The sequence below is a fragment of the Gopherus evgoodei genome, unplaced genomic scaffold (genome assembly GCF_007399415.2).
Source record: "Gopherus evgoodei ecotype Sinaloan lineage unplaced genomic scaffold, rGopEvg1_v1.p scaffold_39_arrow_ctg1, whole genome shotgun sequence".
NCBI classification, from domain to species: Eukaryota; Metazoa; Chordata; order Testudines; family Testudinidae; genus Gopherus; species Gopherus evgoodei.
Genome location: NW_022060060.1, coordinates 1,890,196 through 1,961,708, shown reverse-complemented (window position 1 = coordinate 1,961,708; position 71,513 = coordinate 1,890,196). Strand labels below are relative to the sequence as shown.

General features: G+C 46.0%; 6 protein-coding genes and 1 pseudogene across 6 annotated transcripts; 2 read left to right on the top strand and 5 right to left on the bottom strand.

Moving 5' to 3' along the window:
• Window positions 1-7,639: 7,639 nt before the first annotated feature.
• Window positions 7,640-8,587, bottom strand: LOC115642273 (olfactory receptor 49-like). The gene has a single exon (XM_030545724.1). The coding sequence runs from the start codon at window positions 8,585-8,587 to the stop codon at window positions 7,640-7,642; it is 948 nt and encodes a 315-aa protein (XP_030401584.1).
• A 10,883-nt stretch (window positions 8,588-19,470) lies between these two features.
• LOC115642331 (olfactory receptor 49-like) lies at window positions 19,471-20,364 on the bottom strand. The gene has a single exon (XM_030545781.1). The coding sequence runs from the start codon at window positions 20,362-20,364 to the stop codon at window positions 19,471-19,473; it is 894 nt and encodes a 297-aa protein (XP_030401641.1).
• A 5,671-nt stretch (window positions 20,365-26,035) lies between these two features.
• On the bottom strand, window positions 26,036-26,965 carry LOC115642272 (olfactory receptor 49-like). The gene has a single exon (XM_030545723.1). It carries the CDS (start codon window positions 26,963-26,965, stop codon window positions 26,036-26,038), a length of 930 nt encoding a protein of 309 aa, XP_030401583.1.
• A 9,111-nt stretch (window positions 26,966-36,076) lies between these two features.
• LOC115642271 (olfactory receptor 6C75-like) lies at window positions 36,077-37,023 on the top strand. The gene is given in 2 exon segments (XM_030545722.1): window positions 36,077-36,722; window positions 36,725-37,023. Coding segments are annotated over 2 exon segments (945 nt in total).
• Window positions 37,024-49,522: 12,499 nt separating this feature from the next.
• On the bottom strand, window positions 49,523-53,143 carry LOC115642330 (olfactory receptor 49-like; the record flags this gene model as incomplete). The annotated part of the gene is made up of 2 exons (XM_030545780.1): window positions 52,231-53,143; window positions 49,523-49,545 (listed from the first exon to the last, which is right to left on the bottom strand). Coding segments are annotated over exons 1-2 (936 nt in total), but the record flags the coding sequence as incomplete, so codon positions are not given.
• Window positions 53,144-66,569: 13,426 nt separating this feature from the next.
• On the bottom strand, window positions 66,570-67,514 carry LOC115642328 (olfactory receptor 6T1-like). The gene is given in 1 exon segment (XM_030545778.1): window positions 66,570-67,514. A coding segment is annotated over 1 exon segment (945 nt).
• Window positions 67,515-70,243: 2,729 nt separating this feature from the next.
• The window catches only part of LOC115642270, a 7,516-nt pseudogene continuing 6,246 nt past the window's right edge, over window positions 70,244-71,513 (top strand).

Here is a 71,513-nt window from a genome sequence, read left to right as displayed (position 1 = left end):
GACTGGGATCCCAGCCGGGGGGTCTCAGTCTCATAACACAAAACAACAAAGCTCTTCCGTTCATGATTTTGTTCAAAGCCCTCCCTGCAATCACACCCTGTGCATTCTCATTCACTCTCAGCAGTGATGGAGACCTTAGAATTACATGGAACATGAACCAAACTACCTCACAAATCCTGCAGGTGCTGAATTGAGATGCTCCAAAATAGGTCTGTCGATTTATGGCTACTTATACAACAGGACACTGGGATAAACGTGGGTGATTGCTGCCTCTGTCAAACAATCCCTCCTTTTTCAGTTCCCATTTATGAGTTGTAATCTCTGGTGTTCTCGTCCCTCATTGCTGGGTGGGACCTCTGAGTTTACTAGTGAGTTTGCTGACAACATTCAGAGAACTCACTTCTGATCCATTCTACTGAACATTTTAGGAAGGAGCAGGATAATGTTATGTGTCTCTCTCTTCCACGTGGAGAAGTCAGTGGGTTCTGTCACCATCTCCCATCTCACTTGTTTTTGTGGCAAAATACGGAAAAGTTACAGAAAACTTGGACAGAGTTCGATGCTCATATGACTGATGGTGTTGTGTTTAACATACAGGACTCTTAGAAAGCAATGTCCAATTCCTGCTTTAGCCCCAGACCTCAGGCAAGTCACTTAGGGCTGGGTTGTTAAAGAGATTTAGGCACGTAGTAGGATTTTTTTAAAGCAGGTAGGTACCTACCCTCCTTTGAAATCAATGCATTTTAGGTGACTTGATGAAAACCCCCATTAGGCACCTAAATCCCTGAGTTTCAGTGCCATGTGGGGTACAAACCAGCTCACCTGAGAGACATGCTAGATTTTTAACCACAATCATAGAATCATAGGTTTAGATGACTCTTCGGTCCCTGCTAGCCCAGCCCCCTGCCAAGATGCAGGACTTGTTGGGTCTAACCTGCCCCAGACAGATAGCTCCAGACTCCTCCACTGAAGGAGCTTCAACAACTTCCAGAGGCATCTGCTCCATTGTCCTACTGTTCTGACAGCGAGGAAGTTTTTCCTGAGATTTAATCTAAATCTGTGATGTTGTAGTTTGACCCCATCGCCTCTTGTCCTGCTCTCTGTGGCAAGAGAGAACAACTTTTCTCCATCTTTTTTGTGGCAGCATTTAAAGTATCTCACATCCCCCCTTAATCTCCTCTTTTCCATATGAAACGTACCCACTTCCTTCAGCCTTTGCTCATAAGGCTGCATTTCATCCCTTTGGTCATCTTTGTCACTCGCCTCTCCATCTTTTCCAGTTTCTCTAAATCCTTCCTATACATTGGTGACCAAAATGGACATAGTACTCAGCTGAGGCCTAAGCAGTGCAGAGTAGAGCGGTATTATCACCTCCTGTGACTTGCATGCTGTGCCTCTGTTAATGCAACCTAACATTGCATTTGCTTTTTTTGCAACAGCATCACATCGCGTTGAGGTTGTGATCCACCACAACTCCTAGATCCTTCTCAGCTATGCTGCTGTCAAGCCAGTTACCCCGCATTCTGTATCTGTGCATTTGGTTTTTCTTCCCTAAGTGTAGCACCTTACATCTGTCTTTGTTGAATTTCGTTTTATTGTCTGTTGCCCAATTCTCTAATTTATCAAAATCCCTCTGTATTTTAGCTTTATCCTCCAAAGTGTTAGCAGCTCTCCCCAGCTTTGTGTCATCTGCAAACTGGATCAGTATGCTCTCTATTCCTACATCCAGGTCATTAGTAAAGATGTTAAACAATACCGGAGTCATAACAGATCCCTGTGGAACCTCACTTGAGGCCTCCCTCCAATCCGACATCATTCCATTAATAGTTACTCTTTGTTCACAGTTATTTAACCAATTATGTACCCTCTTAATGGTAGTTGTGCTGAGCCCACTCTTCTCCATCTTACTTATCAGAATGTCATGTGGGGCAGTGTCAAAAGCCTTACCAAAGTCCAGGTTGTCATAAACAGATAAGTAAGAGTTAATAGAACAAAAGTGCTTCATATCTCTTTTGCCTGTAAAGGGTTAACAAGAACAGTGAGCCTGGCTGTCACCTGACCAGAGGACCAATCGGAGGACAGGATACTTTCAAATCTTGAGGGAGAGAAGTTTTTGTGCTGTGCTGTTAGTTTTGGTTGTTGTTCTCTCTGGGGGCTCAGAGCGACCAGACGTGCAACCAGGTTTCTCTTCAGTCTCTCCAATACAGGCTCTTATAAGTTCAGACTAGTGAGTTCTAGGTAGATAAAGCGAGTTAGGCTTATGGTTGTTTTCTTTATTTGCAAATGTGTATTTGGCTGGGAGGAGTTCAAATTGGTATTTTGCTGAAAAGATTCTAATTTGTACTTGTATACTTGTGCTGGGAGGATGTTCCCAGTGTCCATAGCTGAAAGACCCTGTACCTATTCCATTTTTTTAAAATTTACAAAGATAATTTTTACTGTTTTTTCTTTCTTTAATTAAAAGCTTTTCTTGTTAAAGAACCTAATTGTTTTTTTATTCTGGTGAGACCCCAGAAGACTGGGTCTGGATTCACCAGGGAATTGGTGGGGAGAAAGGAGGGAAGAGGGAGAGAGAGGCTGATTTCTCTCTGTGCCAGAATTACTTTCTCCCAGGAAGAGTCTGGGAGGGGGAGAGAGAAGGAGGAGGGAAGGTGCATTTTCCTCTCTGCTTAAGATTCAAGGAGTTTGAATCACAGTGATCTTCCAGGGTAACCCAGGGAGGGGAAGCCTGGGAGAGGCAACAGTGAGGGAAAGGGTTTACGTTTTTGTGTTAAGATCCAGAGGGTCTGGGTCTTGGAGGTCCCCAGGCAAGGTTTTGGGGGGACCAGAGTGTACCAGGCACTGGAATTCCTGGTTGGTGGCAGCACTACAGGTTCTAAGCTGGTAATTGAGCTTAGAGGAATTCATGCTGGTACCCCATCTTTTGGACGCTAAGGTTCAGAGTGGGGAATTATACCATGACACAGGTATATTATATACACCTCATTCCCCCTATCCCCCAAACCAGTTACCCTGCCAAAGATGGAAATCCAGCTGGTTTGGCAGGATTTGTTCTTGGTAAATCCATGCAGGCTGCTAGTGACCAGCTCTCCATCCTCCAGGTATTCGCCAATGGAATGTTATGTACATAGCTTCCCAGGTATCGAAGTCGGGCCGACTGCTCTATAGTTTTCTGGATTCTCCTTTTCCCTTTTTTAAAGATGGGCACAACATTAGCCCTTCTCCAGTCTTCCAGGACCTCTCCTGTCATCCGTGAGTTTGCACACAGCCCTTCTGCCAGCTGGAATCGGCAGCAACAAGGGCCGGGTTCAATATCTAAGAGTTCCTTTTCAACATGCAACGCGGAACCAGCTCAAGTGCCCTCCCTCGCCCCGCAGTAACCTGGGAAAATTACACACCACACCCTGGGTACCTCTAAGAGGCAACACTTGCCCTCTTGCAAGCACAGAGTCAGAGTGTAGAAAAGAAATTGTTAATAAAAGGAGGGAAATAACCCATCATTAATTCGGGAAAATGGTGTAAGCAGGATTCATAAACATAAAACCATAAGCAAAACACCCACCCCGGAGCACATTGGGCTGGGTCCTTTTGCCTCAGGTTCTTAACTCCAGCAACGAAATGTTCCCTTAACATGCCCCCTCCCTTCTCACACCACTGCACCCACTCACAGCTGTTGTCCTTGGTCAGTGAAAATTCAGAGTTCTAAGGTACATCCGTGTGAGCTCACCTCCCACCCTTGTGGGGGGCACCTTGCTCGCTTTGCTGTCTGGGTGCTCACTCTGGCATCAGCCGCCCTGCCGGCCGCTTGCCATTCCGCTCGGCTCTGCCGGCCTCCCTGCCGGCCGCTTGCCACTCTGCTCTGCTGGCCTCCCTGCCAGACGCTTGCCATTCCGCTCGGCTCTGCCGGCCTCCCTGCCGGCCGCTTGCCATTCCGCTCGGCTCTGCCGGCCTCCCTGCCGGCCGCTTGTCACTCTGCTCTGCTGGCCTCCCTGCCGGCCGCTTGCCATTCCGCTCGGCTCTGCCGGCCTCCCTGCCGGCCACTTGTCACTCTGCTCTGCTGGCCTCCCTGCTGGACACCTGCCACTCCACTCTACTCTGCCGGCTTCCCTGCCAGCTGCTTTCCACTCCACTCTGCCGGCCTACCTGCTGGCCACTTGCTGCTCTGCTCTGTTGGCCTCCCTGCCAGCTGCTTGCCACTCCACTGGTCTCCCTGCCGGCGGCTTGTCATCCCGCTCTGCCGGTCTCCCTGCCAGCCCCTTGCCACTCCACTCTGCCAGCCTCCCTGCCGGACGCTTGTCACTCTGCTCCACTGGTTGCCCTACCAGCTGCCCGATCACTGCTCTGCTCTGCACTCTCTTGAATGTCTTGAGGCCCCCCCACTGAACACAGCTCTCAGTGATTTCAGCTCTTAGTGGGGGAGCCTCATTGTCCCAAAGTAGCCCTAATGCTGAGGTCTGGTTATCAGTGTTTTCAGCTCTGTTGATGTGCAATAAGACTCTCCATTAAGTCTTTACCAGGTCAGTAATTACACAGCAGAGAGAGAAAGGGAAAAATAGTGCCTAGACACCCTAGGCTGGGCCCACATCACCAAGTGCAGGTCTATACATCCAGCCTCTCTCAACTCACTAGTCTTTGGCACCCCTGTCCCCTGCCTTGCGAGTGCCATTTAGTAGAGGGTAAGTCCCTCACTCAGGCACGCCAAGCACAGTTCTGCTGCCCCTGATTCACACAACAAGAATAGTTCCCCTGATTACCCATGCCCCCAATAAGAAAGTGACTTGTGATCCAACACCAGCCAAATATGATAATTTGGGCAAAGCAGCCCCATCATGCTCAGTGAGCACCTATGTAGAGTGAGTTTGTCCGTGCAAACAAGGTCGGCTCCTGAAGTCCTCTTCCACAGCTCATCACTAGGGGAGAGCTCATTCAGACCCCACTTACATGTGAATAAGAACATCCTTCCTTTGTTTCTCCACTGGGGATTCTCACACAGAGAGGAATTATTCAAAGTGAGTAACGGTAGGATAAATAAGCACAGGACCGAAGCACAGAAACTTGACACTTCCTGGGGATGTAATATCCAAGTCACCACAAAGCACCAATAACCAAAGGACCAGCTGGCTGTGGAATAGAGTGGAAGGTGATCGAAAAGAATGAAGCACATTCAGAACAGAAGCGTTAATATTCTGTCACACCACATCACGCAATTTCATTTGTGTCCAGGCAAAATACTAGGAGTAACCAGGTATCTGACCCCAGCTATGAGGCTGTCTCAGAATAACTTGTCATTGAGTTTCATGTGGGAGATTTTCAGTTCTTGGTCCTCGTTTCAGTCACTTCCATTGGGGAAATGTTCTGAACAGGTACACGGGTAATTCCCAAAGGCACGAAGGGCAGTTATGAATCTTGATGACATTGAAAGAGAATTTGAACTAGACACCAGAGTGAAATCCTGACCTTATCGAAGTGACTGGAGAAACTCCCACTGGATTTCATACACTGCTATTATCATTATTTATCATTTATATTGTGGCCATGCCTAGGAGTGCGGTTTCTCACTGAGTGATTGAGGGGCAGGATTACAATCCCCAAACTCATCCGGTTGAGTTTCCCTCACTCTCACGGGGAAAAGCCAGGCCCAGCTGCAAAGTTTGTACCTGATCCATTGGATTAAGGCAGCCAATGGTGGTTGGACGTGATGCTGGTCACATCACTTTCTTGTGTGTCTTCGGCTACGAAACAGCCTTGCCTTTGCAGATGGTGAACCATTTGCTTGGAGGAGACAACTGATGTTGACAAGCTTAGAAACTCCTGTCACAGACCAGCATCCCATTGTGCTAATTACAGTACAAAGCCAGAGCCACTGCCCAGAAGAGGTCACAAAATATAAGAGAAGAATAGCCTGGGAAATCTATGAGATAGCGCTGGTCAGCATGATGCACAGTGGACTCAGCAAAACAGCTGTCAAGCTTGTGTTGAAGGAACCACAGCAGAGGAGAGTTTGAAGGTGAATGATGTAGCTTTGCAGATGTTTACTGGGTGCTCCTCCTAATCATGCAGAGCAGCATGGAGGAAAGCATGAAGCTGCTTCTTCGAGAATGTAAAGGGGGTAAAACATGCTGGTATCAATGGCCAATTGCTGGAAAGAGTCGATGCCTTACTAGTGCATGAGAGACGACTGGTAGAGTTTGGCTAGGATGTGGTGGGCTATAAAATGAAGACAGATTGCTTATATTTGATGAAGTGTCAAGAGTGGACCCTGCAGGGGAACACAAAGCAGTGGTGAGATTTCCAAAACAACGAGGGAGGAAAATTAGAGACACTTGTTGGGTGAAAATGTATGTTTTACTGGACCAGCTTCTTTGGTTCAATAAAATGTATAACCTCACCCTCCTTGTGTCTCTAATATCCTGGGATCGACACAGCTACAACGACACTGCAGACAAGCTAGGGAAAGGACCTTTGAAGAAAGACAGATTCCAGCATAGCCAGGATTTCCCCCGATCTCTACTTGTGCCTTTGAAAAAATGACCTTACAAGGTCTAAGAGGAAACCAAACCTTTTGCCTTACTATACATCACTATTCATTTGGTTAAGCTCTGCAAGGCTCTGGAGCTCTTATTTTTGTCTATTTAATGCCCAGTGGACAGGGGTGCTGATCTCTGTTCAAATAGCTCAGAATTAACAAGAAAACAGTACTACCAACAATACTGCATAAAGACAAAGCATCACAGGGAAATGGTACAAACAACTGGAGCAAGGCAGGGTACCAGAGACAAAGTAACTGATACAATAAAATGTGCACAGATCTCAGCAACCAAGGAGCCATTTTAGGCTCTGTGAGGAGCCGTTCATCCTGCCTGTGGATTGAATATCTAAAAGTGTTTCTTGTATCCATTTTCCATAGGAAGTGCCCCTAGCAAGGAAAGGTAGAACAAGAACCATTGACTGGTTAAAACATTATTAAAACCACACTAGCTGGAATTACAACAGAGTGGGGGGAATTTCTTTTCAGATGAATAATTTCTTCTGTAAAAAATAGAAGTTTAGGGTCAGCTTAAAGTATTTGGGAATTCAGAACGATTCTCTGAATTCACACTGGACACAAAAACATTGAAAAAAAAATTTTGAAAAATTCAGAACCTTTCAGTTTAACATCTTTGAAATGAAAAGAACTCTCTTTTTTCTTTTCAAATAATATTTTGTCCAAAAATGTAGCTAGATCTGAAAGGAAAGGTGTTTAGTTCAATGCAAACTGAATGTCGTTCTGTATTTCATTTCAGCAAGAAAAGCCTAATGATTTCCATTTTTGGAACAAACTACAAAGAAAGATTCTCCATCTCTTAAAGTCTTCAGATCAAGACTGGATGCAATTCAAGAAGAGATGCTTTCCTCAGGCAGAAGTTACTAGGCTGAATGCAAGGCTAACTAGATGGAATTCTCATGTCTGTTTTATGCAGAAGGTCAGATGAGATGCCATAATTGCCCCTTCTGGCTTTATGATCCATTAATCTGGATACGGAGAGACAAATTCACACTGTGTACTGCTGAGGACCCACCAACCCCATTGTGAAGCCTGGCAAGAAGTAAATGACCATCCATGCTCTCTTCTTTCCTGCATCTTTGTAGTTTGGGATTTTCATGAGAATCTCACAGATTTAGAAAATGCTCTGCCACAGACGCCCTTCAGAGCCTGTTTGACTTGCTCGTTGCGGAGAGCATAGATGTAGGGGTTAAAGAGTTGAGCCACCGCACAGTACAGAAAAGACACAACTTTGTCAAAGTCCCTCGCTCCCCGCTGTCCTGGTCGGATGTACCTGAAGATGGTGCTACTGTACAATATCACAACCACCATCAGGTGAGCGGAGCAAGTGGAAAAGGCTTTTTTCCTTCCTGTGGTGGACGGGATGCCCATGATAGTGGAGATGATACAGCCATAGGAAACAATAGTGACTGTTAAAGTACCAAGTAAGATAACTGTTGCTGAAACCAAGATCATTACCTCAATGTGTCCCGTGTCTACCCAGGAGAGTTGGAGCAACGGGGCCGTGTCACAGTAGAAGTGGTTTATGACATTGGGGCCACAGAACGGTAACAGCACAACCATAAATGTTGGAGGAAATATTAAGAGAAAACTCATCACCCAGCAGCCCAGCACTAACTGGAAGCAGACCCTGCCATTCATGATGGTGCCGTAACGCAAGGGACGGCAGATAGCCATGTAGCAGTCAAAGGACATGATAGCCACATGGAAAAATACACAGGTGCCCAGGACAAAGAACAACAACAACTGAAGAAAAAAACCAGGGAGGGAAATAAATTTTCTCTCTGTGAGGAGGCTGTAGAGGAACCTGGGCATGATGACAGAGGTGAAACAGATTTCCAAAAAAGAGAAGTTCCTCAGGAAATAATACATGGGCGACTGGAGGCGATGGTCCATCAGAGAGAGGCTGACAACAGTGATGTTACCCATTATGGTCAACAGGAAGATAACTAATAGAACCACAAACAGGGCGATGTTTAAACGGTGGCTGTTGGACAGGCCCAAGATGATGAATTCCACCACCATGGTGCTCTGGTTCTTCATTCTCAGATCATTCTTAAAAGAAAAAAATGAAGAAGCATGTCAAAAACAGAGTGAATGGAATGTTTGCAGGAAAAATTCTGTAAATCAATAGAATACACATCATTAATGGGAATTGGGTACCCGATAGACTTGGGCTCTATGGGAAAAGGCTGATGGGAAAATCAGAACCAAAGACAGGATCTTAGAGGAGAATATTTGATACTTTAAGGGGGAGAGGAGGGGAGAGAGAGAGAGAGAACCGGAAGGGATGAAAGATGAAAATAATTTTTAATAAGAATATTTTATCCCAATTTTTCATGTATTCCTGGATTATAAGATCCAAAGGCACCACTGTGATAATCTTCTCTGGCCTCCTGCACAGACCAAGAATTTCCCTCAGTTAACTCCTGTTAGACTTAGAGCATAGTCTTGAGAGGGACAGACAATCCTGAAGTTAAAAATGTCCAAGGGTGAAGAATCCAAAGCACAATTCTTAGTAAGTTGTTCCAATGATTAAATACCATCACTGCTCATCCTCTGTGTTTGTTTTGCTTTTCTTCCAGGTCATTGGTAAATATTTTTCAAAAAGCACCGGGCCAAGAACTGATCCCTTTGGGACTCCACTAGATATATACCCACTCCATGATGCACCGTATACAATTCCTGCTGGAGACCTGGCAGGTACCCACTTTGTAATTCAGGTAAAGTGTCTCACGTCAAGTGTGTATCATTCTTGTTTCTTAGTCAAACTGTCAAAGATTAAATGAAAAATAGTACCTATCTGAAATAAAAAAACAGGAATGAAGAGGACTGAGGATTTATAGACCAGTCTGCCTAACTTTAATACCTGGAAAGACACTGGGACAAATTATTAAGCCACAAGTTGTAAGCACCTAGAGGATAATTGGGTTTTAAGTAAAAACTAACATGGATTTATCAAGAACAAATCATGCCAAATCAAAGCAATTTCTTTCTTTGACAGCATTACTCGTCTGGTGGATAGATCGAAAGCTGTAGCTGTGATGTATCTTGATTTTTAGTGGGTGTTTGACACAGCCCCACATCACATTCTCATAAGCAGACTGGAGAATGATGGTGAAGATTAAATTACTGTAAGGAGGGTGCACAACTAGGTGAAAGACTTTACTCACAGAGAGCTATAAGCAGCTCACTGTCATAGCGTGGGACTTTATCTAGTGGAGTCCTGCAGGGATCTGTCCTGCAGCCAGTACAATTCAATATTTTCACTAATGATGTGGATAATGGAGGGAAGATTATGCTTATAAAATTATCAGATGACACCACATAAGAACAGCCACACTGGATCAGACCAATGGTCCATCTGGCCTGGTGTCCTGTCTTCCAACATTGGCCAATGTCAAGTGCCCGAGAGGGAATGAACAGAACAGGGATTAATCAAGTGATCCATCCCGTCACCCATTCCCAGCTTCTGACAAACAGAGACTAGGGATACGTCAGAGCATGGTTTTACGGCTGGGAGAGGTTGCTAGCGCTGTGAAGGACAGGATTAGAAATCAACATTACATTGACAAATTGGAGAATTACTCTGAATTCACCAAGATCAAACTCCATAAAGACAACTGCAAAGTACTACACTTAGGAAGAAAGAAATGAAATGCACAAGTGCAAAATGAGGAATAACTAGCTAGGAGGCCATGCGGCTGCACAGGATCTGGGAGCTAGAGCTGACCACAAATTGAACATTAATCCAATGAGACACAGTTACCAAACAAAGGCTAATATCATTCTGGGGTGCATTAACGGGGAGGCAAAGTAAGGTCTCGGCTAGGGTGCTGTGGCCAGTTCTGGATTTCACACATTAGGAAAGATGCAGACTAGTTGGAAAGGATCTAGAAGGGTGCAACAAAATTGCTAAAAGGGTTAGAAAACTTGACCATGAGGAAAGGTTTAAAAAATGAGGCATGTTTAATCTTTGAATAAGTGAAGGGCTGTATAAAGAGGACAGAGATCAATTGTTCTCCACACCCACTGAATGTGGGACAAGTAATGCAGTTAATCTGCAGCAGGTGAGATTTGCCTTAGATAGTAGGTAAAAATGTCTAACTATAAGGATAGTTCAGTGCTAGAACATTTGGCCATGGGAGGATGGGGAATCCCTGTCATTGGAGATAGCAGCATTCTGTATCCTAAGGTGAAAGGAAACCTCCAAGTTGCATACTCTTGAAAAATCTGCAAAAGCTCCACAATGTTCACCTTGAAATTCATTCTCTGATCTCACCAGTTCCTTGCTCGTTATTAGACATTAAAAACTTGCAGCTGTTACATCTGTTACTATAAGTGTTACCTCTACTTATAGAATCATAGAACCATAATGTTAGAAGGGACCACAAGGGTCATCTAGCCGATTTTTCATAATATTCTCACATCTATATTTGACTTCCCTGGCCCCTGAGTATTCTTTTTATCATAGCCGTACATTTGTGTCTCGTTTCACAATAAGACTGAATAATTTTAGGAGAGCCACCCTATTTTCCTAACACAGTGGGACTGGGATCCCAGACAGGAGGTCTCTATCTTGTACCCAAAACAAAACAAAGAAAAAAAAAAGATACTCACAAAGTTCTTCAGACCATGATTTCTTTCACATCCCAATCTGCAATCACATCTTGTGCATTCTCGCTCAGATCATGCAATGATGGAGTACATGGAACATGAACCAAAATTAGCACACAAAGCCTGCAGGTGCTGAATTGAGATGCTCCAAAATAGGTCTGTGATTTATGCCTCTATGTAACAGAACGATGGGATAAACTTGGGTGATCACTGCCTCTGTCAAATAATCCCACATTTATAACAGTTGTAGACTCCGGTTTTCTTGTCCTTCGTTGCTGGTTGGGACTTCTGAGACCAATTAGTTGATGGGTTTGGTGACAACAGTCAGAGAACTCAAGTCTGATCCATTCTACTGAAAGTTTTAGGAAAAAACATTGCTTTACAAAGTTCCTCCTCTATCTTGGTGGTCCTGCGCTTATTGGCAGGTTTGCTCACCTCAGTGATCTTCCCCACAGTCTGGGTCAACTCCTCCTGTGTCTGATCAGGAGTTGGGAGGTCTGGGGGAACCTGGGCCCGCCCTCTACCCTGGGTTCCAGCCCAGGGCCCTGTGGATTGCAGCTGTCTATAGTGCCTCCTGTAACAGCTGCATGACAGCTACAGCTCCCTGGGCTACTTCCCCATGGCCTCCTCCAAACACCTTCTTTATCCTCCTAGTGTCCGATAATGCTTGTACTCCTTAGTCCTCCAGCAGCACATGCTGTCACGCTCAGCTCCTTGCACCTCTTACTCTCAGCTCCTCACATGCCCACTACAAACTGAAGTGAGCTCCTTGTTAAACCCAGGTGCCCTGATTAGCCTGCCTTGATTAGCTGCAGATGATCTAATCAGCCTGTCTGCCTTAATTGGTTCTAGCAGGTTCCTGATTACTCTAGTGCAGCCCCTGCTCTGGTCACTCAACAGAAAACTACTCAGCCAGTGACCAGTATATTTGCCCTCTACCAGACTCCTGTACCCCACTGGTCTGAGTCTGTCACAAATGTGATGTCTCTCTTCCACATGGAGAAGACAATGGGTTCTATCATCTTACTCATAGACTCATAGGTCAGAAGGGACCAATCTGATCATCTAGTCTGACCTCCTGCACAAGGCAGGCCACAGAACCCCACCCATCCAATTTTATAACACCCCCTATCCCAGGATCGAGTTATTGAAATCTTCAAAATTGGTTTGAAGACCTCAAGCTGCAGAGAAACCACCAGCAAGCGACCCGTGCCCCATGGTGCAGGGGAAGGCGAAAAACCTCCAGGGCCCCTGCCAATCCGCCCTGGAGGAAAATTCCTTCCCGACCCCAAATATGGCAATCAGCTAAACCCTGAGCATGTGGGCAAGAGTCACCAGCCAGCACCCAAGAAGGAATTCTCTGCAGTAACTCAGTTCCCATGCCATCCAACATATCCCCGCAGACCACTGAGCAGACCTATCTGGTGGTAATCAAAGATCAATTGCCCAAATTAACAATCCTATCATAACATCCCCTCCATATACTTATCAAGCTTTGTCTTAAAGCCAGGAAAGTCTTTTGCCCCCACTACTTCCCTCGGAAGGCTGTTCCAGAACTTCACTCCCCTAATGGTTAGAAACCTTCGTCTAATTTCAAGTCTAAACTTCCTAATATCCAGTTTATACCCATTCGTCCTCGTGCCTACATTAGTACTAAACTTAAATAATTCCTCTCCCTCCCTAACGTTAACCCCCGTGATATATTTATATAGAGCAAGCATATCCCCCCGCAGCCTTCTTTTGGCCAGGCTAAACAAGCCAAGCTCTTTGAGTCTCCTTTCATAAGGCAGTTTTTCCATTCCTTGGATCATCCTTGTAGCCCATCTCTGAACCTGTTCCAGTTTGAATTCATCCTTCTTGAACATGGGACACCAGAACTGCACACAGTATTTCAGATGGGGTCTCACCTACGCCTTGTATAACGGTACTAACACCTCCTTATCCTTGCAGGAAATACCCCGTCTGATGCATCCCAAAATCGCATTTGCTTTTTTAACAGCCGTATCACATTGGCGACTCATAGTCATCCTGCTATCAACCAGTACCCCAAGGTCCTTCTCCTCCTCCGTCGCTTCCAACTGATGCGCCCCCAACGTATATCCAAAATTCTTATTATTAATTCCTAAATGCATAACCTTGCACTTTTCACTATTGTATTTCATCCTATTTCTATTACTCCAGTTTACAAGGTGGTTCAGATCTTCCTGAATAGTATCCCTGTCCTTCTCCGTGTTAGCAATACCCCCCAGCTTCGTGTCATCCGCAAACTTTATTAGCACATTCCCGCTCTTTGTGCCAAGGTCAGTAATAAAAAGGTTAAATAAGATCGGTCCCAAAACCGATCCTTGAGGGACTCCACTAGTGACCTCCTTCCAGCCTGACAATTCACCTTTCAATACGACCCTCTGGAGTCTCCCCTTTAACCAGTTCCTTATCCAACTTACAACTTTCATATTCATTCCCATCTTTTCCAATTTGACTAACAGTTCCCCGTGCGGAAACGTGTTGAACGCCTTACTGAAATCTAGGTAAATTATATCTACCACATTTCCTTTATCTAAGTAATCCGTCATCTTCTCAAAGAAGGAGATCAGATTGGTTTGACACGATCTACCTTTAGTAAATCCGTGTTGCAATTCGTCCCAATTACCGTTGACCTCTATGTCCTTAACTACTTTCTCCCTTAAAATTTTTTCCAAGACCTTGCATACTACAGACGTCAAGCTAACAGGCCTATAATTACCCAGATCACTTTTATTCCCTTTCTTAAAAATAGGAACTACATTAGCAATCCTCCAATCATATGGCACAACCCCCGAGTTTACCGATTGCTTAAAAATTTTCGCTAACGGGCTCGCAATTTCACATGCCAGTTCCTTTAATATCCTCGGATGGAGATTGTCCGGGCCCTCCGACTTCATCCCATCGAGCTGTTCAAGTACGGCCTCTACCTCAGTTGCGGTAATATCCACCTCCATATCCACATTCCCATTTATCATCCCTCCATCATCGCAAGGTTCCTCACTAGTCTTATTAAAAACTGAAGCAAAGTACTTGTTTAGATGTTGGGCCATGCCTAGGTTATCCTTAATCTCCATTCCATCATCAGTGTATAGCGGCCCCACTTCTTCTTTCTTTGTTTTCTTCTTATTTATGTGGCTGTAGAACCTTTTACTATTGGTTTTGATTCCCTTTGCAAGGTCCAGTTCAATGCGGCTTTTAGCCTTCCTCACTTTATCCCTACACGTTCTGACATCACCAAGGTAGCTTTCCTTACTGATCCTGCCTTTCTTCCACTCCCTGTAAGCTTTCTGCTTTTGTCTAATCCCCTCTCTGAGTTGTTTGCTCATCCAGTTTGGCCTACAACTCCTGCCCATGGTTTTTTTCCCCTTTCTCGGGATGCAGGCTTCCAACAGTCTCCGCAGCTGCGACTTAAAGTAATTCCAGGCCTCCTCCGCATTCAAATCCACTAATTCCTCCGTCCAATCCACTTCCCTAACTAATTTCCTTAACTCTTTAAAATTAGCCCTCGAGAAGTCAAAAACCCTAATCCCAGATGTACATTTGTTTATCCTTCCATCTAGTTTGAATTGAATCAGCTCATGATCACTCGAACCAAGGTTGTCCCCTACCACCATTTCTTCTACGAGGTCCTCACTGCTCACCAACACCAAATCTAAAATGGCATCTCCTCTCGTAGGTACTTCAACTACTTGATGAAGAAATCCATCCGCTATCACATCCAGAAAAATCTGACCCCTATTATTCTTGCAAGTACTCGTCCTCCAGTCTATATCCGGGAAGTTGAAGTCCCCCATAATCACACATTTCCCCTTTGTGTTTACTTCATTAAAGACATTAAAGAGGTCTCTATCCATATCCCAATCAGATCCCGGCGGTCTGTAGCACACTCCAAGCACTATCTCAGGGGAAGCTCTAGTTGCTTTTTTACCCAGTGTGATTTTCACCCAGACAGACTCTGTCTTATCCATTCCATCTTCTCCCACTTCACTTGTTTTCGTGGCAAGACAGGGAAAAGATTCAGCAAACTTGGACAGAGTAAGATGCCCTTATAACTGGCCTTCTTGTGCTTAACATTTTAGAACAGGACTTGGGAAAGCAGTGTTTAATGCCTGTTTTTCCCACCCACCCCTCCACAAGCTCAGGCAAGTCACTTAGGACTGGACTGGTAAAGATATTTAGGCTCCTAATGGAATTTTTAAAAGCATCTAGGCACCACAGAGCCCAAATAGCCAAAGGACCATTTGTCTGGGGAACGGAGTTGAAGGTGGCCCAAAAGAATGAAACATATTGAGAGTAGAAGCTTATTGCTCTGTCACACCACATCACGCAATGTCGTTTGTGTCCAGGCACAATACCAGGAGTAACCAGGTGTCTGACCTCAACTATGAGGCTGTCTCAGAGTAACTTGTCATTGAGTTTCATGTGGGAGATTTTCAGTTCTTGGTCCTCGTTTCAGTCACTTCCATTGGGGAAATGTTCTGAACAGGTACACGGGTAATTCCCAAAGGCACGAAGGGCAGTTATGAATCTTGATGACATTGAAAGTGAATTTGAACTAGACACCGGGAGTGAAATCCTGACCTTATCGAAGTGACTGGAGAAACTCCCACTGGATTTCATACACTGCTATTATCATTATCTATCATTTATATTGTGGTCATGCCTAGGAGTGAGGTTTCTCACTGAGTGATTGAGGGGCAGGATTACAATCCCCAAACTCGTCCGGTTGAGTCTCCCTCGCTCTCACAGGGAAAAGCCAGGCCCAGCTGCAAAGTTTGTACATGAGCCATTGGATTAGGGCAGCCAATGGTGGTCGGACGTGGTGCTGGTCATGTCACTTTCTTGTGTGCTTTGGCTACGAAACTGCCTTGTCTTTGCAGATGGTGAGCCATTTGCTTGGGGGAGACAACTGCTGTTGGGAAGTCTAGAAACACCTGTCTGTAGCCTGATTTAGGGTTTGTTAATAATATTAATTTAATGTATCAATTTACATTTATTTCACTTTAATTTATTCATTTAATTAATTAGTAATATTACTTATTAATTGCTAATATTAATTCGTATGGGTTTTAGGCTCTCCAGTCTGGTTGATCAGAAGATAAAAGTTCTTGTCCTGAATCAGGCTCCACAGAATTTACAAAGGACCCTTGGAGGTGTGACAGGAAGCTCACACTGAGACAGATATAGTCATAAAGACTTTTTATTAAAATCAATAATAGTAAGTAAATGGTAAAATACCCAGAGTTACAAAGTTACAATTGCATTACTGCTCTTCAAAAGATACATATGAGCATATAGTATTATATGCAACAGAGCTTTGGTTAACATATTCACACCCTTCCTTGATAACCTGGTGGAAAGAGACACAGGACCAGCCTTGCAATTCAGGTTTCTCAATTTTGGGGTAAGGGATGCAGTGCTTAGAAAAAGGTAATGCTAGGAGCTATCAAAACTAAATTAGGATTTACTTGACTAACTTAAAATCAAAACCTAATAAACAAACTAAGAATAAAACTTAGGGAAACCAAGCTTAGCCTAGTTTCCTTGAAACTTACAGTTTAAGAAGAACAAGTCCAGCCGACTGATAGTAGGAGTCATTGTAGATAGATAGAATAAAGAGAGAGAGTGGAGGAAGTAAGTGAGACTGATAGAGCAGAGTACTCTAGCGAGGTGGGTCACCTCTTTTATAGGGCACAAGTGCTGGAAATCCTTCCTCCTTTGTCCAAATTTCATTCCTCATCCACAAAATGTTAGGGTACACTTACCCCATAGGCTAGTATGTTTGTGGGTATTGATGACATGTACCTAGTACATAAGTTCCCTTGTGGTGTACCTGGTAAGTCTGTGGGTACAATATTAACCCCCCCCCCACATACCATTCTCCGTTGTCTATTGGTCTAGATAAAAGGTCATAGACATAGGAGTGGGTACTCAGCTACTTATGTAACAAGATAAAGGTCAACTTTGCTTTCTGAGTAAAAGGTCTCAGTATCGATATGGTAACTTTGCCATAGCTTAACAAACAGCATATGGCCTGTAGGTCTCTTGCATTACAGCCAAACTTACTTTAATATAAATCTATAAACCTATTACAATAAACCAAACACTTAAACTATAAGAAAAGATGTATCTATGCAAGCAAGCAGACTAGTCCTATAGGCTCCATGTCGCAGACCAGCATCCCATTGTGCTAAGTACTGTACAAAGCCAGAGCCCCTGCCCAGAAGAGGCCACAAAATATAAGACAAGAATCGGCCAGGAAATCTGTGAGATAGCGTCCGTCAGCATGATGCACAATGGGCTCTGCAAAACAGCTGTCAAGTTTGTGTGGAAGGAATCACAGCAGAGGAGATTTTGATGGAGCTCAGTAGGTTTTGCAGACGTTTATTGGGTGCTCTTCCTTAGCGTGAGTAAGGCTACGATTTTGGCACTGAAATCACAGAATCCGTGACTTCCAAAGAGCTTTGTGACTTCAGTCTGTGGCGGCTGGGAGCTGCAGGGTTCCACTGAGTCCCTGCCCGCAGTGGGTGGCAGAGGGACCTCCTGCAGCTCCCTCCCTGCCACGGATGGTTGGCGGACCCCTGCAGCTCCCTGTCCGCTGCATGTGGCAGGTGGACCCCTGTTGTTCCCTGCCTTCAGCGGGCAGCACAGGGACCCCTGCAGTTCCAAGCAGTGGATGGAGTGGGACGCTGGAGCTCCATGCACCCAGAGCTCCCAGCCAGCCCCCGCAGATGCCCAGAAGCTTCCCATTTTATCATGGATATTTTTAGTAAAAGTCAGGGACAGGTCACGTCTTCTGTGAATTTTTCTTTATTGCCCGTGACATGTCCCTGACTTTTACTAAAAATACCACAACAAAATCTTCACCTTAGTCCTGAGGGACAGCCTGGAGGAGAGCATGAAGCTGCCTGTTTGAAAATGTAAAGTGGATAAAACAAGCTGGCATCAATGGCCAATTGCAGGATGGAGATGATGTCTTAATAGTGCATGAGAGATGATTGGTAGGACGGGGATACGACATGGCGGGTCTATAAAATGGAGACAAATTGCTTATATCTGAGGAAGTGTCAAGAGGAACCCACTGGAGGTATCCACTGGCCTTCACTTGGACAATGACCTTTGAAGCAAGAAAGATTTCAGTGAAGCCAGGATTTGCCCCTGACCTCCACTTGCACCCTTGAGAATATCCCCTTCCAAGAGTGAAAAGGAAACCAAATATTTCTCATTATCCAACTCTATTCATTAGATTAGAAGAGTTACATTTGCCGGAGTTCTCTCTTGTAGCTGTCTATTTAATGCCCAGTGGAAAGGAGTGCTGATCTCAGTCCAAATATCTCAGAGTTAACAGGAAAAACAGTGCTACTAACAATGTGGCATAATAGGGGAATGGTACTAACAAGCAGACCAAGGCAGGGTACTAGAGATGAGGCAACCAAAACAGTAAGATGTGCACATATCTTAGCAACTAAGCACAGTTTTAGCCTCGTGAGGAGCCATTTATCCCTCCTGTGTGTTGAATATCTAAAGAGCAGTGTTTCTTGTACCCTTTGTCCAGGGGAAGTGTCCCTAACAGAGAAAGGTAGAACAAAAACTATCGACTGGATGCTAAAACCACACTTTGAAATGACAGAGCCAGGAGAATTTTTTCAGATGAATAATTTCTCATGTAAAAAATACAGTTTCAGGTCAGCTAAAGGTATTTGTGAATTCAGTGTGAATTCAAAGAATAGACCTGACCACAAAAAAATGGAAAATAATAATTGAAAACATTTATTTCAACATCTTCAAAAATAAAAAATTTTCACTTTTCAACAATTTAGCAAGATGTTAAAGAAACATTCTTCCCAAACTGAATTGTGTTTAGTGTTTCATTTCACCAAGAAAAGCCTAACAATTTCTATTTTGGGAACAAAGTACCAAGTAAGAGTCTCCATCTCTTGAAGTCTTCCAGTCAAGCCTGGATGCCATTCAGGAAGACACACTTTCATTAGATGCGAGTTACTAGTCTCAGTTCATAACTAATTGGTGGAATTCTGTGGCATGTATTATTAGGAGCTCACACTTGATGATCTGAGGATCCCGTTTGGGCATGCAATTTATCAACCTAGACAAGAGGAGATAAATTCACCCCTGTTAACAGCTCAGGACTCACCAAGCCTATTGTGAAGCCAGGTACGAAGTCAAGGACCATCCATGTTCTCTTCACTCCTGTATCTTGGGGTTTCAGCTTTTCATGATATCCTCAGGCACTTAGAAATTGTTCGGCCAAATATGTCCTTCAGAGCCTATTTGACTTGTTCATTGTGGAGAGCGTAGATGTAAGGTTTAAAGAGTTGAGCCACCACACAGAACACCAGGGACACAACTTTGTCAAAGTCCTGAGTGCCCCGCTGACCTGGTCGGATGTACCTGAAGATGGCACTACTGTACAATATCACAACAACTGTGAGGTGAGCAGAGCAGGTGGAAAAGGCCTTTTTCCTCCCTCTGGTGGATGGGATCCAAATGATAGTACAGATGATACAGCCATAGGAAATTATAGTGACTGTTAAAGTGCCAGGTAAGACCACTACAGCTGCAACCAAGAGCATTGCCTCAATGTGTTCTGTGTCTACACAGGAGAGTTGGAGCAATGGGACTGTGTCGCAGTAGAAGTGGTTTAGTGGTTTATTGGGGCCACAGACCGGTAACAGCACAACCATAAATGTTAGAGGAAATACTAAGAGAAAACTCATCACCCAGCAGCCCAGCACTAACTGGAAGCAGACCCTGCCATTCATGATGGTGCCGTAACTCAAGGGACGGCAGATAGGCACGTAGCGGTCAAAGGACATGATAGCCACATGGAAAAATACACAAGTGCCCTGGAGGAAAAAACCCAGCAACTGAAGGAAATAACCAGGTAGGGGAATAAATTTTCTCTCTGTCAGGAGACTGTAGAGGAACCTCTGCATGGGGACAGAGGTGAAACTGATTTCCAAGAGGGAGAAGTTCCTGAGGAAGAAATACATGGTGGACTGGAGGTGATGGTCCACCAAAGAGAGGGTGACAACAATGATGTTTCCTATCACAGTCAATAAGAAAACAACTGATAGAACCGCAAACAGGATGATGTTGACATGGTGCTTGTTGGACAGTCCCACAATGATGAATTCCACCACTATGGTCTGGTTCTTCATTCTTCACTCATCTTTAAAGAAAAAATATTAAAAACATGTCAAAACCAGAGCCTATTGGACAATAGAGACAGAAGAAAAAATCTGTAAATAAATAGCACTAATCTCTTCAATGGGAACTGGGTGTCTAACAGATATGGGCTCAATGAAACAATCCTGATAGAGCAACTAAAACAATTACTGATAGTTAGAGAGAGAGAACTGGAGGGGAAGGGAGAATGAAAATAATTTTATTTTAAACATTCATAAGTTTTGCCACATTTTTTCATTGATTATAAGGCCAGAAGGCAGCAGTGTGATCATCTATCCTGATCCCCTCTATAGAACAGACCAAAGAAGGTCCCTGAATTAGTTACTGTTAGAACTAGAGCATAGCTTTAAAAAAAAGAATCAAAGCTTTATTTTAAAATTACCAGTGATGCAAAATCCACCACAAGCCTTGGAAAGTGGTTTCAATGATTATATACCCCCATATGAAAGTTTTGTCTTTTTGTTTTCATCCTGGTCCTTGATAAAAATATTAAAAAGTACAGGGCCAAGAACCAAACCCTGTGGGACCCCACTAAAGCCACCCACAGTCAGTGATGATTGTCCATATATAATTCCAGTTTGAGACCGTTCAGTACCCACTTTTTAGTCCATTTAATCTGTGCCATGTTAATTGGGTATCCTTCTAGTTTCTTAATCACAAAGGCAAAAGTCAGATGAAAAATAGTCCCTGTCTTTAAAAAAGAGGACAAAGAGGACCTGGGAATTATAGACTATAAATCCTAACTTCTGTACTTGGAAAGATACTGGAACAAATTATTTAACGATCAAGTTGTAAGCACCGAGAGGATAATAGGGTTTTAAGTAATAGCTAACATGAATTTTTCAAGAACAAATTATGCCAAACCATTCTAATTTCTTCCTTTTAACTGATTATTGGTCTGCTGGAGAGTTAGGAAGCTGTAGACATGACATAGCTTGATTTTAGTAAGGTGTATGACATATTCCCATGTGACATTCTCATAATCAAAGTAGGGAAATGTGGTTTACATGAAATTACTGTGAAGCGGGTGCAAAACTGAACTCAAAGACCAGGTATCAGTGATTCAATTTCAAAGTGAGGGAAAGTGTCTTGTGGACTCCTGCAAGGGTCTGTGCTGAGTCCAGTACAACTCAATATTTTCATTATTGACATGTATAATGAATTGGCGATTACGCTTACAAAATTTGCAGATGACAACAAGGTGAAAGATGTTCCTAGCACTTGGGAGGACAGGAATAAAAATCAAACCAACCTTGACAAATTGACAAATTTATTTGAAATCAACACAATGGAATTCAATAAAGACAAGTGCAAAGTACTACACTGAGGAAGAAAAATACCAGACGCACAGCGACAAATCGAGGAATAACTGGTGAAGCATTAGTACTGCTGAAAAGGATCTGAGTGTTATCGTAGATCATAAATTGAATATGAGTCAGCGAAGTGGTTGCAAAAAAGGCTAATATCATACTGAGGTTATTCACAGGAGCATTCTGTTTATAATGCGGGAGCTAATTGTCCAGCTTTGCTGGGCACTGGTGTCCCTGCAGCAGCAGTACTCTGTCCTATTCTGGATTCCACACTTTTAAAACAGCCAAGTAATTGGAGAAGATCTAGGAGTGAAGCAACAAAAATGATAAAAGGGCTAAAAAACCTTACCATGATCAACGGTTAAAAAAATAGGCATGTTTAGTCTTGAGAAAAGAAGACTGAGGGGAGAGCTGATAACAGTTTTCAGATATGTTACAGGCTGTTCTACAGAGGATGGGGATTAATTGTTCTCCACGTCCACTGAATGTAGGACAAGGAGAAATGCACTTAATCAGCAAGAAGAAAAAAATAGGTTCAATGTTTGGGAAAACTTTCTACCTATAAGAATAGTTATTTACTGGAATACATTACCATGGGAGGTGTGGAATCCCTGTCAGTCGAGGTTTCTAATAACAGGTTAGACAAATACCTGTCAGGGATGGTGTAGGTTTACATGGTACTGCTTCAGCGCAGGGTGTGTGTGTGTGTGTGTGTGTGTGTGTGTGTGTGTGTGTGTGTGTGCAGACTATATGACTGCTCAAGGTTCCTTCCAGTCACATAGGTCACTGATTACAAATTAGGAAATTTATTCCTTAGAAGCTCCTGGCTTCATTTCTTTCGCTCATAGACACCCAACGCCTCCCCTTATATTAAATGGAGGAATAGTTTGAATGGCTAAGTTTTATTTCAGTTGGATCAATCAGTTTAGACCTTCAGGGTCTGGTCCAAATTTCTCCAGAGTCAATAGAGAGCTTCCCATAGGCTCCAATGCGGTTTGAATTCACTCTGCAAAGCTACCCATGCAGAGATAATTACAGAGTTGGAGACATGAAGACAGAGGATACAAATATTCATCAGTGGGAGTGGGGCTTCTGTGTGCATCACACACAACCTGCAGAAGCTCCCTGACTTTTCTCAAACAGGGTCCAGGATGCATCTCCCCAAACCTTCCTTTTTTCAACAGTATTTCTCCAGGAGTTTGAGGGAACTTTTCCTGTGAGGTGCCCATTTTACAATAAGCCATACTAGCTATTAGCTTGTGTTTGTGGATTTTTTTACAATGGGTTTTGGGCTCCTGGATACCACTTGACCAAGACAATGAAAGAAATCTAGTATTTCCCTAATTAAATATATCCCTTAATGGAGATTCCTAGAATAATGGCAGTGGCATTGTGTCTGCTAGGGTGAGAGCAAACCTCACAGACTCATACCCTATAAAAATCTCCTAACCCATTGTCCACATTCAAATCCAGCTTCCGACCTCACCTGTGCCAAGCTATAAGTGAGATACTCAAGAATGGCAGCCGTTATGCGTTACCTCACTGTATCACGTTTATCATACGCTTCTCAGTCTTAAATTGCACTCCCTGGCCACAAACTGTTCTTTTTATCGTAGCCATATATCTGAGTCTTATTTTACATCAAGCCTGCAAAATGTTGGGTCAGTGACCCGCTTTGCCTAGCACAATGGAACTGGGATTTCAATCTCATGCCACAAAACATAACAGTAAGATTACCCACAAGCTCGTCAAAGTATTATCACTTCAAAATCCCACCCCTGCTGTCATATGCTGGGCATTCCCACTCACGCCCTGTGATAACAGAGAGCTTAAAAATACCCCAAACAAGAACCAAAATTATCACACAAATCCTGAATCTGCTGAGTTGAGATTCTCCAATTTAGATGTGTCAGTGTGTGCCTTTCTGCATACGAGAATTCAGGGATAAACATGGGTGACCACTGCCTGCATCACGTAACCCCTCCTTTTCCAATTCCCATCTGTAATAGTTGTAGTCTCTGATGTTTTTATCTGTAGTTGCTAGCTGGGACCCCTGACATCAATCAGATAAAAAGTTTTGCTGACAACATGCTGAAAAATCCCTTCAGAAAGAGGATGATAATGTGTTGTTTCTCTTTTCCCCTGCAGGAGTTCAAACAGTTCAGTCACTATTTCCCATTTCACGTGTTTTCATGGCAAGACACGGAAAACATACAGAAAAGTCAGGTCGCCATATGACTGATGCTACTGTGGTAAGAACACAACTCAGGAAATTAGTGGTGAATTCCAACCTCTGCCAGAGACCTTCTCTGTGACCTTGAGCAAGTCAGTTAGGGTCAGATAGGTCAAGCTATATAGGAAGCTAGTGGGATTTTTAAAAGCATTTGAGGCATCTTCCTCCCATTGAAATAAATGAGTTTTAAGTGCCTAGGGGAAATCCCATTAGGTGCCTAAATACCTTCATTCAGACAGAAGTGGATTGGAGAACCTCACACAACAGAGATCGATGAACAGATTTTATTTCCATTTCTGAGATTGGGAACTGAGACATACAGTGAGAGAACTGGATTTTAGAAAGGACAAACACACCCATCACCCACTACATTTCAGTGTGATGTAGGGTTCAAACCAGCTTATCCAAGAGACATGCTGGTTTCTTAACCATAAGAGCATCATATCTCTGCTATTACACTGAGGCTATTGCACAGAAGATAATTCTGCCAAGAAATGGTAGGATAATTAAGCACAGACCCTCAGCACAGAAATTTTGGGTATGTCAAATCCAGGTCTCCAGAACGACCTAACCGCCAGAGGACCAGTTGGCTGTGGAATGGACTTGCAGGTGTCCCAGAGAATGAAGCATACTGAGAACAGAAACTTTGTTATTCTAACACACCACATCATACAATGTCATTTGTTTCCTTGCAAAATAGGAGGAGTAGCCATGTTCCTCACACCAGTACCTTGCGACTGAGCCTCGTGTGGGAGCTTTGCAGTTCATCTTCCTCTTTTCAGTCACTTCTAAAGGGGAAATTACCTGCACGGGTACAAGGGTGATTCCCCAAAGCACGAAGGGGAGTTATAGCTTCAAGTTTTATCGAAGGTGACTTCCAGCTGAACAACAGATGTGACATCCTGTCCCCACTGAAGTCCTAGAAACATTCCTACTCACTTCATAGTTTTGCACTATCTATAATGTGTATTGTGGCCATCCCAAAGAATGCCAGTCATAAAGCATGACCCCACTGTGCTAGGTGCAGTACAAACGCAGACCAAAGCCATGGTCCCAGCCCCAAAGAGGATACATTGTATAACACAAGAGACAACAGGTGAGAAAGGGGTATCACCAGGACACAATGAGATTGAGACGCTGACTAGCACTGGCAGTGATCTAGGTAAAATAGCTGCCTGAGTGTTGTCAGGTTTGTTTGCTAGGAATCACAGGGAAGGAGAGTTTGACGGAGGTCTGTGAGGTATTTAGCAGACATTTAATCTTCTGAATCAGGAGGGGTAGCATGGAGGAAAGTATGAAGGTGATTCTCTCAGAATTTAAAGTCTGTGTTGACATTACCTCACTGACCTTGTCTCTAATATCCTGGGATCAACACAACTACAACAACTTAGCAGAGACATGCAGAACAAGATGCATTGGCTGGATGTTAAAGCCAGACAAAATGAATTTAGAAACACAACTTGGTGAAATTTGTCAAGTTAATTATTTACTATGTAAAAAAATGAAGTTTTAGGTCAAGAAAAATCATTTGTAAATTCAATCTGAATTCAGAGACTAATTTTGGCCAAAAAAATGAATCATAAAAAATAATTTGAAAAATTCAAAACATAGTTTCAAGATTTTTAAATGAAGTTCTCTCTTTTTCCTTTTCAAATATTTATCCCAAAATTGAGCAAAGTATTTTCTTTAGTTCAACCCAAACTAAATTTTGTAATTTTTAAATTTCAGCAACAATATCCCAAACATTCCTTTTTGGGAGAAAACAACCAAGGAGGTGGTAGAATCTCCATCTCTTGAAGGCTTCTAATCAACACTGGATGCCCTTTGGGAAGATATGCTTCCATTAGACACAAGTTACTAGGCTTACCACATAGCTAACTGGGTGGAATTCTAAGGCCTGTTTTATACCGAAGGTCAGACTTGATGATCAGATAGTCCGTTTTGGCCTTATATCCTATGCATCTGGCTATGGGGAAATAAATTCACTCCTATTTACTGCTCAGGACCCCCAAGTCCATTGGGGAGCCTGGCATGAACCCAAAGACCATCCAGGTTCTGTGTGTGCCTGTCTCTTAGTGATTAGGGATTTTCATGAGAGATTCACTTAGAAAATGCTCTGCCGCAGATGTCCTTCAGGGCCTGTTTGACTTGTTCATTGCGGAGAGCGTAGATGTAGGGGTTAAAGAGTTGGGCCACTACAGAGAAGAAAAAGGCCACAAATTTGTCAAATTCTTGTGCTCCCCGCTGATTTCTTCGGACATACCTGAAGATGGAGCTACTGTACAATACTACAATAACCAGGAGGTGAGCGGAGCAGGTGGAAAAGGCCTTTTTCCTTCCTGTGGTGGATGGGATGCGAATGATAGTGGAGATGATACAGCCATAGGAAATGATAGTGACTGTGAAATTTCCAAGTATGAGAAGTGAAGTTGAAAGCAAGAGCATTACCTCAATGTGTCCCGTGTCTATGCAGGAGAGTTGGAGCAATGCGGCTGTGTCACAATAGAAATGGTTTATGACATTTGGGCCACAGAATGGCACCAAGACAGCCATAATGACTGGGGGAAACATTATAAGTAAACTCATCACCCAGCAGCCCAGCACTAACTGGAAGCAGACCCTGCCATTCATGATGGTACTGTAATGCAAGGGATGGCAGATAGCCATGTAGCGGTCAAAGGACATCATACCCACATGGGAAAATATACAGGTGCCCAGGACAAAGAACAACAACAACTGAAGGAAACAACCAGGGAGGGAAATAGATTTTCTCTCTGTCAGGAGGCTGTAGAGGAACCTGGGCATGATGACTAAGCTGAAGCAGATTTCCAAGAGGGAGAAGTTCCTGAGGAACAAATACATGGGCGATTGGAGGCGATGGTCCACCAAGGAGACGGTGACAACAGCAATGTTACCCATCACAGTCAAGAAGAAGACAACCGATAGAACCACACACAGGATAATGTTGACATGGTGGTCGTTGGACAATCCCACAATGATGAATTCCACCACCCTGGTCTTGTTCTTCATTCTTCACTCATCTTTAAAGAAAAATTAAACCATGTTAAAACCAGCACCGATAGGCCAGTAAGGCGAGAACGCCTGCAGGGAAATTCTACACATAAATAGAACTAATCTCTTTAATAATTTCTTTGAAAAAGTCATATGTTTTACCACTATTTATCATAAATTTTTAAGGACAGAAGGCACCAGTATGATCATCTATTCTGACTTCTTATATAGAATAGACCAAGGAATGTCTCTGAATTAAATAAACATCCAACATAAAAGAAAATCTAATATTGGTTTTAAAATTTCCAATGATAGAAAATCCACCACAAGGCTTGGAAAGTTGTTCCAAAGGTTATATTTCCTTTCTGTGAAAGTTTGGTTTTTGTTTTCTTCCAGGTCGCTGATAAAAATTTAAAAGTACTGAGCCAAGAACCGATCCCTGTGGGACTCCTGTAAAAACACCCATGCTCAAGGATGATTGCCCAGATAGAATCCACTGTTCAGTTAGACATGTTCTAAATCTCTTCAGTTTGCACCATGTTAATTGTGTATCATTCTAGTTTCTTAATAAAAATGTAAAAAATCAAATAAAAAATAGTACCTGCCTTAAAAAAGAGGAAACAAAGGGTATCTGGGGAAATATAGACCCAACAGCCTAACTTTGATACTTGGAAAAATACTGGAACAAATTATTAAACAATCGAGTTGTAAATACCTAGCGGATAACAGGGTTTTAAGTAATAGCCAACGAGTGCAAAGTACTAGACTTAGGAAGAAAAATATCAAATGCACAGCTACAAACTGGGACTAGCTGGCAAGTAGGTAGCACTGCTGGAAAGGACCTTGGGGTTATTTTCCCTCACAAATAGAATCCATGTCACAATGCGATGCTGTTGGAAAAAGACCAAGAGCGTACTGGGGTGTGTTAACAGGACTGTTGTATGTAAGACCCATGAGGTGAGTGACCCAATACTGGTGAGAGCTAAGCTGGAGTGTACTGTCCAGTTGTGTAATCCACACTTAAAGAAAGTTGTGGGCGAATTGGAGAAGGTCCACAAGACTGCAACAGAAATGATGAAAGATTTAGAATACAGCCGAGGTCCTGCCTCAGCACAGGAGGGGTGGAAAAGGTGAGCTCTGAAGTTCCCTTTCAAGCCAGCATTTCTATGGCTCTGTATCACATCAAATGCCTTACAGAAATCTAAACATATTGCATCAGCATTATTACCATCATCAAACAATCATGTAATGACATGAAACTAACCTCTCAGGTTACGTCCATGAATCCACGCTGACTGGAATTAATTCTGTTATCCGCCTCTATTTGTATGTTACTCAAGAAGCTCTGCTTCCGGCTGCCTGCAGATTCAGCTGGAAATTGCTCTAACACAACATATTGGTTACAAATTAGGAAGGATTTTCCTTCCTAAACTCTGGTTTCATTCCCTTTCCACATAGACACCGGACTCCCCTCCTATTGAATAGAAGCGTAGCTTGAATGGCTAAATTTTAAATCAATCACATTACCCGGCTTGGACCTGATCCAATGGTCTTCAAAGTCAATTGACAGCCTAACACTGTCTCCAGAGGGCTCTCAGGCAATGTTAAGATGCTGGTGGCTATGGAGTGGTACTTACAGAGTTGGAAAACGGAGAGTGAGGACACAAACATTCGTCTGCAGAGACAGCTGCTCTCGTCATCACAAACAGAACAGGAAGAAAAGCCCTGTGTCTTTGCAGATTGGGTTCCAAGCACCTCTCCAAACATTTCTTTTCTCAAAAGCTCTACTTTTTCAACAGTATTTCTCTGGGAGTTTAAATACACAGAGCAAGAAGGTCTCTTATTTCTCAGAGATTCCCATTTTGCAGTAAGCCATCTCATCCATTTGCTTGGCTTTGCAGCTAGGGGTAACGGAATTTTTTGCAAAGACCCTTGTCATAACTTCACCACCATGGTGAAAGAAATCTGATAGTTCCCACATTAAATGGATCCCATAACAGGGATCCCTGAAGTAATGATAGCGACATTGTGTCTACTTGCAAACCTCAAAGATTCATACCTGCAAAGATCTCCAAAATCACCACATTATGCACCTTCAAATCCATCCTCAGGTCTCACCAAATGCCACAATCACCAGGAGACACTGAAGAATGGCAGCTGTTGTGTCACCTCTGCTCATCACATCTGTCGTTATTTTCTACACGCTTATCTCCCAACTATGCTGTTGATCACATCCATTTATTTCTGACTCATGCTACACAGAGTGAATATTTTCGGGAGAGCTCCCTTCTTTGCCTAGAAGGGACTGGGATCCTAAAGAGGGGCCTCGATCTCGGACCACAGAATAACACAATAATAATAACTGCCAGGCTCTTCAAATCCAGATTGCTTTAAAATCCCACAACGGCCATCCTGTTCTGTTCATCCTCACTCAGACTCTGACTATGGAGACCTTAGAAACACCTGCAATTGTCACAGAAATCCTGCAGCTGCTGAATCAAGATGCTCCCATTTGACCCTGTCTATCTATGACATTCTGTGTAACAGATCATGAGGATAAACCTGGGCTATATTAAACAGCCCCTCCCTTTTGTGTTCTCATTTATAATAGTTGTCATGTCTGGTATTCTTGTCCCTCATTTTTGGCTGGGACCCCTGAGGCCAATTAGCTAATGAGCTTTGTTGACAACACTGTAGGGACACACTTCTGCACCCTTCTTCTAGAAGTTTTAGAAAAGAGTAGGTTGATGTTATGTTTCTTCATTCCCCAGGGAGAAGCCAATGGGTTCTGTGTCTCCATGTGCCAACTCACTCATTTTCTTGGCAAGACAGAGAATTGCTACAGGGAGATGGAGGAGATGGCCGTGGTGTTTCCTGATTGGATCAAGAAGGCGGCAATTAAGAGAACCATGAATAGGAAGATATTTAAATGATTGGTCATTGGCCAGGCCCAAGAGAATGAACTCTTCTACCATGGTGGTTGTCCATTGAAATGTATTCATTCTAGGCAGAAGGCTGGCCCCTGCCCAGAGGTACTGGCTTGTCAGCAGAGAAACTGAAGTCGCCCTGGTAGGATCCTGTGTTCCCTGATGAGGCTGGCTGGTGAGTCACCTGAATGAGAGACAGGACGGTGATGAAAGGGCAGAAGTGGCATGACTCACTCATGCTGTTCTGCCATTTTTCACCAACTTCAACTGAGAGAAGTTGCTGCAAGTATGGGGGGCAGGCAGAAGTGACCCTGCCTACCTAAACAAAGATGGTCCCCCAAGAACTCCCAAGGGAAGGGTGAGCTAGCTTGAGGAGGAAATGCATGTCAGATAAGAACACAAGAATATAGGCATGGCCCTACGCGGTCAGACCAAAGGTCCATCTAGCCCAGTATCCTCTCTCCCTACAGTAGCCAATGCCAGGTGCCCCAGAGGGAATGAACAGGACAGGTGATCATCAAGTGATCCATCCCCTGTCGCCCATTCCCAGCTTCTGGCAAACGGAATCCAGGTTAATTCCATAATTCATCAAACATCAGTCTGAAATCTGATCTCTTTAATTCAGGCTTTTATACAGGGTAAATACGATCTGCGCCATTAATGAGAAAATTAAACCTAACCCTCCCTGACTGAAATATTGTCAGGTACATTCTCGATGTACATAATTGAAGTACAATCAGTTGCTCATTGCCACATTAAGTTAATTACACCCACCGGTAACCTGCAGCTGGTTCACTGTAGTAGGGATGGAGTGTCTTGGAATGGCTGCAATCTTTTTTCTGTGCTCACATGATAAGAACATAAAAACATAAGAATGGCCATACTGTATCAGACCAAAGGTCCACCTACCCCACTATCCTGTCTTCTGACAGTGGCCAGTGCCTGGTGTCCCAGAGGAAATGAACAGAACAGGTAACCATCAAGTGATCCATCCGCTGTTGCTCATTCCCAGCTTCTGACAAACAGAGGCTAGTGACACCATTCTTGCTCATTCTGGCTAATAGCCATTGATGGATCTATCCTCCATGAACTTATCTAGTTCTTTTTTGAACCCTGTTATGGTCCTGGCCTTCACAACATCCTCTGACAAGGAGTTCCACAGGTTGACTGTATGTTGTGTGAAGAAATACTTCCTTTTATTTATTTTTAACCTGCTGCCTATTAATTTCATTTGGGGGCACATGCTTCTGTACTGCTGTTTAGGCTGACATACCCCTTGTTTCCAAAATGTTAGAGTTACATTTGAGTCAATCGACTTCAGTCACTCTACTAGAACTAAAGTGAGTGTGGCCACACTGGGTATGTCTAAGGTGCGGTCACTGGGTATAGTTTTCGTACATCTAGGAATGGTTATTGTTTTTATCTGTTTTTTTCTGTAATACCGTTACGTTAAGAATAAATGTGCTGGCTTAGAAAGCACCAGGAGGTACTTGTCACTGTTTGCAGTTCATTGTTCGGAGCCCTTGATGAGAAAGCAACACCTAGGCAGTGTGCATTAGGCGGGGTGTCTTGCGGGGGGTCCCCCATGTTTAGCAGGGGGTTGTTCATTTCTTAATACCCACAGTTAGAAAGGCCTGGCACAAAGGTCCTTGCTCAGTGACAGGTGATGGCTGGAGACCTGACTGGACATTCCGAGAGTGGACCAGGGAGAGGGATACAGGTACAGTGACCCTGAGTCTGTGACAGTTTGCATTAAGGAAGGGGAAATGTAATGAATGCTGGTGACCAAAGGTGACTGCAAAGACGCATTGGGATTGTTGCATAATGTCCATGTGCTTTGGAGAAGAAGGATGTGTTTGTGCCTGAGATATCGGCCTAAGAGTAGACAAAGTCGGGCTTAATTCTTTGTTCTGCCACGGAATCCTTGTGTGACAACTGGGAAGTCCCCGCATCTCTCAGTGCCTCATTCCCCTGCTGGTAGAATGACGATGGTAATATGTCTCTTCTGTCTGTTGAGATTTTAAGGTCTTCAGGACAAGGATTGCCACTTGTTGTGTGTTTTCATGTCACCATGGGCCCTGAACTTGGTTGGGGACTCTAAGCACAACCATAAAAATTTGCTTTTTTTTATTAATGAGATCCTCACATTCTGTGAATAGTATAAAATTACCAAAGTATTGTACACATATAGTTAAATATAATACAGGATGCACAAATTTACTGCCACTGCTGTTCAGGAAACACCTTAAAACAGTGGTTTTCAACCTTTCCAGACTACTGTAGTCCCCTCAGGTGTCGGATTTGTCTTGCCTACCCCAAGTTTCACCTCTGTAGGGAGCCAGGGTGGCTTCCCCCCAAACCTGAGGGCAAAGAGCCACTCTCTCAGCTGGAGGGTGCGGGGCCAGACCAAGCTTACTCCACGTCGCGGAAGGGGAGGGGTGGACCAGGAAGTATAAAGGGCAGGGCCCTTAGCCCAGTCAGGGGAGGGAGGCAGATGCAGACCCTGCTGCTGGGCCAGGGGCTACCAGGGCTGCCCACTGCTGAGTACCCGGAGGAGCTGCAGGAGCCTGAGGGGGAGGGGGACCTGGAGGTGCCAGCAGCCGAGTACTCGGAGGAGCTGGAGGAGCCTGAGGGACTCGTTTGAGGGACCAGGTAGGAAGGAGCCCAGGACAGAACTGAACAGAGCAGTGGGTTTGTTTGGTCAGCGTGCTGTGGAGGGACCCCGCTGACCCAGTGGTGGGACTCTCACCCCGCCACTGTCAGATCCCTGGGCTGGAACGCAGTGGAGTTGGGTGGGCCTGTGTTCCCCTACCCCGGCCAACCTGCCTCGGGTAACAAAATCCCGATAGAGCTAGAGACCCTTGCCAGTGCTCCCTGGCCTGAGAGGTGCGTTATAGACCCTTGCCAGCGCTTCCCAGCCCGAGGGGCATGTTATAAACTTTTGCCGGCACTCGCCTGCCCAAAGGGAGCGTTACAGATCCTTGCCAATGCTCCCCTGCCCAAGAGGCGCTAGAGGTTCTTGCTGGCTCTCACCTGCCGGAGGGGCACGTTGGAGACTCTTGCCGGTGCTCGCCTGCATGAGGGGCAGGCTGGAGACTCTTGCCGGCTCTCGCCTGCCCAAGGGGCACGTTGGACACTCTTGTCAGCTCTCACCTGCCCGAGGGGCACGTTGGACACTCTTGCTGGCTCTTGCCTGCCCAACGGGTGCGTTAGAGACTCTTGCCGGCTCTCACTTGCCCAAAGGGAGTGTTATAGATCCTTGCCAACGCTCCCCTGCCCAAGAGGCGCTAGAGGCTCTTGCTGGCTCTCACCTGCCCAAGGGGCAGGCTGGAGACTCTTGCCGGCTCTCGCCTACCCGAAGGGCGCGTTAGAGACTCTTGCCAGCTCTCATCTGCCCGAGGGGCACGTTGGACACTCTTGTCGGCTCTCGCCTGCCCCAGGGGTGCGTTGGACATTCTTGCCGGCTCTCACCTGCCCAACGAGTGCGTTAGAGACTCTTGCCGGCTCTCACCTGCCCGAAGGGTGCGTTATAGACCCTTGCCAACGCTCCCCTGCCCAAGAGATGCTAGAGGCTCTTGCTGGCTCTCACCTGCCCATGGGGCACGTTGGAGACTCTTGCCGGCTCTCACCTGCCGGAGGGGTGTGTTGGACACTCTTGCCGGCTCTTACCTGCCCAAGGGGCGCGTTAGAGACTCTTGCCGGCGCTCGCCTGCCCAAGGGGTACGTTGGGCACTCTTGCCGGTGCTCGCCTGCCTTAGGGGCGCTAGAGACCTTTGCTGGCGTCCCTCCCTCCACTAATTCCCTAGTGACAGATGGCATGATGCAGGCCGGCCAGTGGGACAGTACCCACCACCCTCTAGCGGCTCAGTGGGCCAAATGAGGCAGGTCACAACCCCACTTAAAAACTACTTGCTTACAAAATCAGACATAAAAATACAAAAGTGTCACAGCACATTACTGAAAAATTGCTTACTTCTTCATTTTTACCATATAATTATAAAATCTATTGGAATAAATATTGTACTCACCTTTCAGTGTAGAGACATATAAAGAAGTTACTGTCTGTATGAAATTTTAGTTTGTACTGACTTTGATTGTGCTTTTTTATGTAGCCCGTTGTAAAAATAGGTAAATACCTAGATGAGATGATGAACCTCCTGGAAGAGCTCTGCATACCCCCAGGGGTACCTGTACCTGGTTAAGAGATACTTCCTTAAAATATTAAACCAAATTATATTATTTTTACACAGCCAAGACTATTCATGTCACAAAACTATGACCTTGGAATTAGGCTTGGGAGGGATTACTTCTATCTCTGTAAATGACAATAAACGTCATTTCCACCATACACACACAAACCAACAAAGTATTTCCATTGACAATAATCAAATTTTACCTCTGGGAAAAATAAGAAAAATCTGCTTGAGAAATGGTTCGAATTTGATTTACAGATATTGACTTTGACACTTTGACACGTAATGTGAACAATTTGTGTTTTAATGGTTGCAAATCTTGATCTTTTAAATCTCGACGCCTAATGTCATTAAATAATTGTTGTCTTTGTTTTTCTTATTGCTTCGCACACACTCCTATTTCTTGCAACTGTGAACATTTAAGTTGATGTATACAGAAAAAAGTACTTAAAATGAACATTGATATTATCTGTGAAAACTATTAAAATGCTAACAATTGAATTCTGCCACACCTGCTTCTAGTACAGAGAACCAGCACGCTGGAATATATTGGGAAAGAAAATAGAATAGTTAATCATACATGGCTTTAGAAATGGAGGTTCTTTTTCAGTGCAACTGCTGCTACTGCCAGAGGCGGCTCCAGGCACCAGCACGCCAAGCGCGTGCCTGGGGCGGCAAGCTAGGGGGATGCTCTGCCGGTCGCCATGAGGGCGGCAGGCAGGTTGCCTTCGGCAGCATGCCTGCAGAGGGTCCGCTGGTCCTGCGGCTTCGGTGGACCTCCTGCAGGCTGACGCCGAATCCGCGGGACTGGCGGACCTCCCGCAGGCCTGGCTACTGCAGAGCTAGTCTAGTGAAGTCCACGATAACTTCCACATGAGTTGACTATGTCTTCATAGTGAGGCTCTGACCTCCGACCAGATGCCTGTGTGCTCTGCCACAAAACTAATTCATACCAGTAATAACCATTATTAACAACAATGCTTGCATGGGCCATGAATGAGCCAGCCTCAATTGCAATGAGTAGTATCTTACTCTGCAGGTGGACCTATTGATTTCAGTGGGCCTGTATTACACCACCCTCGAACGGACAGCTGAGTTCTGCAATCTCACTCCCAAAGTCCATGCATTTGGCACATGAGTGGGAGGGATCACCCGACTTCTCTGTAGGGCGTCATTGTTCAAATCACAATTTAGCCCAGGAGACTGGTCATGGAGCAAAGTTCTACTTAGCTGGAGTAAATTTGTCACAATCTGCCCCATGAAAATGAGCCCTGCCTCACAGAGGCAATGGAGCCTGGATGGGAAGTCACTTTTACTTCCTAAAAAAACCCTGCCAGATGACAATGATTTTTATTTTGTCAAAAACATTCATAGAAATGTTTTGGACTTTCACTGAAAGCCCCAAACGCACAATTTACCCACCTCTGCATTCCCTGCCCCAGTTTTTTTCAGCTCTGCTAGATCTTTCTTTTTAAATGTAAATTTCAGTTTGTAAAATATGACTAATTTTCAACGTTCTGTATTTCAAGTCAATTTCCATTTAATGAAAAAAGACATTTTCTGGGGGTAAGAAAAAGCAAACAAACAATTGAGATGGAATTTCCCCTTTCAGTTCTCCTGGTTTGCTTTCTTTTCAGAGAGAAAAGCGGTGCCATAAAGATCCTGCCCTAGTATCCCCAGAGGTGCCGTAGTGCTCATTAGCCAATTGGTCTCAAGGAACTGCAGTACCGGTGAGAGAGGAAAAATAATCATGGGGATTGAAAATAAATAAATGGGAACTGGAAATAGAGTCATGCATTTGCCACTGGTATCCATCACTGCATGCAATCTCTGCTCACTTTCATTGCATGACCCGAGTTTCACAGATCTAAGACCAGGCATGGAAAGTTCCTTGTGTTAGTAGAACTTATTACTTTTGAGACTAGTTCACTAGATGATCCATTGCTAGATATCATACATCACATGAAATTTGTATCTTTGTTCAAATACCAGGTAAGCGAGCAGCCACCATGGAGAACCAAACTGCAGTGACAGAGTTTATCCTTCTGGGCTTCACAGATGTTCGCTGGCTGCAGATCCTGCTCTTCGTTTTGTTACTTATCACCTACCTTTTGACCATAGCAGGAAATATTCTCATTATCTCCATCACTCTGGTCAGCCAGCGCCTCCAGACGCCCATGTATTTTTTCCTGAGGAACTTCTCGCTTTTGGAGATCAGCTTCACCTCAGCGTCCATCCTGAAAGTTTTGTTCAATGTGGCGTCGGGCTTCCAGTCCATATCTGTGGCTGGGTGCTTTGCACAATGTTTATTTTATCTCTCTGTGGGCAATGCTGAGTTTTGCCTGCTGGCAGCCATGTCCTTCGATAGGTTCGTGGCCATCTGCAACCCCCTGCACTACACATCCATCATGACCAGTCACTTCTGTGACTGGCTGGTGCTGGCCTCTTGGTTTATTGGTTTTGGGTATGTGCTTGTCCCCCTTGTTCTATTGTTCCGGTTGCCATTCTGTGGCCCCAACATCATTAACCATTTCTTCTGTGACAGTGCTGCATTGCTTGAACTTGCCTGCACAGACACCCGGCTCCTAGGACTCCTGTCTTTCCTCTTGGCCACAGGCAGCATACTGGGCACTTTAGCCGTCACTGTCTTCCCCTATTCAAGATCATCTCTGTGGTGATGCGCATCCCCTCCGTCGCTGGGAGGCAGAAAGCCTTTGCCACTTGTGCCTCTCACATCACCATGGTCTCCATGGTGTACGGCAGCTGCATCTTCCTGTATGTGAAGCCCATGGGGAGCAACAGGCTGGACCTCAGCAAGAATGTGGCTGTTCTCAACAGCATTGTGTCCCCTCTGCTCAACCCCTTCATCTACAGCCTGAGGAACAAACAGGTGAAAGAGGCCTTAAGGGAGGCTCTCAGGCGGATCACAGTATTTTCTAAAAACTCCAGATTTTGATATTATGGTGACAAGTAGAAACAAGGTTGACTCTATCTATCTAATAAAGGTGCAAATCGATTTCAAATTGTGCAGCAACAAAACTCAGACCAATGAAGAGCTTAATGCCAAATTTCGTCACCATTCTTCATACTGATGGGTATATTATTTTGCAGGTAGGCCCACAATGGCTCTACTTAAAGGGTGAAGATGACCAGAATGGGAGGAAAGGTCTCTGAATCTGGCCCTCTACTGCTCTGGGTTTGCATCTTGCCTTTTTACTGTGCTTTTCAATAATCCACAATCTTTACCCTCCAGACAGCAAATCAGCTTTTCTTAAACCACATGCCCACATACATCTGTGCTGGCTGACTGCACCTCTTGATTCCAGGGGGTTAGTTTGAGTCAGGGTTGCCAGTTTTAGTTGGATGTATTCCTAGAGGTGAGAACCGGTAAGTCACTGCCTCTCTCATTGCCTCATTCTCCGTCTTGTAGAATGACGAAGGTGATATCTTATTTCTCTGCTACTTGGTGTGTGTCAGGAGAGCACCATGAGCTCTGAACTTCGTTACGGACTCTAAGCACAATCGTACATTTTTTTTTTCATTTATGAGACACTTACGTTCTATGAATGGTACAAAGTTACCAAAATGTTGCAAAAATATGAATAAACATAACCTATAGGATGTGAAAGTTCTTTGCCAGTGCTGCTTGAGAAACATCTTAAAACGGTGTCAGATTATTTGTTATCTATATAGAGTCGGAACTGTGCATTACTTATGACCTTCTAGCTAGGCATGGAAGTATATTTTATTGGTAAATGCCTGTAAATGTTGATTTCAACTGTACACATACAAACCTATGAAAAAATATTTCCGATGACACTATAAATTTTAAGATAGGCAAAGTAAGAAAAACCTGCTTGAGAACATAGAGTTTCAGTTAAGGAATTTATTTTGTATATTTGGACATGTAATTGTCTGTTACAGCTATCCCCCAACTCCATTTTGTTTCTTACAGCTGTCCCCATACTCCATTTTGTTTTTGTTCTCCTCCTGTGGCCGCCCCTCCCTGGCTGTTACGTTGTTTACCAGGGCCACTGCCCTTCTCAAAGAGAGGGCCCCTTAAGTTGTTTACCAAGAGCCATTGCCCTTCTCAAAGGGATGGCCACTTGTGCTGCGTGCTAAGTGGGACCACTGCCCTGTTCAAAGGGTTGGTCCTGTTATCACCTTGTTAAACCTGGGCTTTGTGTAGGGTAGGCAATGTCCAGAGCTGCAAGATCTAATGTGTTTTTAAGATCCTGGGCATGAGTCATAGGCCTCATGTGCTTTTGAGTCCTGAGGTGTGAACTCACACCTATTGCACAGGACTCTGCCCAGGCACGTCTCTGTGCTCACCTGCAGTTTTTTCCTGTGTCTCCTCCCCTGTGACAGAGGGAGCCTATCAGGATTATTGGCGGGAAACTGCCCATATCTGCCTTTAAAAACAGGCATTTTTAAAACAAACATCGGAAAGGTTCCTGCATTGCTGCCTGGTCTGATCAGCCAGGGATTCTGGGGGGTCCTTTCTCCGCTCTTGTTTTATTTTTGAGCGTACCTCCATTTTTTTTAAAACCCCCTCCCACGAAGAACAAATTGCTGCCTGAGAGATCTCCTGATTATCGAGACCGTACCGAGCCCTTCTCGCTTCTTCTGATGTTGTTGCTGCTTCTGCCTTTGCTGCTACCTTGGGGACTGGTAAGAATCCCTCTGTGAAACTTTCTATACTTTTATTTTATTATTTTAGCTGCTGGCTCTGTTTCCCCAGAACACAGACTCAAGCTAAACCTTGGTCTGTGTCCTAAAACCTCTCTTAAACCCCACGGCGCTTTGCTGCTAAAATAAGTTTGTGCCGCCGTGTCATAAACGGAGTGTTAAGGGTTAATGTCTCTTCTACCTGTAAAGGGTTACAAGCAGGGAACCAGACACCTGACCAGAAGACAAGATACTTTTACATTTGGGTGGAGGGAAGCTTTTGTGTGTGTTCTTTGTTCATTGTGTGTTCTCTCTGACGGTCTGAGAGAGACCAGACATTACTACAGGCTCTCTAAGTTTCTTTTCAAATAGTAAGTAAAAACAGGTGGTTTAGGCTTTTTGATTGTTTTACTCTATTTGCAATTGTGGATCTGGCTGGTTAACTTTTATATGTGTAGTTGCTGGGAATATTTTGATTTGTATTGGTACTGGGGGGAAAGTCTCTTTCTGGTGTCTGTAAGGACCCTGTAATATTTACATCTTGAAGTTACAGAGATAATTCTTTACTTTTCCCTTTCTTTTATTAAAATATTTCTTTTTAGAGAACCTGATTGATTTTTTCCCCCTTGTTTCCCTTGTTTTATTCCAGGGGATTGGGATAACTCACCAGGACGGGTGGGGGGGAGACGGGAGGGGGAGAGATAGAATCTCTCTTTGTTTTCCTTGAATCTGTTTGCCTCTATGCGGAAGGGAAGGGAGATGCTTCTCTGTATGGTGATTTAAGAGGTTGGATCAGTATCTCTCAGGATAGCCCAGGGAGGGAAATTCTGGGAGGGGGAAAGGTGGGGGAATGGTTTATTTCTCTTTAAGAACCCAAGGGATCTGGGTTCTTGGGGTCCCCAGGGAAGGTTGGGGAGGTCAGAGTGCCCCAAAACACTATATTTTTGGGTGGTGGCAGCGCTATCATATGTAAGCTGGTAATTAAGCTTAGAGGATTCAGGTGCTAGTATCTCATTTTCTGAACTCTAAGGTTCAGATCTGAGAGGGAATGCTATGACATACAGTTAAGCTCTGCTCCTGTGGGCTTTGCTTTGGGGCACACTGCCTTCAGCCATATCCACTGCTGCAGCCACCATCCCTTGGTTTCCTTGGGGGCTGCCTTGGGAGCTGTATCCTAGGCACATACTACTCTGCCCTCTATGACTTCGCCATAGCATAAGGTGCACTGTAGGTTTTGCTTTTAGTTTAATAAGTCATAGTTTGCTAAGATTGTAGCGCTTGTAAGTTTCACCAGCCTTGCTGTAGTGGCTGTTTTGTTGCTCCATATAGTTGCTTGTTATAGTTTGCTTAGAATTGTGGTATTTGTTGTTTTGCCTAGTCGTTGGTTAAGATAGATTTAAAAAAGCCATTGCCTGGTCGTATTCTGTACCTGTTTTGTTACTTTGTATAAGCTGCTGGTCATTTTATATAAATTTGATTAAGTTAGAGGATAGATAAGGTTTTTGCTGTTTGATTTCGTCTTCCCGCTGTCCCAATCTCTCCCTGAACTTTCCCGTGTCTGTTTTTTCCCCCGCTCCAATCTCCCCCTCGGTGTACTTCCCCGTGTCTCCCTGTTGTAACCCCCTGCTGCTTCTCCCCCGTGTAAGCTCCCAAATCCTTTGCCGCTTCTCTCCTTTTTTTTTTGGGTGTCCCTCCAGCCCTTCCTTACACCTCTCTGCTGCCTCTCCCTGTATCCCCTGTGTTCGTGCCCCCACTCCTCCGCTGCCCCTCCGCTCCCGCAGATCCCATCACACCGCTCCGTTTGTCCGCATCCCGCTGCTCCGCTGCCCCTCCGCTCCCGCAGATCCCATCACACCGCTCCGTTTGTGTGCACCCCGCCGCTCCGCTGCCCCTCCGCTCCCGCAGATCCCATCACACCGCCCCTTTGTCCGCACCCCGCTCCTCCGCTGCCCCTCCGCTCCCGCAGATCCCATCGCACCGCTCTGTTTGTCTGCACCCCGCTCCTCCGCTGCCCCTCCGCTCCCGCAGATCCCATCACACCGCCCCTTTGTCCACACCCCGCTGCTCCGCTGCCCCTCCGCTCCCGCAGATCCCATCACACCGCCCCTTTGTCCACACCCCGCTGCTCCGCTGCCCCTCCGCTCCCGCAGATCCCATCACACCGCCCCTTTGTCCACACTCCGCTGCTCCGCTGCCCCTCCGCTCCTGCAGATCCCATCACACCACCCCTTTGTCCGCACCCCGCTGCTCCGCTGCCCCTCCGTTTCCGCACATCCCATCCCACCGCTCCGTTTGTCCGCACCCCGCTGCCCCTCCGCTCCCGCAGATCCCATCACACCGCCCCTTTGTCCACACCCCGCTGCTCCACTGCCCCTCCGCTCCTGCAGATCCCATCGCACCGCTCCGTTTGTCTGCACCCCGCTGCTCCGTAACGTCCCTGAAGTGCTCTCCGCTGCTGCAGCCTGTTTCTTCCCTCAGCCTCTCCCCCATTCTCCACGTGTCTTCCCATCGTTTGCACGTTCAGCGCCCTCCCCTCTTGCTGCTCCCAGACTCCCCTGAGGTGCGCTCCAGCTGCTCGTGTTTCCCGCACCTCCAGCCCGCAGGCTCCTGAAGACGGCTCTGGGCTTCCCCCCGCAGGGCTGCAGAGTCCCTCGCTGCCTGCAGCCGCACTCTGCTCTCATCAGTCGCCTCTGATCATTCACTCCCCTCCCCGCTCCTCTTTCTTGACTCAGCCTTTAGCTACACTCTTGCAGTTATCTGCTATTACAACCTCACAAATCAAGTCATTAATTTTCTTCTATGCTGTTACATTGCATAATTTCACTTCTCACCCATATTGGATCATTGCACTGTGATTCACATCTTACTTGTGGTTATAACACCCCATTGGTCGCCTCCACTTTTCTGATATACTTTGTATTTGCATTGATGCCACTGTGTTACATTGTATATATAGCTATTAACCACTTGATACATTCTATCGGAGATTGTTGACCATTTCATATAGAAGCTACCATTTTACTTTGCATTTCATTTTGGTACATTTTGCATTCCACACTGTATCTAGAGTTGTTCCTATATAAAGTTGAGTTGCTTATTGACTGTACTGCATCCCATTGTGCTGAACCCCACTTACTGCACCCCACTGTTAGAACTCCCTACACAGCTCAATAAGACCCCCCCATCACTGTCTATTGTAAACACCCTATACACTCCATCCCATCTTATTTCATATTTAAATTCCCTTTTCCTTTAATAAAGAAATTAATTGGCACCCCACCTGTGTGGTAATTGCTCCCCAAGATCCCATATACCTGCGGGCAGGGACAGTAATGTTAACAATTTGTGTTTTCATGGCTATAAATCTTTATCTTTTTAATCTCAGTGTTTACGGTCACAAATAATTCTTGTCTGACTGCCATTGTCAATGTGTCTGGAATTGTGAAAATGTAAATGGATAAAAATAAGTTTAAAAAAAAGCTTGAAACTCACTATTCTGTGAAAACTTAAATCAATATCAATATGAAAAAAAGCTAAAAAAGATAATTTGATATTTTCTGTCAAAATTATATATATAAAAAAAAGAACATTGAATTCTGCCAAGCTTCCTCATAGAACGGGCTGGACAATATTCAGGTGGGAATCGAATGGTTAATTGTTCATTCCTTTAGAAATGGAGGGTCTCTGTCAGCGCAACAGCAGTTACTGCAGGGCTGGTCTAATCCGATGAAGTCCACAGTCACCTTCACATGAGCTCACCTCTGTGTTCACTGTGGTGAAAGTTGTATTTATCTTTTACTTCATGGTATCTCCCATGTGGCCCAAGGCTTTGATTTCTAGCCTTTGTGGTGGCACATCTGCATTCAGTTCTTCATCCAGGCAGAGTGGACACTTGACTCCCAGTTTCCCACGGCCCAAATGAGTCCTCTAACCACTGGGAGATGGGGGGGCTCCACCATCTCCTCTTTTTTTCTTGAAGATCCTATCGAAATTTCATTAGCTTTTCATTAAAAAGCAGGTAATATGCCCCAAATCAAAATGAAACAATTTGATCTACGCAAAATGACTTTAAAAATGTTTTAAAAACAGAACAAAACAAAACATCCCACAGCAGTTTAAAAAAGAATAAGGTGATGTGTACTAATCAAAGATTCTAGCTGCAGTGTAAAGACACTGGAGATCTTAGATCATCTAGTCTCACCTCCTGTGCAAAACATTGCAGAGAATTTAATCTGGTTATTCATGTACTGGGCCCAATACCTTGTTCTTGACTAAAAGGTAACTTCAGATCTAATGGAATAATCATGTGAAGAGAGAGAATCTATCACTTGCCTTCATAATTTGTTCAGTGACTGGTTGGTAGATAGATTATCACATTAGCAGGTTAATGTCTTAAATCACGGTTAATACTATAAATCCCCAAATGTCAGTCTGAAATCTGATCTCTTTAATTCAGGCTCTTATACAGGGAAATGTGATCTGCCCCATTAATGATAAAATTAAACCTAACTCTCCCTGACTGAAATATTGTCAGGTGCATTCCAGATGTACATAATCGAAGTACAATCAGTTGGTCATTGCCACATTAAATTAATTACTCACGCCGGTAACTTGCAGCTGTTTCCTTGTTGTAGGGATGGGTTATTCCTGAGCATCTCGGAATGACTGCAAACTTTTTTTTGTGTGCTCACGTGATAATAATTCAGCTTCCCCTTTTCTTTACAGTATGTCTAGCTCTTTTTATAATCCCCATCACCATGGCATCTAATCATCTCTCATTACAACAAAGTCCCCTGTTAGATAGGACAGTATCATTGCTCCCATTTTCCAGAATGGAACTGAGACACCGAAAGATAAAAGCTGGAGTTTTCACAGAGGACTAAGGGAGTTAAGCAACCAAATCCCATTGAATTTTTAGGCTTAGATTCCTTAGACACCTTTGATAATTCCATCCTATATGTGTAGTACAGTGACAGTGGAGAACGAAATGTGGGTTTCACCCTCTGCAAATTTTTACCCCCATCCGTAGGTAAGTTGTTTCCCTTAAGGGATTTGGATGCCCAATGCCCTTTAATTGAAATGGGAATTGGAGTGTCGCATTTCTTTAGGCAGCTTTGACCCTGTCAGATTAATTTTTCATAAAGCAGAATCACAATATTGATGATAGGAGCAACTCAAAAAAATTGGGGTTTACTAGAAAGAATACTTGTATTATATCACACAATTGCTTTATTCATTATCAAAAACCATCACGAAGAGACACTGAATGGAGAGTGTGATAGACCCAAACCAGTGTGGTACAGGAGTCTGGTAGAGGGCAAATATACTGGTCACTGGCTGAGTAGTTTTCTGTTCCCTGAGTGACCAGAGCAGGGGCTGCACTAGAGTAATCAGGAACCTGCTAGAACCAATTAAGGCAGACAGGCTGATTAGATCACCTGCAGCCAATCAAGGCAGGCTAATCAGGGCACCTGGGTTTAAAAAGGAGCTCACTCTAGTCAGGTGAAGAGGATCCAGAGGAGAGGAAGTGCGTGTGAGGTGCTGGGAGCAAGAGGCACAAGGAGCTGAGAGTGAGAGGCTGTGCTTCTGGAGGACTAAGGAGTACAAGCGTTATCAGACGCCAGAAAGAAGGTCCTGTGGTGAGGATAAAGAAGGTGTTTGGAGGAGGCCATGGGGAAGTAGCCCAGGGACGTGTAGCTGTCATGCAGCTGTTACAGGAGGCACTATAGACAGCTGCAATCCACAGGGCCCTGGGCTGGAACCCAGGGTAGAGGGCGGGCCCAGGTTCCCCCCAAACCTCCCAACTCCTGATCAGACACAGGAGGAGTTGACCCAGACTGTGGGGAAGATCACTGAGATGAGCAAATCTGCCAATAAGCGCAGGACCCACCAAGGTAGAGGAGGAACTTTGTCACAACTGGTTTCAGAGGTGGGATCTGGTGTGCACAGTGCGGCAGAAGAAGGAAGGTGATTTAAAACAAGAAAAGGTAGAGGGTTTATTATTTTTTTCACTGCAATGGATGACTTAGTATGGGCACTGATACAAGCTACAGCAGCCCAGCAGGAGGCTACCCGTGTCCAGACAGCTGCCCAACAGGAGGCAGTGTGGCTGCAGCAAGAGACTAATCGCCTGCTGACGGACCAGGCTTCTCAAGACCGAGCTATGTTGCGGGAACTGGTAAACTAGGTAAAGACCCTTACAGAGCTGAACCGTGGCCATGATAGGATACAGATCATACGGGCCAGCCATTGGCTGCAGAAAATGATGCAGGAAGATGATGTAGAGGCATGCCTTCTGGCCTTTGAGAGGACAGCCCTATGGGAGGCCTGGCCTTGAGATCAGTGGTCTGGCATCCTTGCCCCATTCCTGTGTGGGGAGGCCCAGAACGCCTACTATGATCTGCCTGAAGAGGCTGCAGCAGACTACCCCCAGCTGAAAGCAGAGATCCTGGCTGGATCTGGGGTAATGATCACAGTGCGGGCCCAGCAGTATCACGAGTGGAGGTACCAGGAAAACAAAACCCTGCGGTCCCAATTGTATGACCTCATCCATCTCGCACGAAAGTGGTTGCAAACGGATTCCTGGAGTCTGAAAGAGATACTAGAGGTTCTGGTCATCGACTGATGCATGAGGGGACTTCCCCCAGACCTTCGTGCCTGAGTAAGCCAGAATGAACCCTCCACCTATGATGAGGTTGTTGCACTGGTAGAGAGGCGAAGGACGGCGAGGGAGCTGACCCGACCAGTTAAGGAAGAGGCACCCCGGGTTAAACTAGCAGCACCAAGCCCTAGAGCTCGAGTGACGGGGCCACCAGGAGAGCTCAGGTGGAAAAAGAGAGGGGCTGAAGGCCCACCAGAAGCCACAAAGAGTCAGAGCACGGAGGGAGAAGAGGATCATGATGTTAGATTGCCCAAACCGAGAGACTGGGGAATGCCTAAGGCCCCACACAGATGTTATGCTTGCGGGGAGTGGGGACATATAGCTGCACAGTGTCCCAATGTGGAGGAGCCTATGCAGTGTAATCTGGGGAACTGGGCAGACCCATGCTCCCTAATCCACCTTGTGGGGGGTCTCACTAATGCCACATATGTACACCAGACCAGTAAAACTAAATGGGGTAAAGACCACAGCACTGGTTGATTTGGGGAGTGCTATCACACTTGTCTTGGGGAAGCTTGTGAAGTGTAGTCAGTTGCTGCGGGGTAAGCGTACGGGGATAACATGTGTCCATGGGACAGTTGGTTATTACCCCACTATCCCAGTAAAAATTGAGATTCAGGGGAACACTACTGAGGTAGCAGCAGATGTAGTCCCTAAACTCCCATACCCGGTGCTCATAGGGAGGGACTTCCCACGGTTTGGAGACTTACTCCCAGTAGGAGGGTTGGAGAAAGAGGGGAATCCTGAAGTTAGTGAGGCCTCCACAGTAGACTGTCAACCCCCAGTTTTCTCTGAAATATCCCCAGATTTATTTTCCATTCCCAGACAGGGTAGAAAGTCAAAAAGGGAAAGGAGGGCAGCTAAAGCCTTGGGAACCCGAATACTGACTCAAAGTCAGTGGCTCGCTCTCGTAGGTAGGTGGACCCAAGCAGCTGAAAAGGAGGCCACCCAGGAGGGAGAAGCATCTGAGTCTGACCTTCACCCTAACGCTTCTGAACCTGTAGAGGCAACAGAGACTGGGCCCCTACATCTTGGGCAGATTAGCCCTGGGAGAAGAAATTTTGGACAGGACCAGGCTGAAGACCCAAGGTACGACAACATTAGGAAGGAAGTGACTGACATAGATGGGGTCCCCGTGGAAGAGAAAACCCAGGGCCCAGGACCTTACTTCATAATGAAGACGAATCTCTTATACCAGGTTGCACTAGTACAGGGGCAGAAGATACAGCAGATCCTAGTACCTCAAAAACACCAGAACGCTGTATTATGTCTTGCTCATAGTCATCTTTTTGGAGGGCATTTGGGGGTAAAGAAGACCTTGGCACAAGTCCTACGATGGTTCTTCTGGCCCAGAGTACATGAAGAAGTACGGAGGTACTGTGCATTCTGCCCGGAGTGTCAGCTGCACAGTCCCTATCCTCACCTGAGGGCACCTTTAGCACCCCTTCCCATCATAGAGGTCCCCTTTGAGCGAATAGCCATGGACCTAGTGGGACCTCGGGAGAAGACAGCTCGGGGCCACCAATATATACTTGTTGTTTTGGACTATGCTACTCGCTATCCAGAAGCCTTCCCCCTGTGGAACACAGCCTCTAAAACGATAGCCAAAGAGCTGGTGGGGATCTTTGCCCGAGTGGGGCTACCAAAGGAGATATTAACAGACCAAGGAACCCCATTTATGTCAAAACTAATGAAGGACCTCTGTACGCTGCTCCATATACATACCCTGAGAATTTCAGTCTACCATCCGCAGACTGATGAATCGGTAGAAAGGTTTAACCGAACCCTCAAGGCTATGATAAGGAAAGTGGTAAGTCAGGATGGGAAGGATTGGGAAGCCCTACTTCCCTACCTTATGTTCGCTATCCAGGAGGTACCTCAGGCCTCAACTGGGTTTTCCCCCTTCGAGTTATTATACGGATGTCACCCCCGTGGCATACCAGACATCGCCAAACAGATCTGGGAAGAGGAACCCAGTGAGGGGAGAAATATAATAGAACATGTAATACAGATGCGAGACCAGATAGCCCGTGTCACCCCTATTGTACGGAAACATTTGGAAAAGGCCAGGAGGCCCAGAGAACCTATTACAATCGCCAGGCAAAAGTCCGACAGTTCCAACCAGGGGATCGGGTGATGGAATAGGTACCTACGGCAGAAAGCAAACTTCTGGCCCAATGTCAGGGGCCCTATGAGGTGGTTGAACCCATAGGGGAAGTAACCTACAAGGTGCGGCAGCCAGGACGCTGAAAACAAGAACAGATTTATCATATCAACCTTCTGAAACCCTGGCATGCACAAGAGGCACGCATAACTGTCCAAAAACACCTAACCCAGGAAAACAAGCCTTCCAAAGAGGTGAGAGTGTCTCCTGATTTAACACCAGACCAGAAGAATGAGGTGTCTGAGATGATCTTCCGGAACCAAGATGTGTTCTCGACAAAACCAGATCGAACAACTGAGAAGTATCACCATATCGTCACGAACCCTGGGGCCAGAATAAAAATGAGGCCCTATCGGGTGCTCGCGGCCAAAAGGGAGGAAATAAAAGCAGAAGTAAAAAAAATGCTGGAGTTGGGGATCATCGAAGAATCCCACAGTCAGTGGTCCAGCCCAGTCGTGCTGGTGCCCAAATCTGATGGAACCACAAGGTTTTGCAACGACTTCCGGCGACTAAACGAAGTATCCCAGTTCGACGCATACCCCATACCTTGCATAGATGAGCTAGTGGACTGTTTGGAGAATGCCCAGTACTTGACTACTCTAGACTTGACAAAGGGGTACTGGCAGACTCCCCTTGCAGAAGACGCAAAGGAAAAGACTGCGTTCTCTACACCAGAGGGTCTTTTTCAATATACTGTCCTCCCTTTTGGACTACATGGGGCCCCAGCTACTTTCCAGGACCTCATGGACAAGCTATTATGACTGCATAACAGTTATGCTGCTTCCTACTTGGACGAGGTGGTCATTCATACCCCAGACTGGGAAACGCACCTAGAGAAGGTGAAGGTAGTCCTTAATACCTTCAGGCGAGCTGGTCTTACAGCAAACCCTGCCAAGTGCGCTGTAGGGTTTACAGAGGCTAAATATCTTGGCTACATTGTGGGAAAAGGTCTGGTAAAACCCCAAGTGAACAAGTTGGAGGCCATCCAAAATTGGCTGTGACCACATCGCAAGAAACAAGTCCGGGCACTCCTAGGTGTAGTGGGGTATTACCGATGATTTATCCCTCACTTTGCCACAAGGGCAAGCCCCCTGACAGACCTAGTGAAAGCCCGTGGACATGATCTGGTAAGGTGGTCTGATGCAGCAGGGGAAGCATTCACAGACCTAAGGACTGCCCTCTGCAGTAACCCCATACTGATAGCCCCTGATTTCACCAAGGAATTTATCCTGAAGACGGATGCATCGGAAGTAGGGTTGGGGGCCATTCTATCACAGATGGTTGGGGAGGAGGATCACCCAATTGTCTATCTCAGTAGGAAACTCCTTCCGAGGGAACAAAAATATGCAGTGGTGGAGAGAGAGTGCCTTGCCATGAAATGGGCCATGGAAGCATTGCGCTACTACTTGCTTGGGAGCAGATTTGTCCTCATGACTGACCATGCCCCTCTCCAATGGATGCAGCGGCACAAGGAGAAGAGCATAAGGGTGACCAGGTGGTTCTTATCCCTCCAACCTTTCCAGTTCCATGTGCAACACAGAGCAGGGAGCCATCACGGCAATGCCGATGGCTTGTCACGTGTGCACAGTCTGGCATCCCAAGCTGCCCAACCCCTTGGTTTTGAGCAGGGGGGAGGGATATGTGACAGACCCAGACCAGTGGGGTACAGGAGTCTGCTAGAGGGCAAATATACTGGTCACTGGGTGAGTAGTTTTCTGTTCCCTGAGTGACCAGGGCAGGGGCTGCACTAGAGTAATCAGGAACCTGCTAGAACCAATTAAGGCAGACAGGCTGATTAGAACACCTGCAGCCAATCAAGGCAGACTAATCAGGGCACCTGGGTTTAAAAAGGAGCTCACGCCAGTCAGATGAGGAGGATCCAGAGGAGAGGAAGTGCGTGTGAGGAGCTGGGAGCAAGAGGCACAAGGAGCTGAGAGTGAGAGGGTGTGCTGCTGGAGAACTACGGAGTACAAGTGTTATCAGACACCAGGAGGAAGGTCCTGTGGTGAGAATAAAGAAGGTGTTTGGAGGAGGCCATGGGGAAGTAGCCCAGGGAGGTGTAGCTGTCATGCAGCTGTTACAGGAGGTACTATAAACAGCTGCAATCCACAGGGCCCTGGGCTGGAACCCGGAGTAGAGGGTGGGCCCGGGTTCCCCCCAAACCTCCCAACTCCTGATCAGACACAGGAGGACTGTGGGGAAGATCACTGAGATGAGCAAATCTGCCAATAAGCGCAGGACCCACCAAGGTAGAGGAGGAACTTTGTCACAAGAGTCATAACAGCACAAAGCACATTTAGGACACACAAACAGTTGTAAGAACCAACTTTTAAACAAGCAACAGAAAATGATCAGTTCATAAGGCAATTTTTTTTCAAACAAAAAAAATCACCAATTGCCATCAGTTTGAGAGACACACTAGTTGTTGCTATGGTACTCATTGTGATGATGTCTACCTTCCACGCAATCATTACTGTTTTTACTCTTACAACCCCCCATTGAGTAAGGAAAGCCAAATTAATTACAAATTAATTAGATGAAGAAATGAGATAGAGAGACACTAAATTGCCTTGTGACAGGTTTGGTCACAGAGATCTCCTTGGGACTGTCACCTGAAGTGCTGAAATTACCTCTGAGCCCATTTTCTCTACCAGCTCGGTACTCCAGAACCCTGCCTTGTTGAGCCAGAGGTGCTAGCCTGCTGCAACACAGACTCAGAATTTAACTAAAAACAGTTCAGCAGGTTACCTTTCTCCAGCACCCAGGCACCTAGCTCTGAATGGGATCCAAGCCCCACATAAATCCATTTTACTCTGTATAAAGCTTATACAGGGTAAATTCATAAATTGTTCACCCTCTAGTTCACTGGCAGAGAGATCTGCACAGCTATTTGCTCCCCCAGGTATTAATCACTTACTCTGGGCTTACTAATAAACAAAAGTGATTTTATTAAGTAGCAAAAGTAGGATTTAAGTGGTTTCAGGTAATAACAGACAGAACAAAGTAAATTACAAAGCAAAATAAAACAAAACACACAAGTCTGAGCCTAATACATTAAGAAACTGAATACAGGTAAATCTCACCCTCAGAGATGTCCAATAAGCTTCTTTCACAGACTAGACTCCTTCTTAGTCTGGCCCAGTGCTTTCCCTGGTACTGTCTTTGTTAGATCCAGCAGACATCTCAGGTGGTAAGCAGGGGTTTTCTCGTGACTGGCAGCCCCCTTTGTCCTGCTCCACTCCTTTATGGCTTTGGCACAAGGTGGGAATTTTTGTCTGTGCTTGTCCACACCCCCACCTCATCAGTGGAAAAGTACCAGATTAAGATGGATTCCAATATCATGTGACATGGTCACATGTCACTGTAAGACCCTTAGTCTCCATTCTTCCTGGGATGTCCCACACATACACTGGAAGGTCTGCAGATAAATAAACCATTTACAACCAATTGTCCTAGTCAGTGGGAGCCATCAAGATTCTAAGCCCCCGTTAACGGCCCATACTTTGCATAATTACAATAGTTATACTTCATATTTCTAGCTTCAGATACAAGCATGATACATGTATACAAATAGGAGGAATATATTCAGTAGGTTATAACCTTCGTTATGATACCTCACAAGAGACCTTTTGCATAAAGCATATTCCAGTTACATCATATTCACACGCCTAAGCACATTTCCATAAAACATATGGAGTGCAACATCACAGGCTTGTTAAAGGTGAGACAGGGAGAGTAAAGCAAAGAACTGATCCAGGAACTCCAGAAGGCAATGGCGTCTATTTTAAGAATTTTTGTTCTGCTGCTCAGCACCATCATAAAATATCAGGAACGGGGTTGGGATTTTCAAAGGGACCCATGGGAATTAGGCAGGGGTGAAAGTAACTGAAAGGACTTACCGGTACGCCGGAGTCCTGAGCAGGGCTGTGGTGTCAACTGGAAGAGGTGAGGCCTTTCAAGGTTTAAAGATCCTGGGGCTCTGGCTGTGGCTGGGAGCCCCAGGGCCTTTAAATTACCCCAGAGCTCCCAGCTGCAGAGGCGGCTGGGAGCCTCGGGGCTCAGGGAAGAATTAAAGGGCCCAGGGCTCCAGCAGCCACGGAGCTCTGGGCCCTTTAAATCCCTGTGGGAGCCCGGCTGCTGGAGCTCTGGTTTGGATTTAAAGGGTCCAGGGTTCCCCGCAGCGGCTGGAACTCTGAGCCCTTTAAATCCCCAAAGCGGAAGCCGGTCCAGTCTGGCACAGTGTACTTTCTCTTGCAGGTATGCTGTACTGGACCATACTGTCTTACTTTTACCTCTAGAACTAGGTACCCAACTCCCATTCAGTTTCAACAGCAGCTGGGAAAAACTCTCCGTTAGAGTCATTTGAAAATAAGAGTCTAAAATATGAAATGCCTATAGAGGTGTACTGAGGTTATGGGTAAATCTCTGCTCTTTCAAGCACTGAAGAATTAAGGATAGGTAGATAGATAGATAGATAGATAGATAGATAGATATGGGTATCTATGGGGATGGATGGATAGATAGATGCATGTCTATGGGAATGGATAGACTGATAGATAGATAGATAGATAGGAATTCTTTGCTCTTTAATATAGTTCTCTTTACAATCTCCAGGCTTTCACCTTCCACACACCATTAAATATTGGGGTCTTTACAAAACCCTGCGCTCTGGCCAATGGCCTTCCTCACTGCCTCCTGAACTTGCCTGTTCCTCAGGCTGTATATGAAGGGGTTGAGCAGAGGAGACACCACCGTGTTGAGAACAGCCACAGTCTTGCTGAGGTCCAGCCCGCCACTCCACATAGGTTTGACATACATGAAGATGCAGCTCCCGTAGGTGATGGAGACCACGATGATGTGAGAGGTGCAGGTGGAGAAAGTTTTCTGCCTCCCATGGCCAGATGGGACGTGCATCACGGTGGAGATGATCTTGATGTAGGACACAAGGGTGATTGCTAGAGTCCCCAGGAGTGAAAGCAGAGCTGTGATGAAGCCTATGCACTCTATGAGCCATGTGTCTGCACAGGCAAGCTTAATCAATGGTGTGCTGTCACAGAAGAAATGGTTAATCACATTCGGGCCACAGAAAGGCAACTGTAACAGTACAATCGTCGGAGCAATAAGAATCAGTATTCCTCCAATCCAAGAGCCCAATGCCAAGAGAGTGCAGACTTGACCACTCATGATGGCTGTGTATCGTAGAGGATTGCAGATGGCCACGTATCTATCAAAGGACATGGCTGCTAACAGAAGGAACTCGGTGGTACCCAGGATAAAATAGAGAAAGGATTGAGCAAAACACCCAGTTAAAGAAATGGTTTGACTGCCTAATGCCATGTTGGCCAATGCTTTTGGGATGATAACAGAGGTGAAGCTGATTTCTAGGAGGGAGAAGTTCTGGAGGAAGTAGTACATGGGGGTCTGCAGATGCTGGTCCACCAGGGTGATAGTGATGATAAGAATGTTGCCCGCGATGGTAAAGAGATAAGCAACTAGAAGCACCACAAAAATCAGGAGCTGTAGGCGGCTGTCATTGGTGAAACCCAAGAGGATGAACTCCACCACCGCAGTTCGGTTCTCCATCTTTCAACATACAAAAGCAGTTCAAGAACAGTGAATAGCACAATAGAGAAGAGGGAGCAGTCACAAGCCTACATCCCCAAGACCTCATTCTCCAAACCTGCCTTCATCTGCATCTCTAGGGGTTTCTCTCAGCCCTTGTGTCTCTGCGTGGGTCTCCAATGTCCAGTATGAGTCCTAGGCCTTGTTCGGGCATTGTCACTGGAAGTCAGACTCCAGGGAAATTTTAAAGTCCTTGGGGAAGGACCTAGCACACACTCTCTAGCCTCTGGGAACTTCTGTAATAACAAAACAAACATAACTGATCTTAATTATAATAATGGAGAAACTGAGCTTCAATCCATAGAGAAACTATATCTATAGTTAGATCCCTTTTCTCCTAATGGAATGGGACAAGTCGAAAATCTGTTATGTTTTTAAGTTCCTCAGATCAGACACTATCCTTTGGAAATACATATATATGGAGTTACCAGAACAGCTGGGGCAGGCCGATGTCTGACTGGGGGATCAGCATCTGAGGTAATATACGGGCAACATTTCCAAAGGAGCCTAAAGGAGCTAGGCTCCCAAACCTTAATGATTTTCACACCAAGAAGTACATTCATAACAAGAATTGTGTGGTTTTGTTTTATGCAAAGCTCAGATTGTGGAGAGATTGCTGCCCATCATGCTGCCCAGTGTTGCCCCATTGTTTGCTTGTGCTTCCCTGTCTGGCTGTATCTGTTTGTCAGTCTCTTGTCTTATAGAATTGAAGGAGTGGCAGGGACCTCGAAAGATCATCTAGTTCAGTTTCCTGCGCTCATGGCAGGCTACATATTATCTAGAACATCTCTGACAGTGTTTGTCTAACCTGCTTTTAAAAATCTCCAGTGAAGATTCCACAACCTCCCTAGGCAATTTATGCCAGGAAGGTTTTCCTAATGTCCAACCTCAGCCGCCCTTGCTGCAATTTAAGCCCCTTGCTTCTTGTCCTACTCTCAGAGGTTAAGGAGAACAAATTTTCTCCCTTGTCCTTGTAACAACCTTTTATGGACTTGAAAACTGTTATCATGTCCCCTCTCAGTCTTCTATTCTCTAGACTAAACAAACCCAATTGTTTCAATCTTCCCTCATAGGTCATGTTTTCCCTCATAGGTCATGTTTAATCATTTGTGATGCTCTTCTGTGGATTCTCTCCAATTTCTCCACATCTTTCCTGAAATGTGGTACCCAGAACGGGACACAATACTCCAGCTGAGCCCTAATCAGTGCGGAGCAGAGCAGAAGAATTACTTCTCCTGTCTTGCTTACAACACTCCTGCTAATACATCCCAGAATGATGTTTGCTTTTTTTGCAACAGCGTTACACTGCTGACTTATATTTAGCTTGTGATCCAGAATAACCCGCAGATCCCTTTCCGCAGTGCTCCTTCCTAGGCAGTCATTTCCCATTTTGTACTGTGAGCTGTTTGGGAGAAGGACTCTGTTTTGTTCGGTGTTTGTACAACCCAATGGGGTCCTGTTCCATGACTAGGGCACATAGGTGCTACCTCAATACAATTCATATGTAGAATAATAAAAATTAGCCTGTGGAACTCACTGACACAAGATGTCATTGAGGTTCAGAGTATAGTTTAACAGGCTTAATAAAAGGCTTCAATATTTACATGAATAAGAAGAACACCCCATGCACGTCCATCAGAGATGATGTTTTCAACCAGTTTGAAAGGACTATAAATCCTATTGCTTCAGGGGATAAGCCAACTTTATTGACTCATTTTTAGCAGGACCAGGGTTTTGGCCACCTGTGTGTTCTATCTAAGGACAGTCCGAATATTCAAGGCTTTGTCTTATATAGGATCCTATCACCCCCACTCTCTTGTTTTGATTTTCACACTTGCTGTCTGGTCACCCAAGGTCTATCAGTCCCTAAACTTGGGCTTGTCACAGTTCAGGGAAACTGCACCTGTATTCCCCCAAGAAGTCCACTCTAGGCTCCCAGCTTTTCAGCTGTCACTTTTCTTGGGCAGAGACCCACGACTCTCACCTTCCTGTCTGGTGTTTTCCAGGCTGCACAGTGCCCTGCAGGTGCTGTGAATTCTCCAGCAAGTCAGACTGCCTCAGCAGGTCGGCTTTGTCTTCTCCTCAGAGCCTTTCAACTGTGTAGCCAACCATAGGTGTAAGCTATCACCTAGTCCTGTCTAAGCAAGCACATTTATTCTTAAAGTGAAAACATTAAAACATTAACATTACAGAGAAAACATTAAACCAATAGAAGACCCTGCACACATGCTAAGAAGCACTAATCAGCCAGCCAGTATTCCCCTCCCAGGGCAAAGTTTCAAAAGGGCGCATCTTTGCATAACTGGTAATTTGCATTCATCTCCCCCCAAGATATTTCCTAGGAACCCCACTTTACTCTGTTTGTCCAGCACACTGTTTAAAATAGTCCTTTTACACTCATAACCCTTCCCCAGGGAGCCCCATGAGAGACAATCTCACAGTCACTGTCACGGAGTCACCGGGCGATGCTCTGGAACTGCTTCCCACCAAGCCAGGCAGGACTTTGGGGAGCCTCCTCTCCCTTGGAGCAGACTTGTTCAGGGCAAGAAGCTCAAACGTCTTCACCTCCTGGGTCTCTCCTTGGAGCATTCAGCATCCTCTGCCCCTCTGTGCGCTTCCCACAGCGAGCCCGCCCCAGCGGGGTCCTGGGGAAGCCACCGGGTTCTGCACCCCCACTTTGCAGTCAGACGTGACTCTCAGCTAGCCAGTAACACAGAGGTTTATTCGATGACAGGAACAGGGTCTAAAACAGAGCTTGTAGATACAGCGAACCGGACCCCTCGGCTGGGTCCATTCTGGGGGGCAGGGAGCCAGACCCCCAGGTCTGCCCTCCACCCTTGACCCCAGCCAGCTCCAGACTAACAACCCCTCCCAGCCCCTCCTCTCTGCTCAGCCCCTTTCCCAGGCCAGGAGGTCACCTGATCCTTTTGTCTCCAGCACCTTCAGCTGGCACCTTTGCAAAGGAGGGGCCCAGGCCATCAGTTGCTAGGAGACAGAGTGTCAGGCATTTAGGTGCACTGGCCCTTTGCTCTGCCAGATACTTAAGAACTGCCATGGGGACACTGAGGCACCAACACAGTATTCAGAGAAAACATTAAGAACTTTCCCAGTTCGTCACATCTCTCCCCCCTTCGAGACCGAACTGAGCGAAGTCACTCCTGCCAGTGACCTGGGGAAGTTCGAACCCACCAACGTTCCCATGGATGCCCCAGCATCTCTCCCATTCCTCGGTGTGAGTTACACCAGGACATTCCAGTCTCACGCCCTCCCTTAGGTCGGGTGTGCTTGATGGCACTTGCAGGCCGCATGTGGGAAGGTTTATGCAGCTTGAACCCTTTTGCTACCCCAATACCTCTGGGGTCCAAACTGGGACGGGGTCTTCTCCCAGCACTTAAGAGCCCCCATCTTGGCCTTGGCCAGCTCTGGGCTTGGGCAGCCGCTTCCCACTTTGTGGCCCAGACACAACACCTCTGCTGTCCCCACTTGCACTTTCCAGCTTTTAATGTCAGTCCCACCTCCTTGAGGAAACCCAGCCCCCTCTTCACCTGGGACACCTGTTTCTCCCAGGTCTGGCTAAAGATGCACATGTTATCAGTGTCTGCCAGGGCCAAGTTCTCCATTGCCCTCTGCTTGTCTAGAATCTCCCCAGTCCTAGGCATGGGGTCGGCACCAGACACTGTGATGGCTTTAAGCTTTTGATAGCCCCCATAAAACCAGATAATCCTGTCTCCCTTGGGGATCATCCCCACGGGTGAGGCCCATGGGCTGTAAAATGGCTGGATCACATATAAAGCCAGCAGGTCCTTGACCTCTCTCTCCAGGTTCTGGGCTGCTTTCCCAGTGACTCTGAATGGAGAACACCTGATGGGGAGATTGGCTTCCACCTCAGGGAAGAGATCCCCCAGGGGGTCTTCCCCCTTCTCCTCCCAATCCTTCCTTTCCAGGTCCAGGGGTCCCCTCACTCTCCTCCCATCCAGCAGCTCGAACGGGAAGAACTCTGTGGATTCCTGGGGCACCACCAGCTGCCTTCCGATTCCCCCCAGTTCTACTTCCCCTTGGGGAGCCCATTCCCGGTTCAGGAATCCCTTCTCCGGCAGGACTCTGTCCCTGCAGCCTTCCCCAAAGGGGTTTGCAGCGCTGTGGCCAGCAAGTTCCCTCAGCTTCTCCAAGGAGGGATCCCTCTGCAGCTCGGTCTGGGATTCAGCAGCTGGGGCAGGGAGTGGGACCTGCTCCCTCTTGCTGGCTGGGCCTGGAGTCACAGCCCCCCTGAGCCCTGTCCCTGGTAGCTCCCTCCCTGCTGTGTAATCACTTCTCAGCAGCACATCTGGACCAGGCAAACCTGTTTGGCAGATGACCTGCCCTGCCTGCGTGTCCCCCCACTCAGCTGGGGTCTCGGCTCCCCCCGTGCTCAGCACTGCCCTTGCTGTCCCAGTTTGGCCAGGCAGCGAGCTCTTTGCTCTGGTCACAGCATCAGAGCCAGCATGAGCCCCCTCTCCGGTGTGCAGGGGGGCGGAGAGCATCTCTCCCTCCCACTCAGCCCCAGGGGGCTGGTTACAGGTAGGCAGGTATCCTGAGCCCAGCAGCCCCTCCCCCCTGCCAGCCAGGTTATTTGCATTTTCACTGACCATTTCCATCCTAGCCAATTGGTTCCCTGGATTTGAATTCAAACCCTCGGGCGTTACAGGAGCGGGGCCTGGATCCTGTCCCATGGGGAGACAGTCACCCCCCAACAGGGCCTCCCAGCCGATATCCTGGAGAACCCCAACTACCAGCCAGCCTGACCCCTCCTGGGTCTGTACAGGGATCTGGGCCATAGGCAGGGCGAGGGGCTTCACCCCGGGGACCTTCACCCAGGTCCCACAGTCCCTCAGCATCTGCGGCTGCACCACCACAGTTCTCTCTGTCCCAGGGTCTTGCCCCTGCAGGCGTGTTTCCCCCCTGACCCTTGGGCAGCCCCCTATGTCTCTCTGCTCCACCATCACCAGTCCACGCTGCTGCTGCTTTTCCTGCAGCTTTTCCTCGGGCTCTTGCTTTCTCTCACGGTCCTCTCGCTCTCTCGGGCTCTGCTCCCATCCCATCCGTCTCCAATCTCCTGATGGGGAATCCAATCGTGAAGGCCCTCGTCTGATTGGGGACCAGACTCCCGGGGATGCCTGGCTGATGCTCCAGCTGCTCTCAGATCCTCTTGTAGCCCCATCTGGGCCAGGAATCTGCTCCTCAGAGCGGTCCTTCTCCTCCAACTGCACGATTAACTGTGCCTTGGTGAATTTCCCCATGCGTAACCCTCTCTTTGTGCACAGGATCACAATGTCCTTCTCAAGGAGATGGTGATAGGCCATCACTTCACCGTTCCCAAGTGGCTCTGGACTCACAGGCCTGTGTGCTCTTGGCTCCCCCATGGTTTCCAGGAAGAACCCCTGGTGTGCCAGCCCTTCTCGTGATCCCCACCTCTTTGCCAGGGTCGAGCTGCAGACTCCTCCGCCCCTGGGACTGCTCCTGCAATCCCCCGGGGAACCCTGCTACTGCAAAATCCTTCTCTCTCCCAGGGTCGAGTGGCAAGCTCCTCCGCCCCTGAGACCGCTCGCAGCAGTCCTCAGGGAGACCCCATTACTCCAACAGTCCTTCTCGCTGGTCTCACACTCCCAGAGGTTAACCGCCCCCTGAAACCGTCCCTCTCTGAGCCTTCAGCACGCCTGGTCCTCATTATCCCTCCTTTGTTTTACTGCTCCCCAGTCACTTACTGCAAGCAGTGTCATTCACGGGGTGCAGTACGTCCCGCCGCTGCCACCAGTTGTCACGGAGTCACCGGGCGATGCTCTGGAACTGCTCTACACCAAGCCAGTCAGGACTTTGGGGAGCCTCCTCTCCCTTGGAGCAGACTTGTTCAGGGCAAAAAGCTCACACAGCTTCACCTCCTGGGTCTCTCCTTGGAGCATTCAGCATCCTCTGCCCCTCTGTGTGCTTCCCACAGCGAGCCCACCCAGCGGGGTCCTGGGGAAGCCACCGGGTTCTGCACCCCCACTTTGCAGTCAGACGTGACTCTCAGCCAGCCAGTAACACAGAGGTTTATTCGATGACAGGAACAGGGTCTAAAACAGAGCTTGTAGATACAGCGAACCAGACCCCTCGGCTGGGTCCATTCTTGGGGGCAGTGAGCCAGACCCCCAGGTCTGCCCTCCACCCTTGACCCCAGCCAGCTCCAGACTAACAACCCCTCCCAGCCCCTCCTCTCTGCTCAGCCCCTTTCCCGGGCCAGGAGGTCACCTGATCCCTTTGTCTCCAACTCCTTCATCTGGCACCTTTGCAGGGGAGGGGCCCAGGCCATCAGTTGCTAGGAGACAGAGTGCCAGGCATTTAGGTGCACTGGCCCTTTGCTCTGCCAGATACTTAAGAACTGCCATGGGTACACTGAGGCACCAACACAGTATTCAGAGAAAACATTAAGAACTTTCCCAGTTCGTCACAGTCACAGATAAACTTTTTAATACACTGAACCCCAAAGATACTTGCACTTAATCCACTTAGGTTTGTTCAGGAAATGACTGTTCTCTTCAGAAGCTGTGCTGTCTTTTTTATCATGGAGTATTTTCTTTGCACTGGTTCAGACAACATGAGCAGGAGGATGTGTCCTTCCTCCTAGAACATTAAATACATGTAGCTACATGAACGTGAGGCATAGACACACATACTCACCATTCAGGTGGTGGACGGCTGGATGGTTCTGGGACAGAATTCCTTCATACTTTGGGGATTGTGGCATCTTCTTCGTGGGGGGAAGTGTCACAAAATCTCTCTGAAATGTTTTCAGGGAAATGAAGTATCCCCAGGCTAGGACAATCTCCTCTGACGAGGCTTCCTTGCTAACAATTAATTGTGTGCTGTCTCCGAAGACACTACAAAACTCTGCAGATTCCTAGAACCTGGACACAAGTCAGGCACTGCCTCTTCGAAACCTACACAGTAGTAGTTTTCAACTTGTGGACTGCAGACTCCTGGGGATCTTCAGGCTGGAAATCTTAGATATAAAGTGGTCCACGTCTGCATGCAAAATCTTTTAGGAGTCTGCAAATGAAAAAAGGCTGAAAACCACTGCTGTACACAAAGAGCTGCACCACTTATCTTGCTTTAGCCAGGAGGCTGTCTCGAGCCCTCTGTGTCATTGCGGTTGAAGACAGTGCAGGGTTCCTCTATGCTAGCAAACAGTTCCTGCTTCACTCGCTAGGAATATATAACATTTGGGATCACCCGCATTATTCCCATTGGTCATTAGTAGGCTCCCAGGAGACAACCCAGCCAGCAAATCGGCCAAGATCTCAAGTGTGTGGCATTGTTGTGTGAGAACGAATCAATTCATTCTTTATCTTAGTTTATTTCCAATTTCTTTCTGGCCCAGCTGGACATGGAGTTCATCATCCGTCAGAGGTTCTTTGGGAAACAGAACGATTGTCACAGAACTAGCATTCCATGGTGTTTGGAGACAGAGGAATTTGCAGGGAGATGGAGGATCTGCCTTTGAAGACAGCGCGAGAGAGGTGCAGGACAACGGGGAACCATACTATGCCCCAGTACTAGAAGAGGGGATATCTAGATTAGCTGAGCCTACCTGAGCTTTAGATAGGGCAAATGTGCACACAGGTTCTTTCTCTTTCTCATGCTTTGATTCCAATATGAACACAAGAACGGCCATACTGGGCAGATCAATGGTCCACCTAGCACAGTGTCTTGTTTTCTTGCATTGGTCAGTGCCCGGCATTTCACAGAGAATGAACAGAGCAGGGCAGTTAATGAGTGCTCCATCCAGCTGTTGAGAGCAAATCAAACTTAGTTTTGAAAAGGCTGATTTCTGCCACTAGGTTCATGTCAGAGCTCCTGAAGGGACATCTAGCAGGGCAGCCAAATCCAGTTGGTCCTTCTGAGTGTACCCTGTCGATACACAGGGACCTGTAGGGACCCAGGCTGAGAGTGAGAGAATCATGAGATGCCACCTCAGTGATGTGAAGGCAACTTTAGTACTTGATGTCCTTCATGACCTCTGCAGGTTCAGGTTTTTTGTTTGGTTGGTTTTCCAGTTTTTCCAAATAATGAACCTTGAATTTTGTTATTTATCTGCTATTTCCATCTCAGGCATGTAGTTACAGATGTTTCGTTTCCTTCTGTGTTTATATTTCCTACCAAAACAATATAAAGAAGGTTTAAATTAAGGCTTGCTCTTTCACATCATAGTGGATGGCTTTCTCTACTCTTCCAAGTTCTCATTGCAATAGGAGAACCACCGGCTGCCAGGGTTAGAGAGACTGAAATAACATTGGAAATAAAAATTGAGACAGCGATGGCAACTTACACCAGCTGAGGATCTGCCTTTAGTTACCTAAATAAATACAGCAGGACGGGAGATACAACACTAAAAGAATCCTGAGAATCTTTTTGCTATAATACAGGATGCAGGATGCTTTGACGGAGAAGAACTTGGGCCGCCTTGGTGGGTCCTTTCTGACCAGTGAATTGATTTATTCCATATCGATCAATCCCACTGAACACCCTCCATTTCCAGAGAGCTCTCCTTAAGGGCCTCCTTAACCTCTTTGTTTCTCAGGCTGCAGATCAGAGAATCGATCAGGGCTGTCAAGACCATGTAAAGGGCAAAACGCACTTTGTTTGGGGCTCTCATGGCATTGGTGTTTGGTAATATCTGGACAGTCATTAGGGTCCCATAGAAAATTAAAACCACGATAAGGTGGGAGGAGCAGGTGGAAAAGGCCTTTTGTCTCCCACTGGTGGAAAGGTTTTCTCAGGACCGTGGAAATGGGGGGCAGTGTCTCTGGAGGCGAATATGAGGGTCACTGTGATAACTGAACTGGTGTTGCTGCAGGAGAGTTTAATCACTGGGATGAGATGAAAAAATTAATCAATTTCATTAGGCTAATTGTGGCACAAAATATATTAATATGGTAATAACTATGAGGAACTTATCCAAGATCTGGCTGCTAGCTGGATACGGAAGTGCCATTCATACGGGTGACGGAGCGCAGGGTTTCCATACCGGTAAGTACCGATCATCAGACATCACAGCTAGCAGATAACACTGAGGGGTCACTCACAGAGCAAAGCAGCAAAACTGTAGGATGCACTGGCTAACAAATGATTCTGTCCCTCGCCAGGAGACTGGGCAGGATGGTGGAGGTGTAGCAGGTCTCCAAGAGGGACAAGTTCCCCAGGAAGAAGCACATGGGGGTGTGAAGGGGCGATCAGCCACAGCCAGTGCACCAATGAGCATGTTTGCCATCCTGGTAACTATGTAGGTCACTAGAAAGAGCAGGAAGAAAAGAATTTTGCAGTTCATGGGGGTTCCCGAATCCCAGCATGATGAATTCTGATAGATGTTTGATTTCCCCCTTCTCCTCTCTCCATGAGGTATATATCGATTTCCTCTTTCTCCTCTCTCCATGTGGTGTATCTAGTCACAGAGAAAAAGTACTAATTCTCTAGGGAGTTTGCTGCACAATGAAGTTGGGTGGATTTCCATCCATTTGAGCCCCCAAAAATTCATCAGGGTTTATATTCCCTCACAACCAAGAAACGGTTTCACCCTCAGGCTTTGCACCAGGTGTTGGAATGGAGAATCTCCACCTGCCCACCCAAAAAAACAGCAGTGCAGTTCATTGATCACTTTCTGCCCCTGCCCATGAGTGGTTTTTCATTTACAAATTAATAGTGTTCCTGGGGACCTCAGCAGTTTAGCATCTCTGCAGGCCACAGAGAACTTTCAAGAGCTCAACAGGGCTTGAGGAATCCCTAAAGTGTAATAATAGTAGCAAACACTTCAGCCAGTTGGTTACTGAACAATGCCCTGTATTAAAAGACTCGTCATGTTAGTATTGGTAGTTAATTCTCTTCTGACCAACCAAGATCATTTTGCTAAAACCTCCACTTTGGCATAAGAACTTACAAATTGAACGAACAAGGTTTGATTCTGACTCCTGGATAAAACCTTTCAATAGTTCATGTTAAATATAGAGCGTTAACCTCGCTATTGTCCACTGCCTTGCTTTATTGTTCTTTCTGTAACTTTTTTCTCTTAATGCGATCTATGAATTCGAGAATCGTCTCAATTCCGATTATGGTTAAACAGGAAGGAATCCAAGAAACTTATGAAGAATTTGCTCTGGTTAATCTTAAGTTAATACCTCAGTTCCTGGCGTCGGGAAGTAACTGCCTGTTAATGATGGAGGGATGATTTTTCTCTTGCTCTCGCTGACCAGACAGTTTTTCACAGCTGCCGTGTGACCTTGAAATGAGGGTGAGGATGTCACTTACCCCGAGGTGCCCAAGAGTGGGACTTCGTGTGCCCTACCTGTTTTGCCACTGTGCTGTAAAACCCTGATGTAGATGAGGTGCTGCCATGTTGCTAAGTGGGGTACGCAGAGGCCAGCTGAGCCTAGTGCTGACTGTAAAAACACCTTTTTTGACAGGGAAAGTCACACCTCAGGGCAGGTCTAGAAGACACTGCAGTAAAAACATCAGGGACCCCCTGAGTCCAGGCTGCACTAATACCCTCATCGGTGGAGATGCACCTATGGGATGCAACAGTGGGAGGTTTCTCTGAAAAGGTCTAGAGTAGACAAGGCCTAACTGAGAGGCTGACCCTGTGACCTGACCTGAGATCTTTATCCACTGCCGTAAAATTCACCCTCGTGCAGAGGCCCAGCATAAGGCCTATGTGCCACTATTTGAGCATTTATGTGGGACATTAGTGGTGTCTAGGCTTTGATCTGGCCCTCTGCACACAGCCGAATTTCACTCTATTTTGCCAGGCCAGGCAAAATTATATTGTTTTATCCTGTTCCCTTGCAGATAATTGTACCTGTTCTTTCTCCATTGCAAACTAAATCCCATGTCCTCAACATATTGTATGTGTGACCTGGGGTATGCCAATCAGGGCAGGCTGCAAAGGGGAGAGCAGATACTCCCAAAGACTGGTGGGTAGCACTGAAGTTAAACTCCCCAACCAGTCCCAAACTCCGCTTCTGATCCCCCACACTGGTTATCGAGACGCTGAAAAAGAACTCACACAGTCCCCTTATTGCATTCCAGTTCCCTGGCTCCCGCTCAGCATCTAGGGCCTGTACAGTGTGGAGTTATTTTAAACCTCTGTTTACATCTACCAAATGTCCTTCTGACCCCAAAGGGACAGCTGCATTACCAGGCCAATATAGGTTTGGATCTTACCCAAAATCTCAAGCTGCCAGCCAATCCTTTAGTGTCTAAAACCAAAGCTTTATTATAAAGGAAAAAGAAAGAACAAGAAGAGAGATGTTAAATAGTAAAACAGTCACATACAGACAAAGACTTCAAAGTCTATGTATCAGGTTCTTAGCAATATAAGTGAGTTGGCTGGCTTGAAAGTCCCCCTGGAACACATCCACAGCTTGGATGGATCATTCAGTCCTGTGGCCAGAAATTCAGTTTGTAGCAAAGTTCCTCCAGCAGTAAGAAGCAGGATTGAAGAAAAAATGGAGATGCTGCAGCTGCCCTTTATATTCTTTTTACCACGTGCCTTGTACGTTCTGTGTCCCAAACACAAGCTCTCCAGCACATGGCATGGAAAAGCCTTGGAGTTCAGTCCATAGACATGCCCCTACATGGCTTGCTGACTCATAAGGTGTATCCCCGGCTCCTTTCCCTGGGTTCATTGTACAGCTGATGACCCTTGATGGGCCGTCAAGCAAGCTAGGCAGGGCTGATGCCAATCTGTCTGGGGGTGTCATCCAGAAACAGAGCACAGGTTTGGAAATAAAGATGACCCTACATATCTATAACTCACCATCAAAAGGTGATACAAACATAGAAACCAAATTATTGTATTTGGCAAATTATAACATATAAATTATAACAGATACCTTACACGGCATATGTGGCACGATTCAGTTCAATTTTACAGTATTGGTATCCATAATATGACAAAGTGTCTCCCATATTCCATAGAGCATCAGCGTATGCATTGGGGGAAAGCCTAGGTTTTGTTGCCCTGTGAAATAACTGGATAACCTTCAATTGTCTTTAGCAGAAGGGTTTCCCTTAAAGAGAGAATATGCAACGTTAAACAACTTGTGAGCTGTGAATTATTTAATTCCCATCTCACTGGCTACTTTTTTATTTGTTCTCTCTCCCCCTTCCCCAACACCTTTTTCAAAACTAGATATCCGGCCCATTAATTGATGAAGCATTTGTAAACCCTTAGGAAATGAACAGTCATGTCAGATGAATAAAATATCTGGAAATTCGTACTCCTTGTTTCCCCTTTGGCACTGTCAGGGAGTAGAGAGCGAAACCAGTGGCTTCCATTAACTTTACGCACAACATTGTTTAATGTGAAAACAAGGTTAGGAGAAAGGGAGAGCCCTGCCTGCGACCTCCCAGGGGCCTGCAGTGGAATTACACCTGATTTATCCTGGTGCACCTCTGAGATGAATTATCCACTCTCCGCAGCATAACTGGCATCTCTTCAAGGGCTGGCTTACACGCTGTATTTTTAGCAATAACCAGATCGAGTCCATCAAATCAGCATTTTCTAGCAGAAAATTCTCAGCCATCTTTCCTGTGGTGCTTGAACACAACTCCATCGTGTTGCCATTTCCAGCTGATGGACATCAGTTCCATGTGTCTCCTTTGCCCAGCAACCCCTCCTCACCCTGCCCCAGCATCCAGTCCTGGGACACCATGCTCTCAGGGCCCCATGTTATCTGGGGGGGGGTCTCTGTTCTTCTCCCACTATGCCTCCCCACAGCACATTCGGTCTCTGTCTCCGGCAGCTGGGCCCAGGTGGGGAGTGGGATTGAGTAGCTTCTCACGTGGCTGAAGCAGGGGGCCCTGGTTCACTGCCTCTGTGTGCGCAGCAGCTGCCTGAGAGACTCTGGCTGGGGAGGTGGTGATGGGTCTGGCTGCTGGGACAGGGGCTCAGCGAGCTGGAAATGTGCCGAGCGGGAGAGCTGACTCCGGCTCACTCAGCCCTTGTTCCCGGCCTAGGGAGAAAACAAATCTGAAGTGGCTGAGCTGATTGGAAAATAACATTGACTGACACTGATACATAAGACACGACTGAACAGTACTTGAAAGAGGCTAGAAGGCGGCAGCCTGTGTTATGAAAGGAGATCAGATGAGATGACTGTGCAGATCAAACTTAGCTTTAGCTTCAGGTTTCTTCTGAAAAACAACATCCCTCTCTATCTACTTATCCCCAGGCTCTGACCCAGTATACGCCACTCTCCTACGAGAACCAGGGATAGAGTCCAGAAATCCCAACTCCCAAGCAGCTATTCTGTCTACGCTGGCTATGGTTACATTGGATATGTTCTGTGTCTTTCTGAAGTGGATATATTTGGTGTCTCCCTCACACCCTCTGGGAAAATTTCACCTTATGCTGCCAGAAAGCATCCTGCAAAACCTCCTTCACCTTGTCATTCCTGAGGCTAAAAATGAAGGGGTTCAGCAAAGGTGTCACGATGCAACTCAAGGTCGCAGCTACTTAATTGAGAAGTAAAGACTCTCCCCATGATGGCCTGACATAGAGGAATATGGAGCTGCCATACACCATCACCACCATAGTCAAGTGGGAAGAGCAGGTGGAGAAGGCTCTCCGCCTCTCTGAGGAGGATGGTATCCTCAGGATGGTGGAGATGATGTAGGTGTAGGAGACCGTGGTGAACGCCAAGGAGCTTAGCAGCACGAAGGAGGACAGCACAAAGTCCACCCGTTCGAGGAGTCGGGTGTCAGAGCAGGAAAGCTGCAGGAGGGGCCAGCTATCACAAAAGAAGTGGTCAATGGTATTGGGCCCACAGAAGGTCAACCTAGTTAGCATAGCAGTTGGGAAGAGGACACATAGGAAGCTGCTTATCCAGGAACCCAGGACAAGTTGGGCACAGACTTTGCTGCTCATGATGGCTTCATACCTCAGCGGGTTGCAGATGGCTTGGTAACGGTCAAAGGACATGATAGCCAGGAGGAAGAAATCGGTGGTTCCCAAAAGCAAGTAGATATAGGACTGGGTCATGCAGCTAGCAAAGGAGATGGTGACTCTCTCAGCGAGGAGGCCCGACAGCAATTTTGGGATGATGACTGTGGTTAACACTAGCTCCAGAAAGGACAAGTTCCCCAGAAAGAAATACATGTGGGTATGGAGTCTCTGGTCACTCAGTGTCAACACAAGAATGACCAAGTTTCCGGTTACTGTAAGCACATAGGTCAACAAGAGGACAATGAAGAGCAGGACCTGCAACCCCCATAGATTGGGGAACCCCAGGAGAATAAATTCTGTCACCCAAGTTTGGTTTGCCATTCCCACAGCTGTTCTAAATGTTGATTCTGCACAAGGAAAAAGAAAAAAAATTGAAAGTGGGTCATTACTCGATGTAGTCAAAGCTGAATAGATTGAAGTCCAGGTATTTTCAGCAGTAATTAATGCCTCATTTTTTTTGTGCCCAAACTAAGATACCTTAAAAGAGCTTGATTTCTAGGGAATACTCTATGCCTGCCCTTTGAAAATCAGGGAGCAACTGGTGACTCCCCAAAACGATTCATCCACCATTTCTATCCCCTTTTCAAAATCTTGGTCTAGACTGGCAATCAGCTCTTTCAAGAGGTAGTTCGAAGTCACTATTACCAAGAACTGTTTGGGAAGTCTTTTCTTCCCATCTCTTTTTAATATGTGAATGAGAATGAAAAAATTTTTGTCAAAATATTTCTTCATTCATTTTTTTGGCAAATCTGAGAAAATGAAAACAAAAACTTTTCTCTTTAGAGTTTTTCAGCAAAAAAACAGTAAAAAATCATTGAAATAGGATATTTCTTGTGGAAAAAAACATGAAAAGACATTTTTCATCCAACAAAGAAAAGTTTGACTGAGAAATACTGACCAGCCTAAAAGGTTGTATAGGTAGGTTAGTGAATCTTTTTCTAATGCTGTTTCTGTGCAAAAGCAAAGCTAGTTGCTTCATCCACGTCTCTAAATATTACTAGTGATTTTGGGTGCCTCACTTTTTATATCTAATATAACTGTGGATAGTTTCATTAGCCATATGAACATCTGGCCATTTCAGAGCCCAGCTGACACTTTGCCTGGGACCTGCCCTCATATGTAAACACTGAAATGTATCTTCAGGATGAGATGGGCAGTAGAGGTCAAAGGACGGGCAACCAGGAATGGAGTCAATAAACCTCCGTTGTCTTCCTAGCTCTGTTCTGCTGTGTGACATTGGACCAATTACTGCTCCACTGTTTCCTTTCGCACCTCGTTACTGAGCCAGTAAGCATGTCACTGTCTATTACTGGATACGGTTTTGTACAGCACCCAGCACAATGAGGCCCCAATCTCAGTTGGAAAAAAGTCTCTGTGCTACTGAAATACAGAGAAGAAATGATTAGACTTATACTTACGTCCCTGATTTACAGAGGGTTGCCGTTTCTAAATAAAACATTGCAGGAGCAATTCCTGGTTTCTTGTAACAGTTCTGAAGAGATGTGTGTTGGTTCCGATTCAACTTACAAATGAATATTCCTTGGAATTATGTCTACATCCATGCTGCTGTCTGAGTAGAGCACTCTGCATTTTTATTCTAAGGTGAAGACGTTATCTCTTTGAACTCCGCAGGGAGTATGCAATGTGCATCTTTAACTGTACAAGAAAACTTCATCAGAATAAAACACCAAAATAATGATCTCAGAATTAAGATAGAATCATAAAGCCATATGGTTCTGATTTCTGCTGTATCTTAATTGTAGAAATTTGTTGTATCTTAAAAGTAGAAAATAAAAAAAAAATGTAATAAGCCCCCTAAAAAAACAAAGGAAAAAACCAAAACAGAACACTCTGTATCTAAATTTGAAAACAATCAGTTGATAGCGAAACCCTGATAAGAAATCTTCTCCACCTCATCTGAAAATATTCTGAATTTAATTTCAGCTGGGATGGTTCCAACATCACATGAAGAGACGTGATCATTGTACCTGGTGCAGGGTTATTTTATAACCTCTTCATTGGCTGGAGAGATGATCCTGACTTAACTCCTCGTTGCTCAGGAGAGATGGGTTACATAACATGTCACTGCTCTGACTTCTGTCCCGCTTCCGAATACAAACTCCCCCAACATTTCTGTTTCTCTGGCAATGGGTGCAGCTGCCCTTACTGCAATGGAGTTTTCTCTCTTTATTGGGAGAAGTTGCCTCACCTTTTAGAAACATGAGTTTTAAGGGAACTGTGATAAAATAAAAGCTTACATGGGAAAAAGAAGCCAACCTACACAACCCACTCCCACAAAACTATCTTACCCATATGTGCCTCTTTATACCTGGACTGGGAAAATGGACACCCCATCCATAATGAAGGTGTCAAAATGCACCAAAAGGGCATTGGCAGAGGTGTGTGTGTCAGAAGCCCTGGACTGGAATACCTGTGGATTGGGACTAGGGTGACCAGATGTCCCAATTATGTACGGACAGTCCCGATTTTGGGGACTTTTTCTTATATAGGTTCCTATTAGAACGCCCCCTCCCACCTCCTTCTGTCCCAATTTTTCACATTAGCTGTCTGGTCACCCTAGTTGGGACTGAGACATATCAGTAGAGATAAGTCCAAGGTTGATATAGCAGAGGTGCTATGGGTAGTGACTCAGAAACATCAACAAGCTCTATTTGTAGAGGATCCCAGAACTGGAAAAGCAGGCAGAGGAGAAGCTACAGGTCGGAACTGACAGGCATTGGCAGAACTGTGTGTAGAGAACTGAGGAATGGAAAAATTGGGGATTGCAAGGTAGAACTGAGGCAGAGGGGGACAGAGCTGTGGAGGAAAGCCCAGGGGAGGTGGGATTGTTTAGAATTTAGGGACATCAGAGGAGCTCTGTGGAGCTGGGAAGGAATCCCAGGGCTAGAGCTGGACACAATTTTCTGAGTTTTTTTGTTTTTGTTTTTGTTTTTTTTAAATACAGATTAGGGGCATTGAAGCATTTTGAAAATTTGTGTAAATTTGACATAATTGTTCTTTTAAAATTTCAGAACTTCTCACCCTTGGAAATGATCGACACCTCCATCATCACCCCAAAAGCCTTGGTCAGCCTGGCAGTGGAACTATTTCTGTAAGTGGATGCTTTACTCAAGTCTGTTTTGCGTGGGTATAACCAAATTCCCCCTCTTTACAGTGATGTCTTTTGATAGGCTGTGACGAAGTGGGGGGTTTTCTTGGGGTTTTCTGTGTTTTCCAGTGGCTTGCGTGCACAGGGGGTGGGACTCACTGTCCCCAGGTGTTACTGGTTTAATGAGGTGAGGGGAGAGTGAGTTCGCTGGTACAGAGGACGGAAGAGGGAACTTGGCACCCCGGCCGATGGCCTGGAGAACGGAGACCCCAGCGACCAGTGACCTGGTGACCCGAAGACCCAGCTCAGGAGTTGCAGCAGGTTCTGGCCAGTGGAAGGACAATGGGCTGCAAAGAGAGGACCCCAGTGACCTGACCAACTGGTTCCAGCCAGAGGAGGGCTGAGAGGACAAGAGACCCAGGTCTTCTTGCTTTATGACCCTGTTTACTTGGAGAGAAGACAATGGACAGAGGCAGGGCTTGAGGCCAGGGATATCAGAGGCCCAGCTGGGAAGCAGGGGGGCTCGAGGCTGGCGAGGGGGAGCAGGCACAGCCCATCTGACTGCAGGGGGACTGGGATGTGCTGGGGTGGAAGAGGCCAGGCCTGAGGCCGGAGAGTTTCCTGTGCTGTGTTCAACTCTCAACAAACCCTCCTGTTTTATGCTGGCTGAGAGTCACTCTGGTCTAGAGAACAGGGCTGCATCAGCCCCTTTGGGGGTGAGGAGGCCTGGGGAGCCCAGAGCTCGTGGACTCCCTGAGGGGGCCCATGGCGGAGACAGACATGCTGAGGCTCAGAGAGGTGCGGCTCCAGGAGGTGGAGGGGCCTGACCCCGAGAGAGAGTGGACCCCCGAGAAGGGTTGTCGCACTGAAAGGAGCATCTCCCACAAACCGCACGGGGCCAAGAGTGGGCATGATCTGTGAGTCTGTGACATAGGTATGTTGCCATCCACCTTCCACTGCGCTACTCCACCACCACGAACACTCAGGGATGCACTTTATTGTCTGGAGTTACCTCACAAATGGACAAGCAGTGATAACAAGGCCAATTCAGCCAGGGTGGATGTGGTCCATGCCCAATAGTTGATGAGGAAGTGTCAATACCAAGAGTGGGAAAATTGCTTTTGTAGTGAGCCAGCCACTCCCAGTCCCTATTCAAGCCTAAATTAATGGTGTTACATTTGCAAATGAATTGCAGCTCTGCAGTTTCTCTT

Excerpts from the sequence above, each read along its gene's own strand:
- LOC115642273 (XM_030545724.1), bottom strand. The coding sequence starts at position 8,587 with ATGAAGAACCAGAGCACCATGGTGGTGGAATTCATCATCTTGGGCCTG.
- LOC115642331 (XM_030545781.1), bottom strand. The coding sequence starts at position 20,364 with ATGAAGAACCAGACCATAGTGGTGGAATTCATCATTGTGGGACTGTCC.
- LOC115642272 (XM_030545723.1), bottom strand. The coding sequence starts at position 26,965 with ATGAAGAACAAGACCAGGGTGGTGGAATTCATCATTGTGGGATTGTCC.